Genomic DNA, 72089 nt, shown 5'->3' on the forward strand with positions numbered 1-72089 from the left:
GGAGAAGTGGACAAGGGTCATTGTGGTATTATCCTAGCCAGTTTTTTTTTATAAGGACATTGCAACATTGGAAAATCCTTCCTTAAATGCTACCCTGAGGTGAAAGGGCATTCAGAGTGAGGTGCTTTACTGCAGTTTTGCTCCCTGTACATAAAGATGAGGACTGATGAAGTTGTCAGAGTGGGTATTATGCTCGGCTTTTGTGTGCAGGTGTAATGGAGAGAAAAGCTAACTTGTAAGAACTTTATCCTCTGCTAAGAAACCTTTGTATCAGTCCTTCAATAAAAAGCTTTAAGTCAGCCTGGATATCCAGCTCGTAAGACCACCACCACACAACATTGCACACCTCTTCATTTCCTGTAGAGGAATCACTAATTTCCTGCAACAGCTGGCAAAATGGAGGATTAAGCGGATATCTTCCTTTAGTGTCGAAAGCTGGGAAGATATTAATAAAGACGTTACAGGATCTCGGACCTTTCTGTTTGTCATAGTAATCGTATTTTTAAACACACGTTTAAAATGATACAGGGACATTACTTTTGGTTTCTGCAACTACACAATGAATCATCTTCACTCTAAAAAATAAAGGCGCTTCAGTGGTTCTTCAAATCTCTGGATGGTTCCATGGAGAGTCAAAACTCTGTGATGAACCATTACATTATGCGAAAGGTTCTTCACATTGGAAATGGTTCTTCAGAGCCTGGCATTTTCTTACCATTTGCTGGTCAGTGCACATAGGCTATGTTTACACAAATCTGTCTTCACTGCTCAAACAAATGGTTTAAATGGTTCTTTAAAGAATTGTTGCATGAACAGTTCTTTGAAGCCCTGAAAAAGGTTCTTCTATGGCATCACCCTGAAGAACCGGTACTGGCCCCATTATTTTTTAGAGTGTTTGTTATAAGAGAGCAGGTCAGTGATTGGTGTGATATGGGTCCGTCTCAGAAACTGCTCTCTCATTTGGGACATTATGGTCAAAAAATACATTTTCTAATTTTACTTTTTTTTTTTTTTCATTTACCGAACACTCAATGTTTCTTTTGTCATGTTTAATAAGAATAAAGATAGCATCTTGCTTTATCTGGCCTCCACTGTGGAACATTTTTTTGATTACAATTCAAATGCTTTTGTAAAATTGATTTGCATATAAAATAACTACATCATGAAGAATTAAAGCCCCTCCTTCACAGAGGAGTGAAAATATTGAATAAATTTCCTCTTTTTGATTGATTGGGTTAAAAATGCCAAGTTATGATGACTGAATTGATTATTAACTTAAATATGAATAATATGATACATTTTGGGTATTTGATATGGTGAAATAGGACACAATGGAAAAATCAAGAACACACCGGAAAGATGAGAATAACGGCGGTGGTAAAAGAACAGCAACTGTACCGGCTGAAGGTCGCGCGGGTCTCTGCTGCGGCGCACGAGCAATGGGACATCACTACCGCACTGGACACGGTGGGGCAAAATTACTGGCCATAGATTCTATCAAAAGTTCGATCTAAATTGACCATGGTTGCAAAATATTGGCCCAAAATACGCAAACACTACGAAATATGAAAGTAAGATGAAAAAGAAACATTCTATTGCCTTATACTGCAAGACTAAAACAAAATAAAACTGTTAAAACTCACCTTTTCAGTGATAACGCCCGAACAGATCACCCGCGTAACAGAGAGACCGCAAATGGAAGCACGATCAACTTCTAACTGTTGGAGTGGAAAATTCCATTCTACACATGCAAATTGTTAACGTGTGTCCTTCCCCGCACACAAATAACACGCTACGGTAAAAAATAGACCACAACTCATTTTATAGCTCAGAAATTCATACAAGACCAGCTACCATCGTAACATATTCTCTAAGAAACATATTCTATACCTAACTTTCAGCTTTCATTTAAAAAACAAAATGGCAGATTTATAACTAAATTTTTATATGGCGTAGTGATTTTAAGTTAATACTTTTGGTGAGGTAGTGACCTCGACCCTGAGGCTTTCCGTTTAGATCAAAACACACGATCGTATTGGTTTTGGGTTTGCGGAAAATGGAGTTACAACGGTGATCAAATATTCTGCATTATGTTTTATTACAGTTATGATTATTCTGTGAGCGCACCAATCCTTAGGTGTATAAAGTTACAACTTAAAATACAATTAGTGATAACTGTAGACTTTTCAGTGGACTGCAACCTTTTTAAGGGAATGCGATGTAGTCAACCATTTATCATGTCCCACATCAAGCTGCCATTTTTCCACAAATTTGCAGAATTTTTGCTAAATTCTGAATATTCACATCAAAGATTTAGTTTTATCTGTGTTATTTCTTTCATCATTTTATTTCAAATTAAAACCAACATCGGGCGGCACGGTGGCGTAGTGGTTAGCGCTGTTGCCTCACAGCAAGAAGGTCCAGGTTCGAGCCCAGTGGCCGGCGAGGGCCTTTCTGTGCGGAGTTTGCATGTTCTCCCCGTGTCCGTGTGGGTTTCCTCCGGGTGCTCCGGTTTCCCCCACAGTCCAAAGACATGCAGGTTAGGTTAACTGGTGACTCTAAATTGACCGTAGGTGTGAATGTGAGTGTGAATGGTTGTCTGTGTCTATGTGTCAGCCCTGTGATGACCTGGCGACTTGTCCAGGGTGTACCCCGCCTTTCGCCCGTAGTCAGCTGGGATAGGCTCCAGCTTGCCTGCGACCCTGTAGAACAGGATAAAGCGGCTACAGATAATGAGATGAGATGAGAAACCAACATCACCATTCAAAACCATATAGTTTATTGACTGAGTATATTTAGTGGAGTACCCCCACAGTACCCAGTTTCTGAGACAGACCCATATACATGTGAGAGGAAAGAAATATTCCAATACTTTTGTTGTTGAAGCTATTTCCAGTGCATATACATCCACTTCTGATTGACATAAATATATGAACAAAAAAGTATGTAATTGGAAACATTAAAAAAAAGATATGTTGTAAAAACAAAAGTATTCAAGTATTCCAGGAAAAAAGTATTCAATGCTATATTAAAAATATATCTGTAAAAGGTTACCTAAAAATAAATCAAGCTTTAGATATGTGTACATAATGCAAAAATGGGCAAATTGCACCGGGTGTCATTATGCAAGACATTGTTATTAGTTGGGAAGATTTCACACAAGGTTCAAGGATCATGGTGAAGACAAAGATGAAGACACATCCTAAAAGATCTATGGAACAACATTACTCTCACTGGCCACTTTATAAGGTACACCCATACACCGGCTGTTCTGTAATCAGCCGATCCCTTGACAGCAGCACAATGCATAAAATCATGTAGATACAAATCAAGAGCTTCAGTTAATGTTTGCTTCAAACATCTCATCTCATTATCTCTAGCCGCTTTATCCTGTTCTACAGGGTCGCAGGCAAGCTGGAGCCTATCCCAGCTGACTATGGGCGAAAGGCGGGGTACACCCTGGACAAGTCGCCAGGTCATCACAGGGCTGACACATAGACACACACAACCATTCACACCTACGGTCAATTTAGAGTCACCAGTTAACCTAACCTGCATGTCTTTGGACTGTGGGGGAAACTGGAGCACCTGGAGGAAACCCACGCAGACATGGGGAGAACATGCAAACTCCGCACAGAAAGGCCCTCGCCGGCCACGGGGCTCGAACTAGAGGTCTGCGCGGGTCGGATTTTTCAGTCCCGCTCCCGCCTGCGCCCGCATTGTGCAGTCCCACTCCCGCCCGCGCCCGCAAAGAATTATGATTTTCAGTCCCGCTCCCGCCCGCGCCCACAAAGAATTATGATTTTCAGTCCCGCTCCTGCCCGCGCCTGCCATATTTTGTCCCGCTCCCGCCCACAAATCCCGCATGATGCAGACGTTCGTGTTATTTCTCAGGAAAGTTCTTGTCTTGACACAGCGTGATGGTGCCCCGCCCCCTACTTTGAGTGGATTTGAGCATAAATATCTACAGCTCACATTCACGTTTGTTATCATTTACCTTGTTTCTGAATTCAGCATGTAGTGTCTCTAATAATAATAATAATAATTAGTGCTGTCAAGCGATTAAAATATTTAATAGCGAATCGCACATTTTTGTCACATGAGAAACCATTGTAATTCTCTGATCAGCATAAAAAAGTGAATGGGCTTGCTTTGTACCAATGCTTTTTTTTAATTGCAAAGCAGAGCTAGCAAGAGAACCATGAGTGAACAACTCTAATCAGAGAGACAGGTTACACAGTGCCGGTAGGCTTGACTCAATGCTATCCCAGAAATCCTTCCTGTAATATGCAAATTTGGCCGCCTCTGATTGGTCAGCCAAATTTGCATATTACAGGAAGGATTTCTGGGATAGCATAGAGTCAAGCCTACCAGCACTGTGTAACCTGTCTCTCTGATTAGAGTTGTAGACTCTCAAGCAGTAAATCACTTCACTCATGGTTCTCTTGCTAGCTGGGTGTGAACGGCGAGTCATTAGAGTGATCAAAGGATTTCCCGTTAGGTTGACCAATGGCAAATTTAAGATGCCATTTCTCACTCAATCTGGCAATCTGACTCTCTCTGCAAATTTAGGCATCTTAAAATGTTTTTATTAATGTCAAATAAAATATCCAGCACAAATTATATATGATAGACATAAATTAATAATTTATAAATTTTATTTCAAGCACGTTTTTAGTTAGCGGGACTGCAGCTTATCACCGCTCCCGCCCGCACTGCATATGTGCACTCCCGCCCGCGCCCGCATATGTGCACTCCCACCCGCGCCCGCATATGTGCACTTCCGGTCCCGCCCTCGCCCGCAATGAGCTTTCAAAATTTGTCTCGCGCCGCACTGCTTTGCAGCGGATCCCGCGAGTCCCGCGGGACTCCCACGGGAGTGCAGGGCTCTAGCTCGAACCCAGACCTTTTTGCTGTGAGGCGACAGCGCTAACCACTACACCACCGTGCCGCCTGCTTCAAACATCAGAATGGGAAAAATTGTAATCTCAAAGTGTGACTTTCACTGTGCCATGGGTGTTGGTTTGAGCCAGATGGACTAGTTTGAGTATTTCAGAAACTGCTGATCTCCTGGTGTTTTCACACACAACAGTCTCTTAGAGTTTACACAGAATGGTGCAGAAAAAAAAGAAAAGAAAAAAACCATTGAGTGAGCGACAGTTCTGTGGGTGGACACGTCTTGTTGATGAAAGGTCAGAGGAAAAGATTGGTTTGAGCTGCCAAGAAAAATATAGCAACTCATAATCACACTTTACAACCATGGTGAGCAGAAAAGCATCTCAGCATGCAACAGCAGAAGACCACATTGGGTTCCACTCCTCCCAGCCAAATAATAAGTTCCTATTAAAGTGGCCGGTGAGTGTATTAAACAACACTTGAATGGAAAAAGCTACAGACAAGACTGGAGATGTCCCTGTCAGTACAACTGGTCTGATAATATACAAGTGGAAAGTTCACAATTGTTCCTGGATAGGTGCACCATGCAAGATTTCACAACGCGCTCTTAGAGTAATGATAAAGAAGGTAAGGGAAAAGCCAGCAGTCACTCGAAAAGAGTTGCAGGATGACCTTAAAGCAGCAGGAATAATAGTTATACAGAGAACAATATGCAACAAACTGCACCACAATTATATCGGTTCATACCGTACACCTCATGCAAAACTCCTCTGCTAAAAAAGCACAGATGTGTGTCTAAAAGCATTTAGGCAAATCAGAGCTCTTTTGGAACAATAGATGAAACAAAAAGAGAAATCTTTGGCAGCTCGTCACGTTTGGAGAAAGAACGGTTGATCCTAAGATCACCATACTTACAGTGAAGTATGGAGGTGAGAGCATCATGATAAGGGGCTGCTTCTTTGAAAATAATACTGGGCATTACATGTCATTGAAGGAAACATGAATGGAGCGAAGTATGAGGACATATTAGAGAGAATTTAATCTCACAGGCCATGAAATTGAATCAGGGGAGAAGATAAATGTTTCAACAAGACGATGACCTCAAACATACAGCTGAAATAAATAAATGAAGACTTGTTCCTAAAAAAGAAGGTGAAGGTTAGCCAATCGCCTAACTCATCTCATCTCATTATCTCTAGCCGCTTTATCCTGTTCTACAGGGTCGCAGGCAAGCTGGAGCCTATCCCAGCTGACTACGGGCGAAAGGCGGGGTACACCCTGGACAAGTCGCCAGGTCATCACAGGGCTGACACATAGACACAGACAACCATTCACACTCACACCTACGGTCAATTTAGAGTCACCAGTTAACCTAACCTGCATGTCTTTGGACTGTGGGAGAAACCGGAGCACCCGGAGGAAACCCACGCAGACACGGGGAGAACATGCAAACTCTGCACAGAAAGGCCCTCGCCAACCATGGGGCTTGAACCCGGACCTTCTTGCTGTGAGGCGACAGCGCTAACCACTACACCACCATGCCGCCCCAATCACCTAACTATGATAAATAATTTTAAAACTTTTCCCACCTTTAATGTGACCTATAACCTGGACAATTCAACTGAAAAACAAACAACTCTGTCAGAGGGAAAAACATTTTAAAAAATAATAAAAAAACATACAATAAGCTGGTTGCATAAGTGTGCACACTGTTAAACTAATGCCGCTTTTCCACTACCAACGCGGCTGAGTTGGGCTGAGCCGTGCGGTGCTGAGTTGGGCTGAGTCGAGCTGAGTGGGGATGTTGGAGTTGCATTTCGACTACAACCGCGCTGAACCGTGCTGGCTGGAAGTGGGTGGACACATTGGGTGGAGTTAGCAAAAGTGGGTGGACGTCACGTGATGTCGTTAGGCGGCGCAAACAGTGACATCAGTGATCTTTTAAGCGGTAGTCTCACGACCCGGATAGTAAACAATAAACATGGAGGACATGGAGTCGCTAGTGTTGCTGGTCTTGGTGCTGTGGCTTGTTGTCACCGACAACGCCAACAGATACTGGCAAGAGCGTATAGATGAGGAGAGGCGCATAAGGCTTCAGAAATTCTCGTAATTCGTAATTCTTCTTCTTCCGGGTTTACGGTGTTTACAGATCCCAGTGTGCTCGCGGGGTGTGTGTGGGCATGTGAGGACACTCCTCCTCACCAATCAGTGCACAGGGGAGTGTCTCCTCACGCCCCTAGCCCCACTCGGCTCGGTTTGGTTCGCTTCAGCCCTACTCCAAAACCGTGCGAGTTTTGGGTGCTAAGCAGGGCTGAAGTGAGCTGAGTTGTGCTATTCTGAGGTAGTCGAAACGCGAGCCGTGTCGGGCTGAAGTGAGCTGAAGCGAGCTGAAGTGAGCTGAAAAAGGGTAGTGGAAAAGGGCCATAATACTTTGTGTGGGGCGTCGTGGCTCAGGTGGATGGGGCACCGTGCTATGGATCTGGGTTCGGTTCTGACCCGGGGTCATTTCCCGGTCCCTCCCCGTCTCTCTCTCCCACTCGTTTCCTGTCTCTGCACTGTCCTATCCATTGGAGGTGAAAAGGCCCAAAAAAATATCTTTAAAAAAAAACCCTAATACTTTGTTGAAGCACCTGGCGACTTGTCCAGGGTGTACCCCGCCTTTCGCCCGTAGTCAGCTGGGATAGGCTCCAGCTTGCCTGCGACCCTGTAGAACAGGATAAAGCGGCTACAGATAATGAGATGAGATGAGATGAGATGAGACTTTGTTGAAGCACCTTTTGATTTAATTACAGCATTCAGTCTTTTTGAGTTCACACCTGCCATCAGTTAAAATGACTCTGATTAACCCCAAATAAAGTTCAGACATTTACTCAGTTGCCTCCTCCAGCGAAAGCCAGGGTTCACAGAGAGCTTACAAAGCATCAAAGGGATCTCATTGTTGAAAGGTATCAGTCAGGAGAAGGGGACAAAAACATTTCCACGGCATTAGATATACCATGGAGCACAGTGAAGACAGTCATCAAGAAGTGGAGAACATATGGGACAACAGTGACATTACCGAGAACTGGACGTCCCTCCAAAATTGATGAAAAGATGAGACAAAAACTGGTCAGGGAGGCTGCCGAGAGGCCTACAGCAACACTGAAGGAGCTGCAGGAATTTCTGGCAAGTACTGGTTGTGTATTACATGTGACGACAATCTCCCATATTCTCCATATGTTTGGACGATGAGGTAGGGTCAAAGAAAAACATCCAGGCCCGGCTAAATTTTGAAAAAAAAAAAAAACCCTCTCCCAAAAGCATGTGGGAAAATGTGTTATGGTCTGATGAAACCAAGGTTGAACTTTTTGGCCACAATTCCAAAAGGTATGTTTGGTGTAAAAACAACACTGCGCATCACCAAAAGAACACCATCCCCACGGTGAAGCATGGTGGTGGCAGCATCGTGTTTTGAGGTTGTTTTTCTTCAGCTGGAACAGGGGCTTTAGTCAAGGTGGAGGGAATTATGAACAGTTCTAAATACCAGTCAATTTTGGCCCAAAACCTTCAGGTGTCTGCTAGAAAGCTGAAGATGAAGAGGAATCTCATCTTTCAGCATGACAATGACCCCCAAAAAGTTTTGGAACGGCCCAGCCAGAGCCCAGACCTAAATCCAATTGAAAATCTGTGGGGTGACCTGAAGAGGGCTGTGCACAAGAGATGCCCTCGCAATCTGACAGATTTGGAGCGCTTTTGCAAGGAAAAGTGGGCAAATATTGCCAAGTCTAGATGTGTCAGGCTGATAGACTCCGACCCAAAAAGACTGAATGGTGTAATTAAATCCAAAGGTGCTTCAACAAAGTATTGGTTTAAGGGTGTGCACACTTGCGCAACCAGCTTATTGTACATTTTTTTATGTTTTTCCCCATAACAGATTTGCTTGTTTTTCAATTGAATTTTACAGGTTATAGGTCACATTAAAGGTGGGAAAAGTTTTGAAATTATTTATCGTGGTCTCATTTTTTTTACATCGGAAAAACCTATCATTTTAACGGGGTGCGTACACTTTTTATATCCACTGTACGTATGTGTTTGGAGCACATCTTTAACTCATCCACTCATGGAAGAGTTTAAATCATGGCAGATGTGAAAGACAAGCAAAATCATATACACACTGAACAGACAATATGATGAAGGGAAACTGGTCCTGATAATCAAAGAAATCAAACATCAGCAGGCAAAAATGATTTTCAAGTTTTTATTTTGTTTGAGGCACATCACAGTATTTCTTTCTCCACTTTCTTAACTCTATTAAATCAGCTCAAAAGACACCCCTGACAGAGAAAGATCATGATCAAAATAAATGACATGGGACCAAGTGAACATACATGATCGTTTCGATGGCATTTCCCAATTCGGCATCTGACAAAAACTAATTTATTCAAAATGATTTTTGAGTTCAGTACTGTGTTCAATGAAGGCAACTTGTATTATCAATACATTTACGGAATAAAAAGACCACACTTGAATTAGAAGTCCCAGTTTGACCTTTTTAAACCTTAACAGATGCTTAGGAGGAAACCTTGCACTTTGAAGGACATTAGTACTTTGCTTACATACCTACCCAGGAAATACCTTTGACACATTATGTTGCTGATCACAGCTTTCACAGTGAGGCAGAGGCTTGTCTGATTACAACGCTCAATGATTTTGGACGACACTTCAGAGTGCAGGGCCTAACAAAAGGACTCCCGTCTCATCTTATCTTATCTCAATGGTTCACGACATACAATGCATTAAGAAATCAACATTCCAGTAATCTTTACTTTTAGACATGAGTTAAAAATCCACAATAAAAGAACAAACAGACATCTCACTTATGAGCAGTACAAATTAATATTTGCACTTCTTGTAAAAGACAGTAAAATACAGTACTTCATTTGCCACATTCAATACCAGTCAAAATCTTGGACAACACCGAATGAATGTATATATAAGATTTCGTTGATATATGATTGAAGTGTATATCTTATTAATAAAATTTTGAAATACTGGGCATGCCACCCATAAACACAAAAACGACTAACGCTTTTGGTCATTGTATAATTTTCGAGTGTTTTAAAATGAGGAAAAAGTCCTAAGATAAGAAAAATGATTGACAATAGATGGGTCCAATGTTTGGATTGGTATCATGTTCCTTCATTAATGTCACGAATTAAACTCACCGATATTTCTGACTTATAAATAACACATAAAAGATTGTACAGATTCAGCTAAAAAAAAAAATTCTAGCAGGGAAGACAAAGTCGCTTCCTCTTAATTGAACAAATCTGTCCAGTCAGCTGACTGCAGCTCTGTACATCTGTTCCCTTACAATGATCAGCAGCATAACTGCTGTGTGTTTGGTTCACACAGAACAGCTGTGGAAATAATTCCTCCTTCATAGAGGCAATCCTCGCCTGCAAGGTCCTTTACCTGCATCTTTATAAACAGATTAATCCCCTGATAGTCAGCATTTTATTAGTTCATGTAAACTTATCTTCGAGCCAATCTTCAGGGCTGTACTTCTGATCTTTGGGCCTGTTCATGCAGAACCAGTATCCTTACAAAAGCAAAATCTGCTCCTGTGTACCAGTACGGATGAACACCAGCTGGTCCTGATGTTCCTGTTATGTCCACTCGTATCACTCCCGTGGCTCATAGGAAGAGATTGACTTTAGCAGGTACAAGCTTGCAGCCTGTGCTTGAGAAGTGTTGCCCTTCCTGTGGGGTGTAGGACATGGCGCCCCCTACTGCCACTGACACGTCTCTGCGCTGGCACTCGCCGCGCTGGCACAGTTCCCGCTGGGCACAGCGCTCCACGTGTCGCCGACACAAGGGCAGAAAGGGCACGAAGTGGGTTATTCTGTTTGCAGAGATGATTTTTGAATGGTAGAATCCACCTAAGGAACAAAGGCCATTCAGAAGTTCAATAAAATGATCCAGGAAAACTTGATCTCATTTTCAAAAATCGGCAATATGATTCTCAGGCTGTATTAAGATACTTTAAGGTTGCGACTCTTTTTTTTTTTTTTTTAATAAAGAGTTTTACAGGACTTGTATACAGCTGCTGGACATTCATCTTTGAATGACTCCCATCTTGCATAAATAGTGCTCTACATCTCTGTATTTTTAATAATACCTCAACTAGAGTGGGAATGAAGGAACTAATGAATATATATTAATAAAGCAGACTGATGTTAGCTAGCAAGAAAACAAAAGTTGCAAAGACTTTTCATAATAATGTAATAACTCTTCTAATCATTCAATAGGGGTGTTCACACGGCACATATTTGCATCGATGCTGCACCGATGTATTTTGTTGCGATATATCTTACACCGGTGTAAATTTTGTGCAGCGTTCACACGTCACAAACCTGCTTACTAGAGAGAAGCGTGTTAGCACCGGTGCAGCCCCACTTGCGTTCACACGGCAGTTTTTGCGACCGTGCTATACGATAGTAATAATGCGGAAATGAAATATGCGCATGCGTGAAAATGTACTTCCTTTTCCCGGTTGTCATGGCATCACCAAGTGCCGGGAAAACAACGTGAATGAAGACACCAGTGTTGCCAGATACTGCTGACGTTTTCCAGCCCAAAATATGTTCAAATCCGCCAAAATGCACTTAAAACCGCCCAATCTGGCAACACTGGAAGACACACAGTTCTGTTGTTGTTGATATTCGCCATTTTGGAAGCGCAAAATACCAGGATGCAAATTATGCAATGCCCGTATGTAATCAACTCTCCTCACACGTAGCGAGTCTACCCCTGTAGCGTTCAGACGTCCCATTTTATATCGGTGCTGCCCCGCAAACTAGCATTTACTCCCGAGTAAATTTCTTAAACCACCTCCCGAGCAGGGTTAGATTTGCACCGGTTTAAGCAGCTTTCAGGGGCTACACCGGTATAACTTTGTACCGTGTGAACGCTCTACCGGGGCAGCCCCGGTGCTACACCAGAGTAAAAGTTGCCGTGTGAACACCCCTAATGACACATTAAAAAAAGTGACAATTCTCCATTTGTAAACGTTATACACAACAAAAATAGCCACGGGTTCCAGACTATACCAGTACATGGTGCAACAGTAGCAGCACAGTTTAATGAATTTTCACATGGCATATTTTTGCCCTGTCATATATGAAATTTGGAAGAAAAAAACAAACAAACAAAAAAACATCTCATTGGCTGAGTATTATAAACTTGATTAATAACTCCAGAATATTTTATCCTTTTAAAAATTTGCTGAATGTTTTCCATGACAGTATATATTCTGGTTCTGCAGGATGTGTCGGGACTATGTGCACTCCCTATATTCATTTGAAAACCTAGGGAAAAAGGTCTAATCTGTATTGTATCACTTACTTTTCTTATTGTTGTATACAGCGTCTGCAATCGCCTCCTCCAGTTGCTCTGCCTGAATTTCCTCCCTGTCTCGTCCTGCCTGTCGGTTCTCTAGGGTCACTCTGTTAATGACTTCCTGACCAGCTGTACTAGATCGGGCAAAGTAATATCGTATTAGCAAAGCAGGTTCTGCAATGAGGCTAAAGAAAAATCTGTTCAAGGCATCAACAATGGCGACAAGAGAATCTTCCAAAATCTCATTTACTATATTTCTCAACTACTTTCTCCGCTTATGCTTTCTTTGCAACAAGATGTGACACTATGTCACTCAGTAAGACGTACGTAATAAAAATATAAATGGCCTTGCGGTAGTTGGTCTGGAAAACAACGTGCGAAGGCCCGAGGAACGGTTCCAGAACATCAATCACTCCAGGAGGCATCTTCTCCATCTCATCGAAGATGAAGACAGAGCGAGCACAGGCTGTGAGGTTCCCCTGTACCCAGTGCTTCAAATCTGACTGCATACAACAGCAAAAAGCAAACGTGTTACATAAGAGGCAATTTACTTTCAACATAAAGGCTTCACCAGCAATAACCTTGAGAGTGAAACTATGCTCACAACAAAAGTTTTAGCAGTAATAAATGCATTAGTATGCCTTGCTGATTTCTGGAAGGGGTGTTTATGCAGCTCGAGACTTTAACTTCAATATATAGCCTCTGTGCTACAATCCAAGTCTTCCATGACCCTATATACAGTGCTGTATAATGCAACTTTATATATAATCAGATATCCGCAATTAGGTTCTTCTTCTTTTTCCACAGTATTGATGTTAATGATGGAAGTCTTGGCAGACTGTTACATATTAACTGACTTGTGGCAACAACAGATCACATTCCATCAACATTTCAACATGAAACCTTATTTCATGTGTTATTGGATGTTGTCCATAAACACATCATTCTTCTTAAAATCAATGGCAACAGGTAGGGTTTTGTCAGACAGCAGAAATTAACTGTAAATACAGATTACACAACATACCTGCCACTTTAAAGGTGAAAACTGTTGTTTTATTGTGACAAAAACAATAATTAAGATGAAAAAACAGAAATCTGGAGTGTGCATAGGTATTCGTCCCCCCAAAGTCTCTTGGGGTATGTCTCTATTAGCTTAGCACATCTAGACAATGGGATTTTTGCCCATTCCTCAAGGTAAAACTGCTCCAACTCCTTCAAGTTAGATGGGTTGTGTTGGTGTACAGCAGTCTTCAAGTTATGCCACAGATTCTCAATTGGATTGAGGTCTGGGCTTTGACTAGGCCATTCCAAAACATGTAAATGTTTTCCTTTAAACCACTCCAGTGTAGCTTTAGCAGTACATTTAGAGTCATTGTCCTGCTGGAACGTGAACCTTCGTCCCAGTCTCAAACTTCTGGCTGACTCAAACAGGTTTTCCTCCAGAATTGCCCTGTATTTAGTGCCATCCATCTTTCCTTCAGTCCTGACCAGCTTTCCCGTTCCGGCAGATGAAAAATATCCCCACAGCATGATGCTGCCACCACCATGCTTCACTGTAGGAATGGTGTTCTCAGGGTGTTGGGTTTGCACCACACATGGCATTTCCCATGATGGCCCAAAAGATCAGCTTTAGTCTCATCTGACCAGAGAATTGTCTTCCATGTGTTTGGGGGAGTCTGCCACATGCTGTTGGGCAAACTCCAAACTTGTTTTCTTAAGCAATGGCTTTTTTTCTGGCCACTCTTCCATAAAGCCCCACTCTGTGGAGTGTACGGCTTAAAGTGGTCCTATGGACAGATACTCCCATCTCCGCTGTAGATCTTTGCAGCTCCTTCAGTGTTATCATTGGTGTCTTTGTTGCATCTCTGATTAATGCCCTCCTTGCCCGGTCTGTGAGTTTTGGTGGGCGGGGCCTTCTCTTGTCAGGTTTGTAGTGGTGCCACATTCTTTCCATTTTGCTATAATGGATTTAATGGTGCTCCCTGGGATATTCAAAGTTTGGGATATTTTTTATAACCCAACCCTGATCTATACTTCTCCACAACTTTGTCTCTGACCTGTTTGGAGGCTCCTTGGTTTTCATGTTGCTTGCTTAGTAGTGTTGCAGAGTCAGGGTCCTTCCAGAACAGGTTGATTTATACAGACATCATGTGACGGATCATCTGACACTGATTGCACACAGGTGGATCTTAATCAACTAATTGTGAGTTATGAAGTGAATTGGTTGGAACAGCTCTTATTTAGGGGTTTCATATGAAAGGGGGTGAATACTTATAGCATGCACACTCCAGATTTCTGTTTTTTCATCTGAATTATTGTTTGTGTCACAATAAAACAACAATTTGCACCTTTAAAGCGGTAAGCATGTTGTGTAAATCAAATGGTGCTAAGCCCCCCAAAATCCATTTTAACTCCAGCTTGTAATGTGACAAAACAGGACAAACACCAAGGGGGGGATGCATACTTTTGGAAGACACTGTAGATGGAATGTAATTACTGCTCTGGTACATTTTACTTAGAACCTAAGAAAAAGATGACCTCAGGTCAGAAAATGTGTAATGTGATCACATAAGTCAGTATTCCCAGTCAAAAAATTGGGCAAGGTCCACCTTGCTCAAGTTTCCTGATGTAAAAATAATTGATGTTACAGACTACGAGCCCACTAATTTCTTTTTAACATTTTCAAGAACTGCAGCAAGGAAAGGGTGTTGCATTAAACGTGCGAATATATTTAAAAAAAGTTGGAAAGAAATGAAAATGTGAAATATTGTAATATAGTCCCAATAAATGATGTTCTGCTTATGAGCCTTATCAAATTCCACAATATTCCACACATAAATTAGCTAATTCTCAGCATTTCCCAACAGAAGCACTGGAAAACATTTAGACTGTAAGTCAGGAGTACCGGATCTGAAATATCTTCTCGTTACAATGAAACGCAACATGTTTTGTGTCCATAAAACACACCTAACACTCAGAGGTCAATATGACTGGAACATTCTTCACTGCCCGGCCAAAAAAAGTCACCATTTGGATTTAAATAAGCAAATACATAAGAGCCTTTGACTGGATAATTACTGCAGTGATGAATATGTTTAAGCTGGTAACAATTCTTTTAACCCTAACTGATGCGGTGAGTAGCTTCTCATTTCTTTAACAAACACGTCGGAAGACGTATCCCATGCTCATGGAAAAGATATCGCTGTGTTTCAGAAGGTCAAATTATTATGGAATCAATTTTGTGCCAAAATGTTCATACAATACTTTTGAAATATCAAACAAAAACGACAAATCAAAATACAAAAAAAGAAAAAAAAAGTCAATTTTTTTAGACTGGCAAACAAATTATTCGTGTAATCGTGCAAAATATCAGTCTATTACTCTTCAGAAACCTTTTATTTTTGTTCCGCGTCTTTCTCAGTTTTGTTTGACGTAATTTATTTTGGTTGCGATTCCAGCTTTCTCGTTTGCGCTCCCTGACTTTTTGCTTGCAGTTTTGGCACAAACTTCACGTGTGGGTGGGCTGTCCAGGAATGCATTCCCATTGGCTAACTTGTGTTTGACTGACAGCTACGCTCAGCCATTCCCTACTCGGATTTTGGCGGACTGTTTGACGAGTGAGCGATCCATTGACGGTAAACAAGGATCGAGTGGACTTCAGTGGCGACTATGATATTGAATTTACACTTTGTTGAATTAATTCAATATCATAGTCGCCACTGAAGTCCACTCGATCCTTGTTTACCGTCAATGGATCGGTCACTCGTCAAACAGTCTGCCAGAATCCGAGTAGGGAATGGCTGAGCGTAGCTGTCAGTCAAACACAAGTTAGCCAATGGGAATGCATTCCTGGACAGCCCACCCACACGGGAAGTTTGTGCCAAAACTGCAAGCAAAAAGTCAGGGAGCGCAAACGAGAAAGCTGGAATCGCAACCAAAATAAATTACGTCAAACAAAACTGAGAAAGACGCGGAACAAAAATAAAAGGTTTCTGAAGAGTAATAGACTGATATTTTGCACGATTACATGAATAATTTGTTTGCCAGTCTAAAAAAATTGACTTTTTTTTTCTTTTTTTGTATTTTGATTTGTCGTTTTTGTTTGATATTTCAAAAGTATTGTATGAACATTTTGGCACAAAATTGATTCCATAAATTATTGGCCTGCATCAAGCAAAGAAAACAACAAAGGAGATTACTGAAATTACTGGAATTGGGTTAAGAACTGTCAGTTGCATTCTTAAACCTGGAAGGTTTAAGAATGGACTCTAATAAAAAATGGATCCATATTAAAAATGGTTATTCCAACACAAAACTTTATGGGCTCGATATCATATTGAAACAATGCCACAGCGAATGCAAGCTGTAATCAAAGCTAAAGGCATTCCAACCAAATATTACAGTGCGCAACTTTTTTTTTTTTTTTGGCAGTGTATCTAAAAATACAAATATGCATAATGGACCTGAATGGACTCTCCCATCATCAGCACGAGATCTTGGTGAAAAATTAACACAACTCTGGACTGAAATAGATGTTGTGACATTGCATAAGTTTATTGAAACAATGCCACAGCGAATGCAAGCTGTAATCAAAGCTAAAGGCAGTCCAACCAAATATTACAGTGCGCAACAGTGTAATATAACAGTGTTTGTTATGGTGAACTGTCAACTTCGTGGAAAAAAAATGTGGTTGGAAAAAGATCCTGGCGGCACGGTGGTGTAGTGGTTAGCGCTGTCGCCTCACAGCAAGAAGGTCCGGGTTCGAGCCCCGGGGCCGACGAGGGCCTTTCTGTGCGGAGTTTGCATGTTCTCCCCGTGTCCGCGTGGGTTTCCTCCGGGTGCTCCGGTTTCCCCCACAGTCCAAAGACATGCAGGTTAGGTTAACTGGTGACTCTAAATTGACCGTAGGTGTGAATGTGAGTGTGAATGGTTGTCTGTGTCTCTGTGTCAGCCCTGTGATGACCTGGCGACTTGTCCAGGGTGTACCCCACCTTTCGCCCGTAGTCAGCTGGGATAGGCTCCAGCTTGCCTGCGACCCTGTAGAACAGGATAAAGCAGCTAGAGATAATGAGATGAGATGAAAAAGATCCTGACTGACCACGATCAGAGATCACTTATATATTTGGTGAAGTCAAATCATTAAAAAGAAAAAAAAAATGGACAGTGGAACTCACAGCTATGTTTAATAGTGAAATTAAGAACATTTCCACATGCACAATGTGACGAGAACTCACAGGATTGGAACTAAACAGCTGTGTGGCCATAAGAAAACCACTTGTTAGTGAGACTAATCAGAAGAAAAGGCTTCAATTTGCTAGGGAGCATAAAGATTGCACTCTGGAGCAATGGAAAAGGTCATGTAGTCTGATGAATCCAGATTTACCCTATTCCTGAGTGATGGGTGTGTCAGGGTAAGAAGGGAAGCACATGAAGCGATGCATCCATCACGCAGTCACCACTGTACAAGCCTCTGGAGGCAGTGTTATGATCTGGGGTTGATTCAGTTGGTCAGGTCGAGGCTCAGCAACGTTATGGGGCAATAAAATGAAGTCTGTTGATGACCTGAATGTACTGAATAACCAGGTTATCAACGTTTTTTTTATTCCTCGATGGCACGGGCATAAAATTAGGACTCAGATTGTGAGAGAGTGGTTCAGGGAGCATGAAGAATCATTTTCACACATGAATTGGCCACCACAGAGTCCCGATTTTAACCCCACTGAGAATCTTTGGGATGTGCTGGAGAAGACTTTACACAGTGAAAAAGACTCTCCCATCATCAGCACGAGATCTTGGTGAAAAATTAACACAACTCTGGACTGAAATAGATGTTGTGACATTGCATAAGTTTATTGAAACAATGCCACAGCGAATGCAAGCTGTAATCAAAGCTAAAGGCAGTCCAACCAAATATTACAGTGCGCAACTTTTTTTTTTTTGGCAGTGTATCTAAAAATACAAATATGCATAAATATGATATCAAGCCCATAAAGTTTTGTGTTGGAATAACCATTTTTAATATGGATCCATTTTTTATTAGAGTAGTTTTGAGTCAGCTTGATTTGACAAAAGATACACATGAAAAATTATCCAAAAGTAATAAAATTACAATACCCTGTATTGCTTCACGCGGTCAGTGAGGGGAAAGTGCAGTGTGGGGATGTACTGATGGATGTAAGGACTGCCCATGGAGGTGCCGTACAGGTGACGGGCCAGCATGGCGCTCACCATACTCTTTCCAGTGCCTGATGCTCCATGGAAGGAAAGAACCAGTGGCCTGTCTGGACTCTGTTTCTGCAGGAAACTCGCCACTGACTCGGACACAATGTCCTGCACCAAATGCTGTCCGTACAGATTTTTATAAAGGTCCCACTCCAAGCCTGTATGAAGGTAGAAATAAACAGCAAAAAGCAGATTATTTAGTTTTCTTGTGCAGAATCATATAGATCCATATGCTAGTACTGTGGTCGACCAATCATCGGCCCAACCGATAATCAGTTACTATATTCAACATTTTTCTGAGAATTGGAATCAGTTCTTGAACTTGATTCCTTGCAGATAAAAGCAGTTTTTGTTATGTATAGGCATATCTGATGCAACCAAGATTAAAAAAAACAAACAAAACAAAAAAATCCCCACACGTCTGTAGTCTGGTACAATGTTGCACCCCATAGCATTACTGGATTGCTTTAAATGTGGAGGACACCTCAAGTTCCAAAAAAGATGGGATGCTGTGTAAAATGTAAATAAAAACAGAATATATTCAACTGAATACAATTCAAACACAAGCTATTTAATGTTCAAATTAATAAACTTTGGTTTTTTTTGTAAATATACACTGTCTGAATTTGATGCCTGTAACACATTCCAAAAAAGTTGGGACAGGGGCATGTTTACCACTGTGTTACATCACCTTTTCTTTTAACAACACTTGGTAAGCTTTTGGCAACTGAGGACACTACTTATTGAAGTCTTGAACATGAAATTCTTTCCTATTCTTCCTTGATATATGACTTACGTTTCTCAACATTCCAGGGTCTCTCGTTGGATTTTCCACTTCATAATGCACCACACAGTTTCAATGGGAGGCAGGCAGGCCAGTTTAGCACCCACACTCTTTTACTACGAAGCTATACTGTTGTAACACATGCAGAATAAACGTGTCTTGCTGGAAAAAGCAGGGGCGTCCCTGAAAGAGGAGATGTCTGGATGGCAGCATATGTTGCTCCAAAACCTGTATGTAACTTTCAACATTAATAGTGCCTTCACAGATGTGCAAGTTACCCATACCATGGGCACTAACACCCCCCCATACCATCACAGATGCTGGCTTTTGAACTTTCTGCTGGTAACAATTTGAATGGCCCTTTTCCTCTTTAGCCCAGAGGATATAATGCCCATGATTTCCAAAAGCAATCTGAACTGTGGACTCGTCAGGCCACAGCATACTTTTCCACTTTGCGTCAGTCCATCTCAGATGAGGTCAGGCCCAGAGAATTTGGCCGTGTTTCTGGATGTTGCGGATATATGGCTTTTGCTTTGCATGGTAGACGCAGCAATAAACGGTGTTTACCGACAACAGCTTTTTGAAGTGTTCCCGAGCCCATGCAATAATCATCAGTTATTCCACGAAATCGAGTCGTGCATGAGCTGATAGCTGATGAGGCACATAGCGCTGAGTTGGCCATAAGCCATGTACAACTTGATTTCGTGGAATAACTTTTATTATATCTACATTCACTGGATTTTGAGAAAAAAAAGCATTTTTATTTTTTGCAAATTCAATAAACAAAAATTTATACAAAACGTCCAACAAAATAATTTCTGCTTAGAATGTAAACAAACTGGCAAAATAACAGTAGCAATTTGTGAAAAATGCTATAATAATAATTATTGAAAAATAATAATAATAAAAGATATGTTCTTACCATCAAATACTTTTATTCCATATTTTGTTGATTTTTTTTTTTGCATTTTTTGGGGCTTTTGTTTTCGAGTAGAGTTTTTATTTCGTCCTTGGTTGGTTCAGCAACACGCACCGCCATTTTGTTTTTCTCTACTCATGGTATATGTGCTGATATCCTAGTAGTAGAGTAGCCAATCAGAGTGTGTGGTTGCTCATGTCCAGTGAATGTGGATAGAATAATATCCTTTATAAAATCATGCTGGTTATTGATACAGTGCCACCTGAGGGGTTGAAGTTCATGGGCATTAAATGTTGGTTTCCAGTCTTACCCCTTACATGCAGAGGTTTCCCTGGCTTATCTGAAACATTTAATGATACTATTGATTGTTAATGGGGAAATCCTTGAAATTTTATGCAACTGTACATTGAGAAACATTGTTCTTGCACTGTTGGACTATTTGCCCACACAGTTTTTCTACAAAGTGGTGACCCTTGCACTATCCTTGCTTGTGAACGACTAAACCTTTCCAATTAACCTGTAGGATATTCCAAATAGGTGTTTTTTTGAGCATTCCACAGCTTTCCTAGTCTTTTGTTGCCCTGGTCCCAACTTTTTTGATGTGTTGCAGGCATTAAATTCAGAATAAGTGTATATTTACAAAAAACAATAACGTTTATCAATTTGAACATTTAATATCTTGTCTTTGTATTGTATTCAACTGAATATAATTTGAAAAGGATTTGCAAACCATTGCATTCTGTGTTTATTTACATTTTACACAGCGTCCCTTTTTTTGGAATCAAGGTTTTAATTTCGCTCACTCGCTCTTGCACACACACCTTGAGATGATGACGACTGTTGTCAGTATAATTTTCATACAGTTTTTGTTCAAAGTACTTTTTTATATAAATGTTTTAATATTAAAAATTATGTTCTTTTTTTTGTAAGTTGTGGGTAGGAATTGAATTCTTGCAAATTTTCATATTACAAATATCAAACTTATTGTAAATTATTATTGGCCCTGAATATCAGTTATTGGTGTCTTTCATTACTAAAAAACATTATTGGCCCAGAAAAAAAAACAAAAAACAAACAAAACCAAACTGGTCAACCAATATGTAGTACAGCTAGTACGGTGTACAGTGGGTCTCAACGTGGGGTTGAGGGACGGGACTTTCAAGTATATCAAGGGAGGGTCTGTGATTTAAAAAAAAAATAAATGTTATACTGGTGGAGGGTACTGTGAGTTGACCTAGTGGTTAGTGTGTCCGCCTCTTAACCGAAAGATCACGAGTTCTACTCACGGTCAGGTCATCCCAAAGACCATCATAAAAATAGTACCTACAGCCATTTAATGAGGCACGCCACAGTACAGATGTGAGTAGGGAGTCAAACTCTCATGGTTACCAGAGGACCAGCCCCCCACTGTAACCCGAGTTTAAATCATAGCAGAGGGCCGAGAGCTACAGAAACTATAGAAATTCGGCACCGCCCAACGCACCTTCAGGGCCTGGTTAGTACTGGGATGGGAGACTGCCTGGGAAGACCAGGTCCTGGTACAGGAGGGACTTTTTGGGGTTTTTTTTGTGGAGGGTGACACTGTGGTGCAGTGGGTAGTGTTGCTGCCTCACAGCATCAGGGTACCTGGTTCAATCCTATTGAACATCATGGACGATGCCAGTCACCCTCTGCACACCGTCATCAGCAACCAGAGGAGCCTGTTCAGTGACAGAATGCTCCTTCCCAAGTGCAGGACAAACAGATTCAAAAACTCCTTTGTCCCTCATGCCATCAGACTGTACAACTCCTCTCTGGGGGGGAGCAGGGGGAACAGGAGGACAGAGGACGGGAAGGAGCAGTAGCCCAGCCTGACAATAAGCAATACCGGACAATGTGCAATATAATGTGTAATATAAAGTGCAATATCTTTGCTGCTTCGCCCCCCCCACACACACACTTACCTTAACCCCACTTCTCCCCCCTTTCCTCTCTTCCCCATATCTTATTCTTTTATATTTGTATATGTAAATACTTAATTTATTTTAATTTATCTAGAAGTTTTCTCTATTTCTTTTCTCTGTTTATCTGTAATGATGCTGCTGGAATCTTAATTTCCCTGAGGGAACCCTCCCAAAGGGGGCGGCACGGTGGTGTAGTGGTTAGCGCTGTCGCCTCACAGCAAGAAGGTCTGGGTTCGAGCCCCGTGGCCGGCGAGGGCCTTTCTGTGTGGAGTTTGCATGTTCTCCCTGTGTCCGCGTGGGTTTCCTCCGGGTGCTCCGGTTTCCCCCACAGTCCAAAGACATGCAGGTTAGGTTAACTGGTGACTCTAAATTGACCATAGGTGTGAATGTGAGTGTGAATGGTTGTCTGTGTCTATCAGTGCGTTTACATGCACATAGAGAAAATCGAATTTCTGCCGTAGCTCGACTGAAATCGAAGTTCTAAATGCCATGGAAACACCTTAGCTCGGCTGAAATCGAACTGAACTGGATTTCTCGTAATCGAGCTACGCGACCTAGATTATGCGATTGTAGCCGAGCTACTTAGTGCATGTAAACCCTGTCGAGCTACTTACTTCAGCACTGCCCCTTCCGGAAGTGACGAGTGATGAGACCACAAGCGGGAAACACAACAGCCTCGGTCGGCATGACAACAGTAGTAGTAGCGAGCAGCAGAAGAGGTCAGGAGGAACAACATCTCTCGATGTTGCTGTCCTCGTCATCGTTTTTCTTGTGAACACGGAACTGATAACTTTGTTTATACTCTTGAATAGCTCTTCTTCATGACGACAACCAGAAGTGTACCAACACGATGGGGCGTGTAGCGCCACCTGTGGCTCGGGTGCACAATGTACCTCACACAATAGCTCGATTTCCTTGTGTGCATGTAGGATTGGATTTCTCTGGCACCCCTGCTGGGACCCTTAGCTCGATTACCGACAGTAGCTCGATTTGGATGTGCATGTAAACGCACTGTATGTGTCAGCGCTGTGATGACCTGGCGACTTGTCCAGGGTGTACCCCGCCTTTCGCCCGTAGTCAGCTGGGATAGGCTCCAGCTTGCCTGCGACCCTGTAGAACAGGATAAAGCAGCTAGAGATAATGAGATGAACCCTCCCAAAGGGATCAATAAAGTTTTATCTAATCTAAATCTAATCTCTAATCTAAACTTGTGTAACTGTCTTTGTGGCATTTTATATGTTTTTTCCCCCCCATGTCCAAATGGATGTTGTCCCACTTCCAAAAGCATACACATAGGTGGACTGGCCATGCTAAATTGATCTAGGTGTGACTATGGTGTATTCTGGCCTCATGCCCAATGTTCCTGAGCTCCAGAATCACCATAACCCTGGCCATGATAAATTGAAGAATTAATACAGTGGTTTCATAAAGTTCTTGGGATTATTTGGCTGTTTGACTGGTCACTTGAAGTGAATGGTTTTAATCCAAACACTCAATAACAAGTAGACCTATAAACAACTTGAACCTAATGTGCTCTATCAGTGGAAAGTTCAAGAACAGAAAGCACTATGGCACAAGTAAAAAGCCAGAATATTACTGTACATGTTTCAAAAGTCTAATTTTTAAAAAGTTTAATCATGTTCATAAAATACAGTGGTGCTTGAAAGTTTGTGAACCCTTGTAAACAAATAAAACAAAAATATTATACTTGGCCATTTATTTATTGAGGAAAATGATCCAATACTACATATCTGTGAGTGGCAAAAGTATGTGAAGCTTTGCTTTCAGTATCTGGTGTGACTCCCTTGTGCAGCAATAACTGCAAATAAACATTTCCGGTAACTATTCTTTAAATTCGTTTCTTAAGACAAGGATTTTTTAAGATGTTACCTTGACAGTTTCGGCGATAAACTTCTGCCTTCTTCAAAACAGTCACCAGATGTCGAGTGGTGACGTGCCTTATCAGCTGATGTTACTCTAAGGAGGCGTGAACGTCCCGCCCAATTTGACAGGTAGTTCACGCCTCCTGCTGTCAGGTCGCTCCTCCAGGACTGCACTCCAGGTGTGTGACAGCGCGTACGCTCCCTCATCCCAGTTCATCGTTCTCTGCGCACGCTTTCGTATCTCCACTGCCTCTAAAATCCAATGCTGGAATCTATTTTCTTCAGCGCGAATGACTCTGGCCTCTTCCCAATTCATTATATGATTTTGCCGTTTACAGTTTAAATTACAGACACAAACAAAGGAAACAAACAAACAAACAAACAAACAAACAAGGAAAAACACAGAAAAAACAAACCGAGGCTTTGTCACACTACCATACATAAAAGGAGTTACAGAACGCATCCAACGATCCATGAAGAAATACCACATCAACACCCCGGTCAAACCATACAAAAACCTTCGACAGCTGCTAGTTCACCCCAAAGATAAAATACAACTGGACAATAAATGCAACGTCATATATGAAATCCCTTGCCGTTCATGTAATAAAGTTTATATTGGCGAAACGGGCAGATGCTTCCATACTCGCAAAAAAGAACACCAAATAGAATGTGAAAAAGAAACAACAAAAAAAGACTCACAAGATCCGAAAAAGAAAAAGCACACCAAGAAAACTTAAAATCAGCCATTTCAGACCACTGTAAACGGCAAAATCATATAATGAATTGGGAAGAGGCCAGAGTCATTCGCGCTGAAGAAAATAGATTCCAGCGTTGGATTTTAGAGGCAGTGGAGATACGAAAGCGTGCGCAGAGAACGATGAACCGGGATGAGGGAGCGTACACGCTGTCACACACCTGGAGCGCAGTCCTGGAGGAGCGACCTGACAGCAGGAGGCGTGAACTACCTGTCAAATTGGGCGGGATGTTCACGCCTCCTTAGAGTAACATCAGCTGATAAGGCACGTCACCACTCGACATCTGGTGACTGTTTTGAAGAAGGCGGAAGTTTATCGCCGAAACTGTCAAGGTAACATTTTAAAAAATCCTTGTCTTAAGAAACGAATTTAAAGAATAGTTTCAATAGGTAGACATAATGAACTTTCACTACATATTTCCGGTAACTGTTGATCAGTCCTGCACACCAGCTTGGAGGAATTTTAGCCCATTCCTCCGTACAGAACAGCTTCAACTCTGGGATGTTGGTGGGTTTCCTCACATGAACTGCTCGCTTCAGGTCCTTCCACAACATTTCAATTGGATTAAGGTCAGGACTTTGACTTGGCCATTCCAAAACATTAACTTTATTCTTCTTTAACCATTCTTTGGTAGAACGACTTGTGTGCTTAGGGTCGTTGTCTTGCTGCATGACCCACCTTCTCTTGAGATTCAGTTCATGGACAGATGTCCTGACATTTTCCTTTAGAATTCGCTGGTATAATTCAGAATTCATTGATGGAACAATGATGGCAAGCTATCCTGGCCCAGATGCAGCAAAACAGGCCCAAACCATGATGTTACCACCACCATGTTTCACAGATGGGATAAGGTTCTTATGCTGGAATGCAGTGTTTTCCTTTCTCCAAACATAACGCTTCTCATTTAATCCAAAAAGTTCTATTTTGGGGGTGGCACAGTGGTGTAGTGGTTAGTGCTGTCGCCTCACAGCAAGAAGGTCTGGGTTCGAGCCCCGTGGCCGGCGAGGGCCTTTCTGTGCGGAGTTTGCATGTTCTCCCCGTGTCCGCGTGGGTTTCCTCCGGGTGCTCCGGTTTCCCCCACAGTCCAAAGACATGCAGGTTAGGTTAACTGGTGACTCTAAATTGACCGTAGGTGTGAATGTGAGTGTGAATGGTTGTCTGTGTCTATGTGTCAGCCCTGTGATGACCTGGCGACTTGTCCAGGGTGTACCCCGCCTTTTGCCCGTAGTCAGCTGGGATAGGCTCCAGCTTGCCTGCGACCCTGTAGAACAGGATAAAGCGGCTAGAGATAATGAGATGAGTTCTATTTTGGTCTCATCCGTCCACAAAACATTTTTCCAATAGCCTTCTGGCTTGTCCACGTGATCTTTAGCAAACTGCAGATGAGCAGCAATGTTCCTTTTGGAGAGCAGTGGCTTTCTCCTTGCAACCCTGCCATGCACACCATTGTTGTTCAGTGTTCTCCTGATGGTGGACTTGTGAACATTAACATTAGCCAATGTGAGAGAGGCCTTCAGTTGCTTAGAAGTTACCCTGGGGTCCTTTGTAACCTCGCCGACTGTTACACGCCTTGTTCTTGGAGTGATCTTTGTTGGTCGACCACTCCTGGGGAGGGTAACAATGGTCTTGAATTTCCTCCATTTGTACACAATCTGTCTGACTGTGGATTGGTGGAGTCCAAACTCTTTAGAGATGGTTTTGTAACCTTTTCCAGCCTGATGAGCATCAACAACGCTCTTTCTGAGGTCCTCAGAAATCTCCTTTGTTTGTGCCACGATACACTTCCACAAACATGTGTTGTGAAGATCAGACTTTGATAGATCCCTCGTCTCGTCTTCTTCCGCTTTATCCGGGACCGGGTCGTGGAGGCAGCAGTCTAAGCAGGGAAGCCCAAACTTCCCTTTCCCCAGACACCTCGGCCAGCTCCTTGGGAAGAACACCGAGGCGTTCCCAGGCCAGCCGAGAGACACAGTCCCTCCAGCGTGCCCTGGGCCTTCCCCGGGGCCTCCTCCCGGGGGGACATGCCTGGAACACCTCCCCAGGGAGGCGTCCAGGTAAAGGCATCCGAAAAAGATGCCTGAGCCACCTCAGCTGATTCCTCTCAATGTGGAGGAGCAGCGGCTCTACTCCGAGCTCCTCCCGAGTGATTGTGCTTCTCACCCTAAGGGAGCGCCCAGCCACCCTGCGAAGGAAACTCATTTCGGCCGCTTGTATCCGCGATCTTGTTCTTTCGGTCATTACCCAAAGCTCATGACCATAGGTGAGAGTCGGAACATAGATCGACCGGTAAATTGAGAGCTTCGCCTTTTGGCTCAGCTCCTTCTTCACCACAACGGACCGGTAAAGCGACCGCATCACTGCGGATCCGCCTGTCGCCTGTGGGTTCACCACCCACAGAGGTAGCAGTAGGGGACTGGTGCAGTGTGGATTGGGTGGCAGTCGAAGGCAGGGGCCTCAACGACCTGATCCCCGGACACAGCGGCTGGCTGTTGGGACATGGAATGTCACTTTGATATAGTCTGGCTAACGCGACAAAGCTCTACGAACTATTGGTCTGGCCAAGATATTAAGCCCAACCGTTTCCCAGAGCCCGTGGTTGACCCACCTCCCTGAAATGCCTCAGTTTGCTACTGGTCGAAGCCAGAAAAGGCTGTGACGAAGCTTAAACCAATCACATCACTCTTTCCTCTGACGTATGCGACGCGACAGGGCTAACTGGTAGATTAAACTCTTACCGAAGCTGGTCGGGAGCAAGGCGAAAACGGCCTTCCTTTCAATAAATACCTCCAGGGCTGCTCTTTGCTCCGTTTTCAATGAGAACTTCCCGTTGAATGCTTTCAATACAGCATCTATGCGTAATAGATGCGGAAGCGTGAATGAAGCGCTTCCGGCATAGATTCTGTAAACAATCTATGGCTTCCGGTCGCAGTTCTACTACGTCACTGCCTTGAACACGCCTCTACCCAGGGCCGTTGGAGATGCTCAAAGTTGATTGGCTCCCAATTTTTCGGGAGCTTGGAAGAGCTGTAGATAGCTTGCCTGGCCAGACTAAAGGCCTCTGCATGCTCTTGCGACAAGGCTTTCGCAGATAGCTTTTCGCAGACAGTTGTAATTTATTGTTGAGCGGCGTGCGCGATGTTATTCACCGGCACAACGCAAGGGGGCGCGAAGTCGCTAGGAGTAGTTGGTGGGTGTGGTTAGTGGAGTGTTTATCCTCCGGTTACTTATAATGACTAGAACTTTTTTTTTTTATAATGATTAGAACTGGAGTCGTATAGATGTACGTACTTCCTCAAATCAACCGCTCTTCGTGCTGCTCCATCTTCGCTCGTGTTTTTAAAAATGCCGGTCGTGAAAACAAACCAAACCGGAAAAGTAGGGAAGCGGAAGTGCGTGTACAGCGGATGTAGAGTGGACCAATCAGAGCCCTCTTGTCTGCGACGCTGTCTGCGAGGCTTCTGCGGTGGTCACAATTTTTGGGAGGTGCGCGCAGAGCGTCTGCGAAGGTGGGGGGGCTACGCAGACGCTATCTGCGACACCGTCTGCGAGGACTGGGTTGTCAGCATAAGGCAAGGCAAGTTTATTTATATAGCACATTTCATACACAATGGCAGTTCAATGTGCTTTACAGAAGTAAAAACAAAAACAGTAAACAATAGAGAAATAAAATTACATAAAATAATTTTATCTTTAAATTGGCCTTAAGCTCGCAACAGGCCCTCGTGTTGCGTCACGCTTAGGATGGGCGGGCCCAGGCTAACTTTGATAGATCCCTGTTCTTTAAATAAAACAGGGTGCCCACTCACACCTGATTGTCATCCCAGTGATTGAAAACACCTGACTCTAATTTCACCTTCAAATTAACTGCTAATCCTAGAGGTTCACATACTTTTGCCACTCACAGATATGTAATATTGGATCATTTTCCTCAATAAATAAATGACCGAGTATAATATTTTTTGTCTCATTTGTTTAACTTGTGTGAAAATCTGATGATGTTTATGGTAATATTTATGCAGAAATATAGAAAATTCTAAAGGGCTCACAAACTTTCAAGCCCCACTGTAACTCTGTACTGAAGGGATTATGGACTTTATTGTACAGTTAAAGGCGTCGCTGGCACAATAAGTTTGTGAACCCCTGTGTTAACAGGAAGAAATTAGCTCATTCAGTTTAGAGAGATTTCAGTTTTGCTTCGTATCCGTATTCCTTGTGAAGTCAACTGGACAAGAACGAATAAAATGTAGACTCCTTTAAAACCGCCAGCTAGCTAAATATTATTTGATACACTGCTTCATTTGTTAACTAGATAGCTACTAACCACAACTGAATTACAGTTATGTAGCTAGCAACGCTGTATTAGGATACATTAATACAGCTAACATGTTTGAAGCATTAGAAAAATGACCTGCATTACTTAACAGCGTAAAGCTAGCATAGCTGTCTTATTAGCTAGCTAGCAGACAGTAAGCTAAACTGTTATTAGATTAAACAGTGTCAGCTAAATTAGCATGCTAGCTAGCTAGCTTTAATAATAAGCCAAAAAAATTACTGTATCAGTTCATTGTACGTACCTTGTATGTTTGGTTTAAAATCGCAGTCACAGCTGTCAGATATGGTGCAATATATCGTTTTCATCTCAAAACAATTACTTATGGATGTAAAATATATTAACAAAACTGTAAATAAGATTATAACTCCGTGACAACAAAGATCCATGGCGAGTTAGTGGATGGAGGATTTATTTACCCGCTAGGGGCGTCCGTCCATGTTTCTCAAACTCCGTGTACGTTACAAAGCTTAAAAAAAAACTATTTTACATTACTAAATTAGTATTCGATAACAAATACAATTTTCTGTCATAACTAACTCAATTTCTGTCTGGTCATGAACACTCGACACGCTGGCACTCAGTTACAAAGTCTAAGATAAGAAGTCAATTAAAGTGTCTGAGCCTGAGGGAATCATGTGCTATTAAACTGATACAGAATTTAATAAATACACCTTGTACAGTTTATACATTAAATTATTATAAACTTATAGCTTATGAATTTAAATTATTCAATAATTTTACACCCTAGACTCACTCCTTTATCCATATTATTATCAGAGAGACATGAAAGCTTGCATTATATCCACAGATCTGTATGATGATATTCATAGAATTATAACATTCTTAAATAATTTTTTTAAAATCTACATTCTATTTATACCATTTTGAAATGTGTTAACAAACAACATGTATCTTTTAAGACCATGTACAGTGGTGCTTGAAAGTTTGTGAACCCTTTAGAATTTTCTATATTTCTGCATAAATATGAGCTAAAACATCATCAGATTTTCACACAAGTCCTAAAAGTAAATAAAGAGAACCCAGTTAAACAAATGAGACAAAAATATTATACTTGGTAATTTATCTCATCTCATCTCATCTCATTATCTCTAGCCGCTTTATCCTGTTCTACAGGGTCACAGGCAAGCTGGAGCCTATCCCAGCTGACTACGGGCGAAAGGCAGGGTACACCCTGGACAAGTCGCCAGGTCATCACAGGGCTGACACATAGACACAAACAACCATTCACACTCACATTCACACCTACGGTCAATTTAGAGTCACCAGTTAACCTAACCTGCATGTCTTTGGACTGTGGGGGAAACCGGAGCACCCGGAGGAAACCCACGCAGACACGGGGAGAACATGCAAACTCCGCACAGAAAGGCCCTCGCCAGCCACAGGGCTCGAACCCAGACCTTCTTGCTGTGAGGCGACAGCGCTAACCACTACACCATCGTGCTGCCCTTGGTAATTTATTTATTGAGGAAAGTGATCCAATATTACATATCTGTGAGTGGCAAAAGTATGTGAACCTTTGCTTTCAGTATCTGGTGTGACCCCTTTGTGCAGCAATAACTGCAACTAAACGTTTGTGGTAACTGTTATCAGTCCTGCACACTGGCTTGGAGGAATTTTAGCCCATTCCTCCGTACAGAACAGCTTCAACTCTGGGATGTTGGTGGGTTTCCTCACATGAACTGCTCGCTTCAGGTCCTTCCACAACATTTTGATTGGATTAAGGTCAGGATTTTGACTTGGCCATTCCAAAACATGAACTTTCTTCTTCTTTAACCATTCTTTGGTAGAACGACTTGTGTGCTTAGGGTCATTGTCTTGCTGCATGACTCACCTTCTCTTGAGATTCAGTTCATGGACAGATGTCCTGACATTTTCCTTTAGAATTCGCTGGTATAATTCAGAATTCATTGTTCTATCAATGATGGCAAGCCGTCCTGGCCCAGATGCAGCAAAACAGGCCCAAACCATGATACTACCACCACCATGTTTCACAGATGGGATAAGGTTCTTATGCTGGAATGCAGTGTTTTCCTTTCTCCAAACATAACGCTTCTCATTTAAACCATAAAGTTCTATTTTGGTCTCATCCGTCCACAAAACATTTTTCCAATAGTCTTCTGGCTTGTCCACGTGATCTTTAGCAAACTGCAGATGAGCAGCAATGTTCTTTTTGGAGAGCAGTGGCTTTCTTCTTGCAACCCTGCCATGCACACTATTGTTGTTCAGTGTTCTCCTGATGGTGGACTCATGAACATTAACATTAGCCAATGTGAGAGAGGCCTTCAGTTGCTTAGAAGTTACCCTGGGGTCCTTTGTGACCTTGTCAACTATTACACCCCTTGCTCTTGGAGTGACCTTTGTTGGTCAACCACTCCTGGGGAGGGTAACAATGGTCTTGAATTTCTTCCATTTGTACACAATCTGTCTGAATGTGGATTGGTGGAGTCCAAACTCTTTAGAGATGGTTTTGTAACCTTTTCCAGCCTGATGAGCATCAACAACACTTTTTCTGAGGTCCTCAGAAATCTCCTTTGTTGGTGCCATGATACACTTCCACAAACATGTGTTGTGAAGATCAGACTTTGATAGATCCCTGTTCTTTAAATAAAACAGGGTGCCCACTCACACCTGATTGTCATCCCATTGATTGAAAACACCTGACTCTAATTTCACCTTCAAATTAACTGCTCATCCTAGAGGTTCAGATACTTTTGCCACTCACAGATATGCAATATTGGATCATTTTCCTCAATAAATAAATGACCAAGTGTAATATTTTTGTCTCATTTGTTTAACTGGGTTCTCTTTATCTACTTTTAGGACTTGTGTGAAAATCTGATGATGTTTGAGGTCATATTTATGCAGAAATATAGAAAATTCTAAAGCGTTCACAAACTTTCAAGCACCACTTTATAAACTTTAATTTATACTAGCTTCTGCTGTTCTGAATAGCATACAGTGGTTTTGTGTCTGTTTCAATAAATATTATTTATGTTGGTTAAAGCTGAAATGAACATAAGGAGTATTCTGTCTTTCAAATTTTATTTTGCAATAGTAAACTCAAAATACGTGACTTGGGTCAATCCGTTACTAAACAGTAAGAAGACATTTTCATTTAATCTTCAATTAAAACAAACAATACAACGATGCACAACTGAACTGGTTTAATTGGAGAGAAAAAGGGTTGTGACATCATAAAACAGGCATATATATGTATGTATACTGTAGGTTATGACAGTATAAATATAATTTATAAACCAATTTATAAAGAAATGATTGATTATCTAATATAAAATTAAACCAAAATAAATGTTAATTATACTCTGAAATACAAATCTGAATAGTATTCTTTATCTACATTATTTACAAACCCATATAAAAGTTTAAAAGAATTTGAAATGTTATTATTTCACCGTACAGAACTAGGTCATGCTACTCTATGGCATTCATCAAACAAAAAAATCCCCAAAACTGAAATATATACATTTCAGAGTGAGACATGTACAATATATATCATTCTGCCTGCTGAGAAGGTTCCAGTCTGTTGGACAGGGCTGTTAGCACTTTGTCAAATTTCTCATAGCGCTCCTCCCTGCTCGCCTCCGCTCCCCGGCTCCCCCACAGCAGACGCATCTGGAACTCAGTTAGGAAAACTTCTAGTACATCTGGTTGCTCATGGAAACCTGTAGGTAAGAAACGGACCTTAGTTCCACATTTAGAACATTCATACATCTGGAACCAATGTGGCAAACAAACAAACAAACAAACAAACAAACAAACAAACAAACAAACAAACAAACAAACAAACAAACAAAAAATACACATACTGAACATTTCATACACTTCTAGTAACAAACATATATGGAATTTCTTAAAAATATTATTGAATGTTTTAATGATATACATGGACTGAAGTTCTCCTTACCCTGTAGTTTTGCCTTGGCATTCGAACAGTAGGTCTCTCCGTGGCATGCGATGGTACGAGCAGAGTTTAAATGACACAGCACAGAGTCCATTCCAGAGTCGAGACTCTCCCAGGACTCAGACCCTTCAAGAATCAGAGTACTCTTCTCAAGCAGGAGCAACAGAGGGAGCACATGAGGGATAGTTGTCTCTGACGGGTCACAGAGCTCTAAAAAGAAAATATGAAGGGAGATTAAGTGAGTTAACCCTTCTGTTCAATCTGATAATCCTTAAATGTATTAACGTTACTGTTCCGTTTGAGCATAAATGACAACTTTTTAAGTCTTCCGAAAAGTGTAACAATATTAAATTACTAAATTACTACTAAATGGCTTTTCTATGATAAAACTTTGTGTATTGATTCATTTTGGTATTATATATATGTATAATAGAGATGATTTGCTGCTTCTTTTGCCAGGAGGGTAAAATGCAAGTCCGAATGAGTGGTAAAAAGTGAAAAATAATGCCATAATCATACATAAAATACACAATGATCTGTGTCCATCAATATTGTTTGCACTGCAAGTATTGCATATAACGGAATAGAAGACATGAAGGAGACATAATTAGTATTTAAATTAATTTTACATTTGCATCACAAATCAGAATAGATGCAATGACACAGTGGGACAACCACTTATAATTACACTCTTTAAAAAGCCAAATCGGGCCGGCACGGTGGTGTAGTGGTTAGCGCTGTCGCCTCACAGCAAGAAGGTCCAGGTTCGAGCCCCGTGGCCGGCGAGGGCCTTTCTGTGCAGAGTTTGCATGTTGTCCGCGTGGGTTTCCTCCGGGTGCTCCGGTTTCCCCCACAGTCCAAAGACATGCAGGTTAGGTTAACTGGTGACTCTAAATTGACCGTAGGTGTGAATGTGAGTGTGAATGGTTGTCTGTGTCTATGTGTCAGCCCTGTGATGACCTGGCGACTTGTCCAGGGTGTACCCTGCCTTTCGCCCGTAGTCAGCTGGGATAGGCTCCAGCTTGCCTGCGACCCTGTAGAACAGGATAAAGCGGCTAGAGATAATGAGATGAGATGAAAAAGCCAAATCTAAAACCCTTAAGGGTCGTTTAGTTGCCCTTCAGTTATTTGAACTAGAACCCTACAACAGAGTGTTTTCATATCAGAAAGGATTGCAAACCAGAAACCCTTTAGAACACCTTTGACAACACAACACTTCACAAAGCCTTCTTTTAAGAAGGTAGTCAACAGAACATTAAGGTTAAACAGAGAAAGACTGCAGAGAATAGGAGACAAAGCTAATTTTATGATTTTCAGTACATTACAGGGTTTGAGAATACCTTTTCCATCATTCATTCTCTTCAAAAAGGGCCTCAAGGTTTTCTCATACAGAACTGCACTTTCTGTGTATTTTTGCCTTAAAGCCATCCATGTCTCATCCAACCGAACAATCTAGAGATAGAACGGATGCGTTATATTTATTGGCTATTCAGTAATGCATTATTCTACTGTTGACAACTTTATCTCTACCTGTGGCAGTTCCAAGACTCTCATAACTGCAGCAAAACCAAACATGTTGCCCAGCCTAGTTTTCAGCTCAGACGCCAGTGAGATAATTCTGTGCAGTAGCGAGCCTCTTTCCTCCACACTGCCCGTGCAACCCAACAGCACCATAGCCAGCATGATGGACATGGTATAGAACCTGAAAAAAGGGAACTGTGTTTATTCAGTCCTGTTTATTTTCTTCTAAATGCATTTTAAAGTGCTTAGTTTGTGTCAGGGGCAAGGCACATTTTAGTACTGAGTGCGTTATTACACCTTTCCAGTAGGTCTTGTCGGAGATGGTGACCGTGTGGAAGTGTGAGCAGCTCCATTCCCGAACTCACAGCCATCCCTCTTGTACTCTCACCGGATAAATCCAATATGTGAGCAACCTGGATAATAAAATTCGTTTAACTAGTCTACTATGTGCAAGCATGGACCCAAATGTTTTACAAATCAAAGTGATATTTTTCAATAATTCTATTTAATTGTTGATATCCATTTCCTAGAATACCTACAGTGGTATTTTGTAATGCACCCATAAGCCGTAAGAACTGCATGACCCTTTATAATGCAATGCTGGATGATTTATAAGAAGCTTATATCAAAAGGTGACATTAGAGGATTTATGTAGACTTTACATAGAAGAGAAGATTGTAAATGTAAATTTTACCTATCTCTTGAAAGTTATTAATTTGTTTTTATCAATCATAGATTCATAAAGCTTTGAATTATCTCTGAAATATCCATCTCATTCCTGTCCATTCAGCTGATGCACAGGCTGCTTAAATAAACATGTCTGTATTACAGTGGCACATTATAGTAAAGTGATCATGTAAATGCTTCTATATGAAGCAGTAAAGACAGTCGCCAAAAGATAAAATGAAATTTCATTCCTTAAAACATGGCTGGGAATTAAAAAAATGCAAATACAGCAGATGTGAACAGTCTGTCCATGACGATAATCTAGGGCTGTTCTCTCTGATATCTTTTTTGTCACACAAAAACAAAGCGTCACACTTCATAAAACATTTTTTTTCATGAACTTTGATATAACATTTCGATAAATCCTACAGTACTGCAATCTAAAAGACTGATGCATTGCTTATCAATGTGTTTTAAAACGCTGAATTCTAAAGTGGATGAAATAAAGGTGTATAATGCTGAAAAGTGAAGCCCAGATCACCAAACTGCCTGGACTGTCAATATAAAATTGAAGTCTAAAGTTTGTGTCTTTGGTTTTTTTTTATCAAAAGGAATATATACTGGGGGCGGCACGGTGGTGTAGTGGTTAGCGCTGTCGCCTCACAGCAAGAAGGTCCTGGGTTCGAGCCCCGGGGCTGGCGAGGGCCTTTCTGTGTGGAGTTTGCATGTTCTCCCCGTGTCCGCGTGGGTTTCCTCCGGGTGCTCCGGTTTCCCCCACAGTCCAAAGACATGCAGGTTAGGTTAACTGGTGACTCTAAATTGACCGTAGGTGTGAATGTGAGTGTGAATGGTTGTCTGTGTCTATGTGTCAGCCCTGTGATGACCTGGCGACTTGTCCAGGGTGTACCCCGCCTTTCGCCCGTAGTCAGCTGGGATAGGCTCCAGCTTGCCTGCGACCCTGAAGAAGGATAAAGCGGCTAGAGATAATGAGATGAGATGAATACTGTATTGTAAGTACGAATGCATGCCTGAGGTGGACAGTAACGAAGTACATTTACTTGAGTACTGTACTTAAGTACACTTTTTAAGTATCTGCACTTTACTTGAGTATTATTTTTTTGGAAACTTATGACTTTAACTTCACTACATTTGAAAGACAAATATCGTACTTTTCACTCCACTACATTTCTATCAAGGTCCTCGTTACTCATTACTATGAAGCAGCTTTGAAAGTGGATTTTTTTTCTTTTCTTTTCTAAAACGTGACTGTTTTTTTCACAGATGACACTGAGACAGCCGATCAGTAATTACTAGGGTCACGTCACGTCCATAGTCTGTATAAAATCAAGTTCAGTGATTTCTCAGCAACATCATTTGAACATGATGAGTTGATGGCAGAATGGAAGGAGGCGGTTCTTCTGGAGAACACATGCACCCATGGCCCATGAACCCATGTTTCAGTTTTATGAACATTCATTTAGTTTTAAATGTTTGCTTTGTTTGCCGAAAACGAACCACATCACGGCCTACAAAAACTCGCTATCCAACCTGCGGAAGCATATTGAGGTATATATACGTTTTATTCCAAGAGAAAGCTTGCAGTGAAGTTGTCTGTGCTTTTAGAGCTAGCGATAACGTTGCAATAGCTATGCAGTCTAGTTAGTCGAATGACTTTCTATGGATTTGCCTGCCAAGCTGTCCACAGCTAACGTTTACACATAGCTAGTTAACTTGGACAGTTAGTTAGCATGTAAAAACGGAGTTACGCTAACATGAATAAAGTTAACTTATCTGAAGTGCTTTCAGAAATATGTTTTAGCATAATCTTGCCAAATAAACAATGTAGTCATCTTTCTTTTCTAGTAGCATTAGCTACCCAAAATGTTTTCGAGTTTGAAAAGAGTTTGCTAGCATGTCAGGTGGAGTTTCACTGACTAGCTAGCTTAACGTTAAACCACCATGATGGCACAGCATGCATTCATTTTGTAAATTCACATTTCTGTCTTTGGTAATAGTGTTAGGTTTTGTAAGCGTTGTGGCAATAATACAATGATGCATTGACAGAAAATGTACTTTTAATACTTAAGCATTTTTAAAAGTACTTCTGTACTTTAACTTAAGTAAAAATTTGACTGGACAACTTTCACTTGTATCGGAGTAACATTTGACCAAAGGGATCTGGACTTTGATTTAAGCAATGAAGAAGTTGGGTACTTTGTCCACCTCTGATGCATGCATGTATGTATGGATATACAAGACCATCCATTTTTCAAGTGATCAAAATTCAGGAACTTGTGACTTACAGGAGTTCCTTGTTGCCCAGGTGCCCCCTGTTAGATTGACTGTTTAAACAATTAATACCTCTGACTGTGAGCCCTGAGTTTCTTTTGTGAAGACTGCATTTGCTGTTAAAAAGGACAAACCAACATGAAGACCAGAGAGCTGTCTAGAAGAAAGAAGCAAGCCTTTTTGAAGCTGAGAAAAGAGGGAAAATCAAATCAGAGCCACTGCACAAGCATTGGGCATGGCCAATAAAACAATTTGGAATTTCCTGAAAAAGGAAGAAATCACTGGTGTACAAACAACCAGACGTTGAACAAGCCGGCCAAGGAAAATACCACCAGTTGATGACAAACATTGTAAGAATTGTGAATAAAAACCCCAAAACAACAGGCAGTGACATCATCAACAATCTCCAAAATGGCTGGGTTAACAGTATGATGATCCACTGTAAAAAAGACTTTAAGAGCAGAAATATAAAGACCATACCACAAGATGCACACCACTCATCAGCAGTAAGAATCTGAAGGCCAGACTGGAATTTGCAAAGACATTGCAAAGAGATGAGCCACAAAAGTTCTGGAACCAACATTAATTTCTGCCAAAGTGTTGAAAGGCCAAAGCATGGAGAAAGAAAAGATCAACTCATGCTTCAAAACATACAAGAAGCAGAATGAATTCAGAAGCCTACACAAACTTTCTGTCTGCCAGTTTACAGAGAAATGCATCCAATCTAATTGTGAAGAACTTAATCGTGGAGCAAGACAATGTCCCAAAACACACTGCCAACACAACAAAGGACTTCATCTGGGGAAAAAGTGGAAGGTTTTAGATGGGCCAAGTCAATCACCAGACCTTAACTCAGTTATGCATGCATTTCACCTCCTGAAGAAGAGACTGGAGGGAGAAACCTCCCAAAACAACTGAAAGAAGCTGTGGTATAAGCCTGGAAAAGCACCACAAAATAATAATGCAGAAGTTGCGTGATGTCAGTGGGTCTCCGGCTTGATACAGTTTTTAGAATATTCAACCAAATGTTAAGTATTAGTTAAAACTACAGTATCTGTTTCTATACTTTTGCTCACCAAAAAAATGGGTGTTCTTCCATTAAAGCTGTCATGTTCTGTGTTGGGGCGGCATGGTGCTGTAGTGGTTAGCACTGTCGCCTCACAGCAACAAGGTTCTGGGTTCAAGCCCAGTGGCCAGCGAGGCCCTTTCTGTGTGGAATTTGCATGTTCTCCCCGTGTCTGTGTGGGTTTCCTCCGGGTGCTCTGGTTTCCCTCACAGTCCAAAGACATGCAGGTTAGGCTAATTGGTGGCTCTAAATTGACCATAGGTGTGAATGTGAATGGTTGTTTGTCTCTATGTATCAGCCCTGTGATGATCTGGCGACTTGTCCAGGGTGTACCCCGCCTCTCGCCCATAGTCAGCTGGGATAGGCTCCAGCTTGCCCGTGACCCTACACAGGATAAGCGGTTACGGATAATGGATGGATGTTCTGTGTTGTTTAACACATCTCGATGTACATAAATATCATGTAATGAGAGCTGATATCGTCTCATATTCATCTTTTGCTCACAAAACTGTCTTCAGTGTATAACAAACAGAATCGAACTGGCCTTGCCATTTCAATATTATCAGAGGAGATTGTATTAATATTTAGTATAAATATGCAGGTGATTATAGAAAATTGCACATGCCGATTGGTCAAGAAACTCGGACTATTTCTCGATAATCACCTCAAGCGACTCGGCAAAATGGCAACCAATCACTTTGTCACTGTAAGTGAGGAAGAATTTCAAATTATGAAAGAAAATGCTCTTCCTAAAAGCACTAAAGACACTACGAAGTTTGGTCTAAAACTATTCAAAGGGAAGGTGGAGTTGTGATTTATTTTATCAATTTCAAAACAAAGTATTTTATGTGACTCGGCATAGATAAGTGACAAGTCTGTGCGCATGTCACAAGCTTACAAGTCTCTCATTACATTTAAGTGCTGCTTTTGAAGTTTGAAATAAATTATTTTTTATGATTATGATTTAAAAAAAAAAATCACCCGTGTATTTATACTAAAACTGTTATCCACCTCAGGCTCAGTGAATATCGGTTAATAATAACCTCAGCTTCGTCTTGGTTATTATTCACTGAGCCTTCAGTGAATAATTGTTAAATACCATTTCTCTGTTTTTTACTTGTGTTGATGAGGTAACATTTTAGAACCTAATACACCAAATGTCTTGTTGCTATAAATAATTTTTTTTGTTTTCTTAATTCTAAAGGTATGTAAGGTTGTGTCCACATATTTTTGACCATATTATATATATATATATATATATATATATATATATATATATATATATATATATATATACACACACACACATACATACAGAGTATGGGCACTATGAACAGTCCTACCATGCAGTCGATTTTGGTGATGTGCATGGCCATCGTCTTTGTATCAGCATCTACAAGCACCTCCTTTGCACTCCTTAACACTCTTGCTTCTAGTGGTTTATTTTCTGCAGGGAGCAGTGGTGACTGGTACATGCTAGGTCTGAAACTGGAGGCTGTTTCAATTATAAATGGCATTAAATAATCCTCATTGTCCTCGTCCATGAAGCCTGGCACTGTCTGTTCCTCTTGTCCACTGAATGGTGACTCTATATGAGCAAGGCTGTGTGGATAAAGGCCTGTGTTGGACTGGAGATCACTGGAGTCTGCAGTAGTGCTTTGACAAGAATTAGCACTGGGAGACCACGTGCCGTCTGTAGGCTCCAAATAGATGACAGCACTCTCAGTTGGAGAAGTACAAAGGTGCATGTCTTTGGGTGGTTGCAAAACTGGCGACGAAGGGACGACAACAAACTTCCTATTGCGTGATGGATGACTTCTGCGTCTGTAAACTAAAAACAGAGGGGACAGATTTTACAGTCTAAAACACGGGTTACATATTTGAGCATGTTTTGTACACTTTAACACCATGGACCACAGATAACACATACGTGTGTTCAGAGGGGTTGGGGATGATGTCACTACAACACGCTGTTCCAAGCTTCCAACGAAGCTCTTGACTGCCTCCCTGTGAGAAAAGAGTGAAATAACACCAAAATATCACTTGAACCATCTGATCAGTGCATATTTTATTACTTTATGAAAAGGTTCAGCTCACCTTTGAGGGTTTATTAACTCAAATGCCAGAGCCTCTGTCAGTCCTAGACTTCCCTTCCTGTGCACGGGTGAGTTTAATGGCGTCCCCTCCTTACTACTCTGACCAAACATTGTCTCCAGATAATGCAGTGGTACAGTTCTGTTGACCGGGGAAATCGCATGTGCACCGCTGTGTTGGGTAAGCGGTGTCTGACCGCCCACATAGAAATGGACCAATGCTGGAATGGAATCAAACTGCTCTCCTTCCAGAACATACTGCATTCGTGTGTATGTATCACTGGATCTGAGCAGAACTTTGCCGATCAAGAAGTGGAGAGGTTTCTGATTCCAGCGGCAAGTTAGGACGTAATCTCCCAAAGTGGTCAAAGAATCACGAATCAGGAAATCCCCATCCTGTAGCACCAGAGACTCTGAAACCTGTGGTGCAAAAAACATGGAAACAATCTCCAACAGGTCCCAAAATATACATAAGTTTGGCTTCCTCATGATTTTTAAATGGAAAGAAAGAAACATTTACAATTTATTGTGTGTGTATCCTGCACCAAGGCCACAATCCAAAACAGGGTAAAAGCATCCATCCATCCATCTATCCATCCATTATCTGTAGCCGCTTATCCTGTTCTACAGGGTCGCGGGCAAGCTGGAGCCTATCCCAGCTGACTATGGGTGAGAGGTGGGGTACACCCTAGACAAGTTGCCAGATCGTCACAGGGCTGACACATAGACACAGACAACCATTCACACTCACGGTCAATTTAGAGCCACCAATTAGCCTAACCTGCATGTCTTTAGACTGTGGGGAAAACCAGAGCACCCGGAGGAAACCCACACAGACACGGGGAGAACATGCAAATTCCACACAGAAAGGCCCCCGTCGGCTGCTGGGCTCGAACCCAGAACCTTCTTGTTGTGAGGTGACAGTGCTAACCACTACACCGCCCAGGGCAAAAGCAACAGAACAAAATTTTGAAAATAGGCTTTGCTATCTCATCATCCAGACTTCATCTGAAGAATGACGTCTGACAAAATTATAACAGATACATGAGCAAATATTTGCAAAGCATTCCGGTAGAATTATACCAGAAATATCAGGAAGTCATGACAAGGGATGATATGGTGGCTGATTATTGCAACTGGAAGGACACAAACGTTGCTCAGAGAATACTTAAAAGGTTGGATACAGTTTCCCTATAAAGCAACCTTGGGTTTGTGAAAGGCGCTATATAAATAATAATAATAATCTCATCTCATTATCTCTAGCCGCTTTATCCTTCTACAGGGTCGCAGGCAAGCTGGAGCCTATCCCAGCTGACTACGGGCGAAAGGCGGGGTACACCCTGGACAAGTCGCCAGGTCATCACAGGGCTGACACATAGACACAGACAACCATTCACACTCACATTCACACCTACGGTCAATTTAGAGTCACCAGTTAACCTAACCTGCATGTCTTTGGACTGTGGGGGAAACCGGAGCACCCGGAGGAAACCCACGCGGACACGGGGAGAACATGCAAACTCCACACAGAAAGGCCCTCGCCGGCCACGGGGCTCGAACCCAGGACCTTCTTACTGTGAGGCGACAGCGCTAACCACTACACCACCGTGCCGCCCAATAATAATAATAATAATAATATAAAAGCAGAGAGTAGGCACACAAGTGTGGAATAAATCATAACAGGATATGATGTTATAGGAAAAATAACAAAAATAGGACAGGGTGATGCAACAAAGTGAAGTTATTGTTACCACCCTGAAGTTCATTATTTTCCTGCAATGTTTTATTCCTCATATATTCCAGCAATTTCCCAAGTATTACAATTTTTTTGTTTTGTTAACAAACAGCACATCATACTTTTAACCATTTATAGTTACATTTGTTGTGAAGTATTAGATTCCTGTTATCACCATATTACATCAGCTATAAACACTCTTTCCTTCAATAGTCTCTCTCTTTTTTTCTCTCTCTTGAAGTTAAGAAAATGCAGCATGCTACCAAGAAAAAAAAGAACGTGCAACCTCTGTCCTGAAGACGGCAGAATATTCATGGCAGAATATATACGGACTGTTACAAAGAGCGGATATGAGACATATGATAAATGTTAAATAAACATCTCCTCAAGGAAAAATTCACCATTTCCATGATTATGAACAATACATTATTTCATCAGTTTATTGTTAGTCTTAGATTATGTATCATATCCACCATACAAGTCTCTGTAAATGCCTCGCTACTATAGAAACGATGACATATCCGAAAGAGCGCGTTAAAATAAATATAGGAGTTGAATTACAGCTGTAACTATTGTCAGAGCGGTACTCATTCTCGTCTCATTATCTCTAGCCGCTTTATCCTGTCCTACAGGGTCGCAGGCAAGCTGGAGCCTATCCCAGCTGACTACGGGCGAAAGGCGGGGTACACCCTGGACAAGTCGCCAGGTCATCACAGGGCTGACACATAGACACAGACAACCATTCACACTCACATTCACACCTACGGTCAATTTAGAGTCACCAGTTAACCTAACCTGCATGTCTTTGGACTGTGGGGGAAACCGGAGCACCCCAGAGCAGTACTGTTATAGAAAATGTTTCCAGACTTTCAGATCAGAAATGAGAATTTTAATCAATTATAATCAGAATTAAGAATTCAACAGTGCTGCGGCACAAAATGTTTATATTAAACGTTTGGATTTTTCCACTCTTATTATCTAACATTTACTATTTGAGATGGTAAAGCCATGTCTGGAAAACTGGTCAAATTCATTTCAAGTCAAATAAAAGCTAAAACCTTGGCTAATATAATTCCAGTGTAAAGATCTGACGCACCTCCCAAGGTATACGTCCATGGTACCAGCCATGACTTTGTATGTTGTGGCTGCTGAGTTTCAGCTCTTCCTCCAGCTCTTTCCTCAGCCTCTCTGATGTGGTGTCCAACAGGCACATCTCTTTTGAAAACTTCCAGAAGAGAAAAAAATAAAGATCATGTCTTGAAACCATTTCTCCAAAAGAAACCAGAAGATCTGTGCTTGTTTAAGTTCACTGGAGCAAGGCTATCCTCCTCACGGACAGGCTCCTTGCATTTACAGTACTAGCCAGTTGTTATGGTGACATCATTGTGTTACACTAGTTAACAGACCAAAAGATCACTGAAGCAGTAAGTTATCTAAAAGATCATTACATGGACTCATTCAAGGTTCACAAAAGAGGATTGCTCTGTACCCTAAAACAAAGGTATGTTGATATATATCAATGCTGAACACTAATTTTGTGAGAATTTAAACTGTGAGAACACGCCTTAAAGGCTGATGAACTGTTATGTCGACAAAAAGATCCCAGACAGTACTGTTGAGAAGAATCATCAGTGCTCCTAAGATGAGGACTCCACGCATAAAAGCCAGTATCGCACTTTTTCAGTTACAATAAAAGAAGCACATCAACAGAGAGTGGTTGTCTGTAGAAACCCAGTCTGACTACAAGCATTCTGAGCATACTGGCAATGATCCAAGCCCTTTTGTGTCACGCATCTTAACTCAATTAGTCTTACTGCTCAGTTCTCAGATTCTTCCTTGTATCTGAGGCTGTGTGAAGGAATTTCAGGACAACAAACACTTAACAGTTTCCCTTAGATGCTAAAAATCTGAATATAAAACTGGAAAAAGAAAGAATAAACACTCACCATTACATATTCACCTCTGTTTTCCATGAAATCCAAATGACTATGGACAAGGAAAAAAAAAAGTTAACATAGATTTTATACACAATGTTACTGAACACAGTAATATCAGAAAAATACTGCAATAAGTCTATTCATAAGCCTATTTGCACATCTTCGTGCAGGCTTGAGAATGTTCTGCATGAGGATGCCAGGTGGCTGCAGGACAGGAAATTGTCTGAGGAACAGGCTGTGCTGCTCTTTCCCATGACCATTTGGATCCTATGTGCATCAGGGACTGCCTTGCGTAATGTAGTACATTTATAGTTTTAGCCAGTGTTGTTAGACACACACACATGTAACAGCCCCAGTAACAGCCATGATCTTTCTCAAACTTACACACACACACACACACACACACACTGGTCTTACTAATTTTGTGAGGACCTTCCACTGTATTAATAATTTTTAATGTAGCTAATTAATGTTATGCTATACCTAAATATGATACTAACGTTAAACTCAATAGCTATAATAATAATAATAATAATAATAATAATTTTTTTTATTAATCCCTTATACATAGGTATATCCATCCATTATCTGTAGCTGCCCAACATTAATAATCTAAAATTTGGCTGGATATATAGTATATATATATATATATATATATATATATATATATATATATATATACACACACATACAATAAAGCTATATAAAAATACGAAATTGTGTTAAGAAAAAAAATAAATCTGAATACATAAATATGTAAATATAAAAAAATTAAATCAAAACCTATCCTAATTTGAGCTTAAAAAGTAAAAAGAGAGAGAGAAAAAAAAATCTAATAAATAAATAAGCAAACAAATAAATAATTTTATTAATCTCTTATACATAAGTACATTGGCGGCACGGTGGTGTAGTGGTTAGCGCTGTTGCCTCACAGCAAGAAGGTCTGGGTTCGAGCCCCGTGGCCGGCGAGGGCCTTTCTGTGTGGAGTTTGCATGTTCTCCCCGTGTCCACGTGGGTTTTCTCTGGGTGCTCCGGTTTCCCCCACAGTCCAAAGACATGCAGGTTAGGTTAACTGGTGACTCTAAATTGACCGTAGGTGTGAATGTGAGTATGAATGGTTGTCTGTGTCTATGTGTCAGCCCTGTGATGACCTGGTGACTTGTCCAGGGTGTACTCCGCTTTTCGCCCGTAGTCAGCTGGGATAGGCTCCAGCTTGCCTGCGACCCTGTAGAACAGGATAAAGCGGCTAGAGATAATGAGATGAGACACACACACAATAAAGCTATATAAAAATACGAAATTGTGTTAAGAAAAAAAAATCTGAATATGTAAATATATATATAAAAAATTTTTTTAATGAAAACCTATCCTAATTTGAGCTTATAAAGTAAAAAGAGAGAGAAAAACAAACAAACAAACAAAAAATACATTTAAAAAAAGGGCTCCTTTAGATTTTTTCTTTTCAAGTTCCTGTAAAATAAAACAGTTTTCCTTATGGAGTTTTTTGTTTGTTGTGTTTTCCCCCCCCAAAAGGTTAGAAATAGCTGACATTTGATTTTGTGATTGCATCTGGTCCCCACCAAGACATAAAAACACACACACACACACACACACACACACACACACACACACACACACACACACACACACAATGTAAGGGACTGGCTGGATACTTCTGAGATTACGACATTTCTTTTACGGAGTTTTATAACCAAACGAAGACGGAGTTCGGTTTAAAAAAAGGAATGCACTTGATTCCCTGCCAGCGTTGGAAAATATTCAACACTTTACAGATGTGTTTGGAGAAAGCTGCGCTCAGTCCTGCCATAAACACAGCATAAACAAGCAAAGCTCTGCATGACCTATGAGGTAAAATGTGAAATAGCAGCAGTGTCATCTCTGACGCTCAATGGCTAAGTTAAGGATGTCTTTTCTGTCACAGGCAGAATATGACACAGAATGTGTGCAGTACAGCTGTCACCTTTACAGTTAGCAGGCTGAGGAATGAATATCACCCTGACACCATGGTCACTGTAAAGGAAAGTTTGTGAGTAAATAAATCAAAGCTCCAAGTCAAATGTGTCATGTGTGTAAACGGTTACAAGCTTGGGCTTTTCACCAAGGACATCCCAGAGTGTTCTCATCTACACAAAACTTATTGAGGGACACTTTCTGCATCCTGCACCAGCACTTTTCTCACTCTCTATTTTTACTTAAGTACATTACAGTTCCCTGGACACACATATCAGATTCTCATTCCTGCTTACAGCTCCCATATGAGACGCTACTGGCGACCCCCCAAACAGCATTACCACCCCAGCCAGTATACGTGATGATCTATATTGTACGGTATATAGTCTTAGATGCCTTATTTTTAGTACAAACTTTTATAGATTTTTATTTTAGGACTTCTACATTATCGAGTGAGTACTAAAACGTTTCAGATTTCCAAACATTAGTTTTCAAGCACAAAATGAAATGTTACAGAAAAATGTTTGTATGTTAGTAAAGAGAGCAGCATGTTAAATAAGAGGCACGTTTCAGCTAAAAAAAAAAAAAAAACATAATGAAGGCGACTGGGTTTTGCTGCAAAAATAAGAAGTAAGTATGATGGTCAAAGTGTCCAGAAGAACTGTAGTTGGTTCTGTAAGATAGTAAAATTTACAGCTCAACTCCTTATAAAACTGCACTCATTGTACCTGAGACTACTAGAGCGGCGGCTACAATGATCGACAGTCCATAATTATCGACACATTTTCAGATTTAGCAATAAAAAACAATTTTGCAAAGGTGAGTTTCAGTTACAACAGTTATTATTGGTTAATTAATCAACCGGAAGACCCCACCCCCTCGCCCTTTGATCTTGTCGTCTGATGACACAGCTCGTTACCAGAGATGGATTTTTTTTAAGCACGATCAGCAATTTGAGGAAAACCCGGACGTCATCATTGCAGGTAAGCATGGTGGAAAGATCATGGACATGTTTTCACTTATTAAATTCACTGATATTTCATGATCACCTTGTCGAAACCTACTTTGTTTCTTACTCCTTCAGTCACCATTTTGTATCTAAACGCGCGTTTGAGAGGTCACGTGAGGTGTCGATAATAGTGATCACTTTCACCGGTGTCCACCATCATCGACACCCTGTGGAATTAAGTGACATTTACAACTGTTATGGATCGATCTTTGTGTAACATTGTTGAAGTAGATGAAGTACTTTAAAAAAATAAAAGTGCTGTGATTTATAATAATTTTTTCTAATTCATAACAGAATGGAATGTTTATAGTGTGTTTGGAATCCGATTGCAATAAATAGAATTAGAGCATAATTAAATTCCTAGCATATAAAAAAATTACATGCTTGAAATATTCAGATTTTTTGATTCCATTCAGAAAATATTTTTTGCAGTTTGTTGTAAATATCTACCACATATTACAATATCAGTAGACATTTTATATTTTGTTCGAGGAATGACATGCGACCTTTGACCTGGATTTTCATGCGGTTACAATGTCAAGTGCCTGTTGATATTTACTGGTAAACTACAAAACTAGAAATTAATACAAACAACAATGAATGATTAACAAAATGTGATCTACGAAAATACTTAGAAAGTGGGAAGAAAGTGGAACAAAAAGATTTTCTGACGCAGGTTAAACATTATCAGTTTATTTGTTTACAAACATTAGAATTACTTCCTCATTTATGTAAACACCGACATCCATATCTCATCTCATCTCATTATCTCTAGCCGCTTTATCCTGTTCTACAGGGTTGCAGGCAAGCTGGAGCCTATCCCAGCTGACTACGGGCGAGAGGCGGGGTACACCCTGGACAAGTCGCCAGGTCATCACAGGGCTGACACATAAACACAGACAACCATTCACACTCACATTCACACCTACGGTCAATTTAGAGTCACCAGTTAACCTAACCTGCATGTCTTTGGACTGTGGGGGAAACCGGAGCACCCGGAGGAAACCCACGCGGACACGGGGAGAACATGCAAACTCCACACAGAAAGGCCCTCGCAGGCCACGGGGCTTGAACCCGGACCTTCTTGCTGTGAGGCGACAGTGCTAACCACTACACCACCGTGCCACCCCGTCACGTTATCTGATACGCTAAATAATCGTGAATCAGTTCATTTTTTCCCAGTGGAAGTTTGAGTAATTATTCATGCACAATTTACATACTGAAAGTCTTTTCTACTTTTGCAACGACCAAAAGATCGTTAAGATGTCGATAATTGTAGCTGCAGCTCTATTATTTATTTTTTTAAAGCAAATTGTCATCACACCAAATGTTGCCTTTTTAAATGTAGAAACATTTAATTACATTTTTTGAAGACACCTATGTTCTTCTTTGCACACACACACACACACACACACACACACACACAATTGTGCAAAAGTCTTAGGCACCCAATTTTTTTTCAATTTTTGATTTCTATTTTATGACTTCTACATTATCGAGTCAGTACAAAAACATTTTAGAGTCCAAACGTTCATTTTCCAATACGAAATTAAATGTTACAAAAAAAAAGTTTGTACCTGAGCAGCAGATTCCATAAGAGAGCACTTTTCAGATTAAAAAAGAAAACATAATGAAGGCTGGGTTTTGGTGCAAAATGAAGAAGCGAGTGTGACAGTCAAAGTGTCCAGAAGAACTGTGGCTGGTTCTGTAAGATGCTCAGTAAAACCTACAGCTCATTTCCTTATTAAACTGCACTCACTGTACCTGAGACTACTCTATCTATCTATCTATCTATCTATCTATCTATCTATCTATCTATCTATCTATCTATCTATCTATCTACACACATACATACATACACACACACACACACACACACACATACATATATATATATATATATATATATATATATATATATATATATATATATATATATATATATAAAATATTTTTTTAAGCAAAGGGTCGTCTGACACCAAATATTGACTTTATTTCATTTATTATGACTTACTGCTTACTGTTTATAGTAAGCAGTAAGTCATAAAGTCATTCAATTTAAATGTTGAAACATTTAATTATTTTTTTAAGCCATTTTTGGTCTACAGCATTTCTTTACTTACACACACACACACACACACACACACACACACACACACACACCTTTGGTCAGTCTGTAATTCCAGAGTATTGCAACATCCTCATGTTACGAAAACAAGTTTTCAAAAACAAGATCAGATGAAGGATTACCACATAAATTCCAGAAGTTTCTGCTCTCCATATTATTCAAAACACCAGTTACTCACAGCTGTATTCGCTGTCAGTTACTCACAGCTGTATTCGCTGTCCGTTACTCACAGCTGTATTCGCCCTCAGTTACTCACAGCTGTATTCGCCCTCAGTTACTCACAGCTGTATTCGCTCTCAGTTACTCACACGCCCGTCTGTTGCGCAGTGATTATATGACTGCTAAAGGTTAAACTAATGCGATTAAATATCAGGATTTACAGTTCAGGATCTTACCTTAGGGAATAATAAAACGAGTCGGTAGAGTTTGATGAAGCGCCGCTGGTAATGTCATGGTCAGGTGGAGAGGCGGTGGTGTTCTCTCACAGCTCTCACACTTGTTGCGCGGCACTTCTTCCAACCCCGCCAGTGACGTCACTCCGAGAGCACAGGGGGCGGGGTTAACGCTGCTCGCGAGCACCGCTATTGGTTGCCTCGAAAGACTAAGACTGTCACTGTACTATAATAATAAATCGAGTAAGGTAATAAATAATAGAGGCAGTGCTCTGTTGGCATATCATTCAATACACGATTATGTGGTTTGGACGTAGGCATTGTGATTTATTTAGTTTTGTCAAAGCTTTCTATCTATCTATCTATCTATCTATCTATCTATCTATCTATCTATCTATCTATCTATCTATCTATCTATCTATCTATCTATCTATCTATCTAAGATAAGATAAGATAAGATAAGATAAGATAAGATAAGATAAGATAGCCTTTTATTATCCCACAAAGAGAATTTTACATTGTTACAGCAGCAAAAGAGCAGCAAAATATAGAAAGAAAAAAAGACAAGGCAGTGAAAGAGTAGTGCAAAAAGTACTAAGTATACAAAAAAGGTATATATAAAAGAAATAAACGACAAATTTAAAGATAAAATGAACAAATTTGCATAAATTATCTATCTATCTATCTATCGATGATGATCCATTCATCTAGCCCAGTGGCGTGCACAGACATTTTGGGGGGCAAGTGCTCTGGGGGGAAAAAAGGGCACTTTTTTTGCACATGTGGAACACCTTATTATAAAAGTCTGAGATTTAACCCTCCTCTTGTGTTCGGGTCGCCACTGACCCGTTTTAGTTTTTAAAGGTGTAAAACAACCACTTAATGCTAATTTATTACATCAAGGCTTTTTGACTTTGCCAGGAATCTCTAGTTGAACAAAATAGAAAAAGAAATTTTTGTTTTCCTAAATCTGAAAATGGTCTAGCAAAAAATATAATATGTGCAGTTGTTTCTGTATGCGACGGGCTACTTCACGACAAAATAATTACAGCTTGGGCTTAGAGGGCAAACAATACATTTTCACTCGATTCATGTGTTACCTGGCTGGTGGGGCAGGGGAAGAGCTGACTGACTGCCCGATGTGTTGTCTGCGCTACGACAAGGCCGTGGCTTCCAGGACGCTATGCTGCTGCAACCTCACATTGAATGCACTGCACGCTTGTTCACGTGACAGAGCAAGAGAGACAGAGGTCCGGTGTGTGTGCAGAGGGGGCACACATCGGGACATTATTTTCACACACGCTTTTAATGACGTGGCTTTTCTAAAAGATCATGTCGACATTGGCCTCAGTAAACTGTAAAAAAAAAAAATTCAAAAGGGCACTTTTTTGGACAGAGGGCAGAGGGGCAGATTCTAGCCACTTTACCCTGTTCTACAGGGTCGCAGGCAAGCTGGAGCCTATCCCAGCTGACTACGGGCGAAAGGCGGGGTACACCCTGGACAAGTCGCCAGGTCATCACAGGGCTGACACATAGACACAGACAACCATTCACACTCACATTCACACCTACGGTCAATTTAGAGTCACCAGGGGGTGTCGTGGCTCGGATGGCTAGGGCGCCGTGCCGTGGGTCCGGGGACCTGGGTTCGATTCCCGATCCCTCCCCGTCTCTCTCTCCCGCTCATTTCCTGTCTCTCTACACTGTCCTATCCAAAAAAGAAAAAAAAAATTTAGAGTCACCAGTTAACCTAACCTGTATGTCTTTGGACTGTGGGGGAAACCAGAGCACCCGGAGGAAACCCACGGGGAGAACATGCAAACTCCACACAGAAAGGCCCCCGTCGACCACTAGGCTCAAACCCAGGACCTTCTGGCTGTGAGGCGACAGTGCTAACCACCAGGGGCGGAGATAGGATTTTTGAACTGGGGGGGACTGAGCTGTCAGCAAATGATTCCATTTTGTGTGTATATATATATATATAGTGTGTATGTATACATGTGTGTGTGTATATATATATATATATATATATATATATACACATACACACACACACACACTACCATTCAAAAGTTTGGGGTCACTTTGAAATGTCCTTATTTCTGAAAGAAAAGCACTGTTCTTTTCAATGAAGATCACTTTAAACTAATCAGAAATCCACTCTATACATTGCTAATGTGGTAAATGACTATTCTAGCTGCAAATGTCTGGTTTTTGGTGCAATATCTCCATAGGTGTATAGAGGCCCATTTCCAGCAACTATCACTCCAGTGTTCTAATGGTACAATGTGTTTGCTCATTGCCTCAGAAGGCTAATGGATGATTAGAAAACCCTTGTACAATCATGTTAGCACAGCTGAAAACAGTTTAGCTCTTTAGAGAAGCTATAAAACTGACTTTCCTTTGAGCAGATTGAGTTTCTGGAGCATCACATTTGTGGGGTCAATTAAATGCTCAAAATGACCAGAAAAATGTCTTGACTATATTTTCTATTCATTTTACAACTTATGGTGGTAAATAAAAGTGTGACTTTTCATGGAAAACACAAAATTGTCTGGGTGACCCCAAACTTTTGAACGGTAGTGTGTATACATGTTATTTCACCTCCCTCACTGCCATCACCAGGAACTACCTGCAGGCCAGGACAATGATAACATTTTAACATAGCCTATGGAAATCCAAAGTTTACACATTATCATCACGCACAGAAATTGCAAAACTGCAAAACTAGTTTTAAAACCGCTAAGTTCCAACTGTTAACCATAGTGAGAGGCTGGGATACGTGTGTGTGTGTGTGTGTGTGTGTGTGTGTGTGTAAAGTGTAAACCAGTGCATCCTGACTTTCTAACTATGCCTGTGTGTTGCATGAGCGGCAGTCAGTGAACAACTCTTCGCAAAGTTTCCTTATGAAACAATATGCTCACTGAAATTATGGCAGGGAACGCCAGATTAAACATTAAAACTGCCTTCTGAGCACTGTATCTACAGGCTACCACCGAAAGAAGGAGGCTACCAGAAAGGCTTCTCTACTCCGTACGATTTTACTTTCACTACGACATTACTTTGAACAGACTATCAAAAAATTGCAAGGCGGTATGATAAAGTAAGGCACAGTTTACTTACAGTCTTTTTTTTTTTTTAAAACGATGCAATCGTTTTCTGCCTTTTGGCACCCTTCATCATGCCGTGTTGGGGTCCTGAACTAGGAGGAGCTGTCCCCGATATGCCTGTCAAACTTGTTGTGGGTAACCATAGCAACCAAGCTCGAGCTCGCAACCTGTGCAGTCTGCGCAGTTGCAGCTATATACACTGCTGTGCACCTCAATAAACCGAATGGTAATTAGTCTTTTGATTTTTCCGTGAGGTTTGCCTTATGCAAAGAAAGACAGCATGGACGTTTTTTCCTCCCTATAAGTGGGGGGGACCGAACGAGGTGAATTTAAATCTGGGTGGGACGAATCCCCCCCGTCCCCCCCTCTATCTGCGCCCGTGCTAACCACTACACCACCGTGCCGCCCATGATGATGATTATTATTATTGCTAGCATATTTTGTCCTATTTCCCCCTTCTTATTAGCAATGTTATTTCTTTTTCTTTTTAACATTTTTACCATAGCTGGTGTTGAGTGCTATATATAGAGTGATAGATACATTCCATTCAACTAGCATGATACTGAATGAGTCAAAGACCAATTCAATATCATGCTAACTGAATGAAGACTTTATTTGTCACATGCACACTCAAGCACAGTGAAATTCATTCTCTGTATTTAACCCATCTGAAGCAGTGAACACACACACACACACACACACACACACACACACACACACACACACACACACACACACACACACACAAAGCAGTGGGCAGCCATACTACCGTACAGTGCCCAGGGAGCAGTTAGGTGTTAGGTACGGTACCTTGCTCAAGGTAGCTTCAGCTCAAGGCCACCCCATGTTGACCTAACTACATGTCTCTGGACTGTGGGGGAAACCGGAGCACCCAGAGGAAACCCACGCAGAAACGGGGAGAACATGCAAACTCCGCACAGAAAGCCCCCCGTCGGCCACTGGGCTCAAACCCAGGACCTTCTTGCTGTGAGGCGACAGTGCTAACCACTACACCACTGCGCTGCCCTGGAATGGAATATATCTGATATACCATGAAAATAGCCAGCCCATATTATTATTATTATTATTATTATTATTATTATTATTATTATTATTACACATACATACACACAATCTTTTCCAGTTTTTCAATGTCCATTGGTATTTTTTTCTCTTGTAAATATGTGTATCTAATATTCTTGTAAATAAGAATATCTAATGAAGTTTTGGTAGCCTTTTGGGTTTCATCTGTGCCGAGTTTTCCAAAAACATCGTAGCACAAAGATCATCGTTAAATGGTTAAGCAAACAGCACAATGAACACTCTCTCTCCTAGTTAAGAGGCTGTTAGCATTAAGAGGCTTTTGGGAAACCCATCCCTGGTCTTTCTCTTTCCTGGCAAACAAAGATATGCTTCTGCACATGGGCAGCAGAAAACTCTCATTGAATATTTGCATCAGCTCCGACATGTGAGGTCATATTGTCTTGACAGCCATGCAATATCGTAAACCATATTCAACACTCATTCTCCATTGGGTAGTGTGACATACTGTAATACATGTAGGATAAGTGATATGCTAGCAATATTGCATGATATCAAAGCAAATGAATGAAACTCGCTAGAAGAGAATAGAACACATTTTTATTCCATCGAAAAAGTGTCCCATATGTATAATAATCAATTTGAGAGAGAGAGAGAGAGAGAGAGAGAGAGAGATTATGTAGATTATGTGTTCCTGCTACAGTGTATTAAAATGTACACAAACAAGAGAAAACAAACATGCAGTAACTTCTAAACAGCCAGTGTATAGAGTAATTTTAATGAATCTACTGTTGAGGTTTTAGGTAGCCTCTCCAGTCATGGTACAGTAACCTTATCATCGAGGAAATGGAACATTTCTTACATATTTGTCACATGAGAAAATGAGTCGTAAAACAGACCCTAGCCTACAGCCATGGTTTTGTCTAGGCGACTGGAGTGAGCCGAGGGTAGTCTATAGACCTCAGTGCACAGCTCAAGCTCCTTCTCCCTTCTGTCCATTAACGATCATAACAGAGTGTCTTTGTCAGAACCAGACCAGATGACTGTAATGGCATCTGTATTTCAGAGAAAGAACAAAATCTCTTTTACTGTTATTATTTAACCACACGACCATTACATTGCAACAATGCATTAGCGCATAAGATACACTATAAGGCCAAAAGTTTGTGGACACCTCATCATTACACCCATATGTGAGCCTTCCAAAAACTGTTACCACAAATTTGGAAGAACACAATTGTACAGAATGTCTTTGTATGTTGTAGTATTACAGTTTCAGTGTACTGGAATTAAGGGGCCCAAACATTTTCCAGCATGACAATGCCCTTATGCACAAAGCAAGCTCCATGAAGACATGATTTGCCAAGATTGGAGTGGAAGAACTCGAGTGAACTGCAACTGAGTCCTGACCTCAACTCCTCACTGGAACACCGACTGAACCCCAGGCCTCCTCACCTGACATCAGTGCCTGACCTCACTAGTGCGCTTGTGGATGAATGGACAAATTCACACAGCCATGTTAAAAAATTTAGTAGAAGGTCTTCCCAGAAGAGTGGAGGTTATTATAACAGTAAAGGGGGACTAAATCTGGAATGGGATGTTCAACAAGCTAGGAAGGGTGAGCTGGCTCCTTTAATCTATTCTCTGCTTCTCTGGATATGTTCCCAAAGCTTTCTCTCCAAGTATCATACATGCTTCAGTGAATAATCTTACCTGGATACTTGTGAGTATCCAGGATGTTGCTGCTCTAATCATACAGACTACACTCTCAGAAAACAAAGTACATAATTGTACCTTTAGGGGTACACCAGCTTGTCACTGGGCCAGTACCCTCTAAGGTACTTATTTGTACCATTTATATACTGATTAGGAACACACACACACACACACACACACACACACACACACACACACACACACATTTTCACCCTAAAAAGGGTACACATAGTTACCTTGAAGTCCAATAATGAGCTCTAGGGGGTACATTAGTGTAGACTGTACCATGGGGATTGTACGATGGGGAAGCCATGGCCGAATGGTTAGAGACACAGCTTTAGAACCAAAAGGTCATTGGTTTGATTCCCCGGACCAGCAAGAATGGCTGAAATGCCTTTGAGCATGGCACTAAACTCCCAACTGCTCCCCAGGCTGCTCTGAACAGGAGTGTCTGCTAAATGCCTATAATGTAATGGGGTACAAAAATGGACTCCTACTGTACCCCTATTTCTGACAGCGTAGGAGGCATATTCAATCCTGTTTGACTCTGTACAGTAGTACACAGACATGGAAAAGTGATGGATAATAATATAATATAACATAATCCCCAGAACAGGATTTTATTTTTTTAGTAGAAGGTTTCTTCCTCATGTCTCAGTGAGCGTTTATTTGCCACTGTCACCTTTTGTTCATTAAGAGATCTAAATCTATATCCAGATTGTTAAAGTAGCTATCAGCTCAGAAATCCATCTATCCATTATCTGTAACCGCTTATCCTGTACAGGGTCGAGGGCAAGCTGGAGCCTATCCCAGCTGACTATGGGCGAGAAGCAGACATGTATACATCCTAGACAAGTCACCAGGTCATCGCAGGATGTCTCTATGTGTTGCAGGGCTGACACATAGAGACAAACAACCATTCACACTCACGGTCAATTTACAGCCACCTAACCTGCATGCCTTTGGACTGTGGGGGAAACCAGAGCACCCAGAGGAAACCCACACAGACACGGGGAGAACATGCAAACTCCACACAGAAAGGCCCTCATTGGCCACTGGGCTCGAACCCAGAACCTCCTTGCTGTGAGGAGAGAGTGCTAACCACTACACCACCGTGTTGTCCTCCATTCATTATCCATAACTGCTTATCCTGTGCAGGGTCGCAGGCAAGCTGATGCCTATCCCAGCAGACTATGGGCGAGAGGCGGGGTACACCCTGGACAAGTCGCCAGGTCATTGCAGGGCTGACACATAGTAGTCAGGGAGCATATGTAACCTCATCTCATCTCATTATCTCTAGCTGCTTTATCCTTCTACAGGGTCGCAGGCAAGCTGGAGCCTATCCCAGCTGACTACGGGCGAAAGGCGGGGTACACCCTGGACAAGTCGCCAGGTCATTGCAGGGCTGACACATAGTAGTCAGGGAGCATATGTAACCTACTTTGCAAAATTTGCCAAGTCTGTTTTCTCAGTATTAACCCTTTATTTACATCCCAAACAAATTATTTTTCCTTGTTGTAATATCAGCAATCACAATTTTCACCAAAAAAGGAAATGCTAAATATTGCATATAAAAATGTTAAAAAAACAACATATATCCATATCACTTAAGTCCATTATAACATCTGCATTAAAAAAAAAAAAAATTACCCATTTACTAACTTTATGTGAATAGAAATCATATATTTACATGATATTATCAAGTTAAGTTTAAAATGAGACATTTAAGTACATTGAGAACATAAAAAGCCAGAAATATTTTACACTATTGCTACAGAACTTGAGAATATTTATAGCTTATCGACATTCCAGAACTCGGCTCACAATCTCTCATTTCAGAAATTTCTGATACATTTATTACTAAGCTGCTAGCAGTTTCTGTTTTTTTATGTCCAAACTACATCAAGAAATAACACTTTGCCTCAGGATTCAAACACAAAACACGCAGATAAAAGCAGTTATTGGTAACACATATTATGACCAGAAATAAAGCAGAATGAGCATTTTCTAAGAGCATGCATATTAAGCTACCTTCAAATGTGTCCACATGTTTATGATGCAATGAACTCTTCATCATTTGATATTCCATATTAATGAATAAGTAAAAAACGAATGATACTTCTAATTCGAAATATTATATTTGACATGGGCGGCACGGTGGTGTAGTGGTTAGCGTTGTCGCCTCACAGCAAGAAGGTCCGGGTTCGAGCCCCGTGGCCGGCGAGGGCCTTTCTGTGCGGAGTTTGCACGTTCTCCCTGTGTCCGCGTGGGTTTCCTCCGGATGCTCCGGTTTCCCCCACAGTCCAAAGACATGCAGGTTAGGTTAACTGGTGGCTCTAAATTGACCGTAGGTGTGAATGTGAGTGTGAATGGTTGTGTGTGTCTATGTGTCAGCCCTGCGATGACCTGGCGACTTGTCCAGGGTGTACCCCGCCTTTCGCCCGTAGTCAGCTGGGATAGGCTCCAGCTTGCCTGCGACCCTGTAGAAGGATAAAGCGGCTAGAGATGATGAGATGAGATATTTGACATGTGTAGGTTTCAAATTTTGTCTTATAAAATCTTTTATTCAAATAAGGAATCACTCATCCCAGATTTTTATTGAAGAGTTGGTATGTGGACACATTGTTATTAAGCATTAGCATATTAGCACAAAGCATATTTACAGGATAGGTGCAAGGATGAGGAATCTGTTGTGGTGGGTGGCTGTGTATGGAGAGTGCATGGACAGATAAGCATCAGACATTTCAGTAACTCTGTAACTAACAGGTTCACTAGTTATCTACAAATTGTAAGAAAGATTTCTATTCTTAATTATGGCAGACATCTGAGACAAGCATGCAAACATACAGATAGGCAAAGATAGACACATAAAGAAGCGACTAACTTGCTGAAATATTTTTGCAACAAATCTCACAGAGTTGACCTGGCGACTTGTCCAGGGTGTACCCCGCCTTTCGCCCGTAGTCAGCTGGGATAGGCTCCAGCTTGCCTGCGACCCTGTAGAAGGATAAAGCGGCTTGAGATAATGAGATGAGATGAGATGAGATCTCACAGAGTTGTGGGACCCAAACAGAAAATCAGTCACCTTGTTAAACACTTTTTTTCATCAATCTTGAAACAAACATACTTTTAGATAAAGAATCTATAGAGTAACAAACTCCTAAAAGCAAAAGGTTATGTCAGTTGAATAGACTGAGCAGCACATCACACCACCTCTGAGGTTTGAACTGATCCCACTCAGTAGTTGAGGTCCTTTTAGGGTTAAATGGGTATCTAATGTACAACCCCGAATTCAAAAAAGTTGGGACAAAGTACAAGTTGTGAATAAAAACGGAATGCAATAATTTACAAATCTCAAAAACTGATATTGTATGCACAATAGAACATAGACAACATATCAAATGTCGAAAGTGAGACATTTTGAAATTTCATGCCAAATATTGGCTCATTTGAAATTTCATGACAGCAACACATCTCAAAAAAGTTGGGACAGGGCCAGTAAGAGGCTGGAAAAGTTAAAGGTAAAAAAAAGGAACAGCTGGAGGACCAAATTGCAACTCATTAGGTCAATTGGCAATAGGTCATTAACATGACTGGGTATAAAAAGATCATCTTGGAGTGGTAGTGGCTCTCAGAAGTAAAGACGAGAAGAGGATCACCAATCCCCCTAATTCTGCGCTGACAAATAGTGGAGCAATATCAGAAAGGAGTTCGACAGTGTAAAATTGCAAAGAGTTTGAACATATCATCATCTACAGTGCATAATATCATCAAAAGATTCAGAGAATCTGGAAGAATCTCTGTGTGTAAGGGTCAAGGCCGGAAAACCATACTGGGTGCCCGTGATCTTCGGGCCCTTAGACGGCACTGCATCACATACAGGCATGGTTCTGTATTGGAAATCACAAAATGGGCTCAGGAATATTTCCAGGGAACATTATTTGTGAACACAATTCACCGTGCCATCCGCCATTGCCAGCTAAAACTCTATAGTTCAAAGAAGAAGCCGCATCTAAACATGATCCAGAAGCGCAGACATCTTCTCTGGGCCAAGGCTCATTTAAAATGGACTGTGGCAAAGTGGAAAACTGTTCTGTGGTCAGACGAATCAAAATTTGAAGTTCTTTATGGAAATCAGGGACGCCATGTCATTCGGACTAAAGAGGAGAAGGACGACCCAAGTTGTTATCAGTGCTCAGTTCAGAAGCCTGCATCTCTGATGGTATGGGGTTGCATTAATGCGTGTGGCATGGGCAGCTTACACATCTGGAAAGACACCATCAATGCTGAAAGGTTTATCCAGGTTCTAGAGCAACATATGCTCCCATCCAGACAACGTCTCTTTCAGGGAAGACCTTGCATTTTCCAACATGACAATGCCAAACCACATACTGCATCAATTACAGCATCATGGCTGCGTAGAAGAAGGGTCCAGGTACTGAACTGGCCAGCCTGCAGTCCAGATCTTTCACCCATAGAAAACATTTGGCACATCATAAAACAGAAGATATGACAAAAAAGACCTAAGACAGTTGAGCAACTAGAATCCTACATTAGACAAGAATGGGTTAACATTCCTATCCCTAAACTTGAGCAACTTGTCTCCTCAGTCCCCAGACGTTTACAGACTGTTGTAAAGAGAAAAGGGGATGTCTCACAGTGGTAAACATGGCCTTGTCCCAACTTTTTTGAGATGTGTTGTTGTCATGAAATTTAAAATCGCCTAATTTTTCTCTTTAAATGATACATTTTCTCAGTTTAAACACTTGATATGTCATCTATGTTCTATTCTGAATAAAATATGAAATTTTGAAACTTCCACATCATTGCATTCAATTTTTATTTACAATTTGCACTTTGTCCCAACTTTTTTGGAATCAGGGTTGTATGAACCGTGCTTTTGACCTGAGTAAAAAGGTTGTGTGCCACAAATAACACCTATTATGGATATAATAATTGCATATTAATGATGTCATACTTTTATACCAATTTCCTATATGTGGTTTCAGGGCTCTTTTTATGTGCAAAGTTCCCCTGCATAATTAACTATGAAACAGCAGCCTACAAACATTACAACAAGTCCAGATTTATGAATTTATATCTGAACTTGTATATTATTATTACCAAAAACAAGACTTGGCAAATTTTGCAGAGTAGCCTCCAAATATAAACAAATACCGCCTGACTAGAGAGACAAACAACCATTCACACTCATGGTCAATTTAGAGCCACCAATTAGCCTAACCTGCATGTCTTTGGGGGAAACCGGAGCACCCAGAGGAAACCCACACATACCCCTTTTCCACCAAAGCAGTTCCAGGGCTGGTTCGGGGCCAGTGCTTAGTTTGGAACCAGGTTTTCTGTTTCCACTGACAAAGAACTGGCTCTGGGCCAGAAAAAACGGTTCCAGGGTAACACCAGCTCTTTGCTGGGCTAGAGGAAAGAACTGCTTACGTCAGCGGGGGGGCGGAGTTGTTAAGACCAACAACAATAGCAAGACCGCAAGAGAGCGCCATTTTTAAATAAGCGACGAGATATCATGTATGCAGTAAAGCAGCAGTCATCCATTATTGTTGTTGTTGCTGCTTCTTCTTCTCCGTGTTGTTGTTGCTTCGATGTTCGCGCCAAGGTTTATGCAAACGCAGCGACGTAACTGACGTATACAGTGACGTAATGACGTGGCTCCCCTTAGCACTCCGAGCTATGGAAAAGCAAACTGGTTCTCAGCTGGTTTGCAAGTTGAATGAGTTGTGAACCAGCACCAGCACTGGCCCCGAACCAGCCCTGGAACTGATTTGGTGGAAAAGGGGTAACAGACACGGAAAGAACATGCAAACTCCACACAGAAAGGCCCTCGTTGGCTGCTGGGCTCGAACTCAGAACCTTCTTGCTGTGAGGCAAGAGTGCTAACCACTACACCACCATGCTGTCCTCCATCCATTATCCATGACCGCTTATCCTGTGCAGGGTTGCAGGCAAGCCTATCCCAGCGGACTATGGCCGAAAGGCGGGATATACCCTGGACAAGTCACCAGGTCATTGCAGGGCTGACACGCAGAGATAAACAACCATTCACAGCCACCAATTAGCCTAACCTGCATGTCTTTGGGGGAAATCAGAACACCCGGAGGAAACCCACAGGGAGAACATGCAAACGCCACACAGAAAGGCCCCTGTCGGCCATTGGGCTTGAACCCAGAACCTTCTTGCTGTGAGGCAACAGTGCTAACCACTACACCACCATGCTGTCCTCCATCCATTATCCATAACCACTTATCCTGTACAGGGTTACGGGCAAGCTGATGCCTATCCTGGACTATCGGTGAGAGGTGGGGTACACCTCACCAGGTCATTGCAGGGCTGACACACAGACACAAACAACCATTCACGGCCAATTTAGAGCCACTAATTAGCCTAACCTGCGTGTCTTTGGGGGAAACACATGCAGACACGGTGAGAACATGCAAACTCCACACAGAAAGGCCTTCATCGGCTGCTGGGCTCGAACCCAGGACCTTCTTGCTGTGAGGCAACAGTGCTAACCACTACACCACTATGCTGCCCTGGAATGGAATATATCTGATATACCATGAAAATAGTCAGCCCATATTCATCTCATCTCATTATCTCTAGCCGCTTTATCCTGTTCTACAGGGTCGCAGGTACAGTAAACTGGAGCCTATCCCAGCTGACTACGGGCGAGAGGCGGGGTACACCCTGGACAAGTTGCCAGGTCATCACAGGGCTGACACATAGACAACCATTCACACTCACATTCAAACCTACGGTCAATTTAGAGTCACCAGTTAACCTAACCTGCATGTCTTTGTACTGTGGGGGAAACCGGAGCACCCGGAGGAAACCCACACAGACACAGGGAGAACATGCAAACTCCGCACAGAAAGGCCCTCGCCGGCCACAGGGCTTGAACCCGGACCTTCTTGCTGTGAGGCGACAGCGCTAACCACTACACCACCATGCCCCCCCAGCCCATATTATTATTATCATTATTATTATACTGTACATACATAGATACACACTCTCTTTTCCAGTTTTTCGATGTCCATTGGTATGTTTTTCTCTTGTAAATATGTGTATGTAATCTCATCTCATCTCATTATCTCTAGCCGCTTTATCCTGTTCTACAGGGTCACAGGCAAGCTGGAGCCTATCCCAGCTGACTACGGGCGAAAGGCGGGGTACACCCTGGACAAGTCGCCAGGTCATCACAGGGCTGACACATAGACACATACAACCATTCACACTCACATTCACACCTACGGTCAATTTAGAGTCACCAGTTAACCTAACCTGCATGTCTTTGGACTGTGGGGGAAACCAGAGCACCCGGAGGAAACCCACGCGGACACGGGGAGAACATGCAAACTCTGCACAGAAAGGCCCTCGCCGGCCACGGGGCTCGAACCCGGACCTTCTTGCTGTGAGGTGACAGCGCTAACCACTACACCACCGTGCCGCCCCCAGCCCATATTATTATTATCATTTATATTATACTGTACATACACACTCTCTTTTCCAGTTTTTCGATGTCCATTGGTATGTTTTTCTCTTGTAAATATGTGTATCTAATATTCTTGTAAATAAGAATATTATGCAATACACAAGGTGTATTGCAGTGACGTCACGCCCCCGAGTTCAAGTTTATGGAATTTATACATGAAAGTATTTAAACTTTCTTTCTTTCTTTATGAATAACCTGACGTCCAGGCTGGCAGGTCTGCATCCCATACCACCTCTTTAATTATTTTACCATGACGTCATATCCTTCTGGTAACCAGGGCAACCTTGGCTTTTGTTTATTGTTGTGGAGTTTCTCCAAACTTTGTTAGACAGGAGGTGCGATAAGCCGACTAACTATGCCTCCTAAAAAAGATGGGAAGCGAAATGCAGATAAGAAAAGCGCTCCGGATGATGCCTTATCCGAGGGTGGGAAAGAATTCTACCGGGTTCAAATCCGAGACTTAGAAGAGCGCCTGGAAAAGTGAGGAAACCTGGAGTTAGCTCGCTGACGTTAGGAAAAACTCTAGAAACAGGCTGTGTGTAGTCTATAGACGGAGCTATTTCCTGAATGAAGACATTGTATATCCTCAGTAAGATGTTTTAGCCTGAAGTCAGGAATAGTAAAGGTTTGCAGACTTACCTGACAAGTTCCAGGACTCAGAAGACTATTCCTCAACATCCAAAACCAGACAAGATATTTAGGATTAATACTTATTCTCTAGTATTAATAAACTGATCAAAACTATACATTTTAGAATCCCTCTTTGTTCATTCTTTGTCAGTAGGCACAAGGAAGTTAAAAGGAAACCAAGACCTTAGATCTCAGTCTATTCCAAAGCATAATAATTAACCTGCTGGCTGCCACACCTTATCCCATAGAAAACTGACTCATTGTAGTAATACAGGAAATGCATCCCTGTGCAAACAAGCTGAATCCTTTGTCCATCTCTTCAAAAGGTATCAGAACAAATGTGATGAGCTGGAGGTTCGTCAGAAGGATTTTTCTACAAATTATAATAATATAGTGAGAGAGAAGAAAGATATAGCGCTCTATCTGAAGCGCACCTTGTCCGAAAAAGAGGATGAGATCGCTGATCTCTTAGAGAAGCTTCAGGAGATACAAGCAGCCAAAGATGCAGAGAAGGAGGCATTTGACAGGCAATTGAGTGTGCTTCGGAGTGACTTTCAGGAGACCAAGGACAAACTCACTTCTGAGAACATGGTCCTAGGTAAAAACCAAGCCACCACTCATTTTGATGCAAAGTATCTTTGATCACATTGTAAAATATGTCTGGTCCTAGTCAAACTTGGTATCCAGCCTAATTGTGCAGTTGACTGATTAGCAACGACCTTCTTGCAGATAATATGGTGTATCAGAGTATTGAAGTTCACAAGGATTCTCAGAACAGGCCTTGTTTTTTGTTGGCAGCGGGAAAACTTGCAGCGCTCAAGGATTTCCAGACGCAAAAGGATGAACTTATGGGTCAGATGGAGTCTCTGAAAGGACAATTAGAGCAGGAGAAGCAAGAGCACCGAAGTATCATCTACAACCTGGAGAAAAAAGCTGTACTAGACAACTACAGGTCAGTGTGATGATGAATATGCAACCTGACTGCTCGTACATGTGAATATTCCACATGGAAAAATATTCAGATCAAGCCGTTATAATGAGTTTCCACCTGTACTGCACAGCAAGCAGCTGACATTTTATTGCAGCTGGGTTTTGAGTCTCAAATGTATCCTGTCTCATCTTGCAGACTGAAGAAAGAGATGCAGCAGCATGTAGCTGCTGTCGCTACTGAATTTCGCAAAGCCTCTGATCAAAAGATGCCAGAGACGACGAAGAGGGCCATCCGTGAGAATGTGTTAGTGACGACCCGACTCAGGCAGATTTCAGACAAGAGCAAAGAGCTGATGGCAGAGAATGATGCTCTGAACGCCAGAGAGAAACAACTCAAAAGAGAACTGGAGATCATGGAGCCGTTATTGAACGAGATGACCAGGAAAAGTCTGGCGAATCAAAAGGTTGCTTCCCAGTATTTTAAAGTATAGTCAAAGATGTTTAAGAACACTTTTCGTAATATCTGACATCTTTCCTCACATTCTGGCAGCTGTCAATAAAATTCGTACACAGAGGAAAACTTACTGTAGCACGCAAGAGAAAATAAATGGACCAGAAACATCCAACCAGTCAGGACCATGAGGCATCTTATAGCTTTGGAAAGCTTCCCCTTTTGGCCGAACATTAGTGTTCTAATCTAGGTGTGTGTTTTGGGGCATGTCTTTGAAGGGACAGTCAAAATCACTGAGTATACTGTTATACTTTAACTATTGATTATTAACTGCAATTAATTATTTTATCTACATGGGCAACATTAAAATGAACAAAAAGGTTGATTTAAATACACTGCCTGGCCAGAAAAAAAAAAAAAAGTCACACACTAATATTTCATTGCATCACCTTTAGCTTTAATTATGGCACATATTTGCCATGGCATTTTTTTTGCACCATCACAACATTTATGTCCATCCAGAGCTGCATTAATTTTTCACCAAGATCTTGTATTGAGGGTGGCACGGTGGTGTAGTGGTTAGCGCTGTCGCCTCACAGCAAGAAGGTCCGGGTTCGAGCCCCGTGGCCGGTGAGGGCCTTTTTGTACGGAGTTTGCATGTTCTCCCCGTGTCCGCGTGGGTTTCCTCCGGGTGCTCCAGTTTCCCCTACAGTCCAAAGACATGCAGGTTAGGTTAACTGGTGACTCTAAATTGACTGTAGGTGTGAATGTGAGTGTGAATGGTTGTCTGTGTCTATGTGTCAGCCCTGTGATGATCTGGCGACTTGTCCGGGGTGTACCGCGCCTTTCGCCCGTAGTCAGCTGGGATAGGCTCCAGCTTGCCTGCGACCCTGTAGAACAGGATAAAGTGGCTAGAGATAATGAGATGAGATGAGATGAGATCTTGTATTGACGATAGGAGAGTCGAACCACTCTGTAGAGTCTTCTCCAGCACATCACAAAGACTTTCAATGGGGTTAAGGTTGGGACTCTGTGGTGGTCAATTCATGTGTGAAAATGCTTTCTGAGCCACTCTCTCACAATTTGAGCCCTAATTTTATGCCCATGCCATTAGAGAAGAAAAAAATCTGTTGATCTGATAACCTGGTTATTAAGTACATTCAGGTCGTCAGCTGACCTTCACTTTATTGCCATATAATGTTGCTGAGTCTCGACCTGACCAACTGAATCAACCCCAGATCATAACACTGCCTCCAGAGGCCACTGTGCCTCCAATGGCCACTGTGCATGATGGATGCATTGCTTCATGTGCTTCCCTTCTGACCCTGACACACCCACTGTTCAGGAATAGGATAAATCTAGACTTATCAAACCACCTGACCTTTTTCCATTGCTTCAGAGTGCAATCTTTATGCTCCCTAGCAAATTGAAGCCTTTTCTTCTGATTAGTCTCACTAACAAGTGGTTTTCTTATGGCCACACAGCTGTTTCGTCCCAATCTTGTGAGTTCTCGTCACATTGTGCATGTGAAAATGCTCTTAATGTCACTATTAAAAATAACCGTGAGCTCTACTGTCCATTTTTTTATACCCCTGCTCCGAAGGAGGAGGGGTATACTGGTTTACCTCTGTCCGTCCGTCCATCCGTATTTCCGTCTGTTCGAAACACCCTTTTTCTCAGCAACTACAAATCATAGCCATTTGGTACTTGGTACCAAACTTCAGCTTGGGGTTCTAGACCATGTACCCATATTTCCCTCACTCCGGGGGTGGAGGTCTACTAGTTTAGGGGTAGGTATACTAGTTTACCTCTGTCCATCCATTGCTATCTCCATCTGTCCGAAACGCCCTTTTTCTCAGCAACTACAAATCACAACTGCTTGATATTTGGTGCTAAGCTTCAGCTTGGGGTTCTATACTGTGTCTACTGTTTTCAGGTCTTTCGCACATCGACTTCCTGTTTACCCACTGAATGAATTTATGAAACATATAGCATGGATTTACAAAATTTTCGTAACACTTTTCTCAGCAACTACAAATCACAACTGCTTGATATTTGGTACCGAGCTTCAGCTTGGGGTTCTATAATGTGTATACCATTTTCAGGTCTCTCGCACATCGACTTCCTTTTTGCCGACTGAGTGTATTTATGAAACATATAGGGTGGATTTTGACACTATTTCAAGAAGCAAAATGCTATTTCAAAATGACAGTTTACCAGGATGCTATTTGAAATCCCTGGGGAGAACACTGCTCTTTACTTACTTGTTTCAGAGTTAATTATTTGTTGAAGTCAACATTCCTAACAAGTGTCCTATTCCTTCGATTGCTTGCATTCTGATATAAGCGAGAGCAGGGGGATACGTAAGTGAGCAGTAGCTCACAGTTGATCTTGTTTATGATTCGATTTCACCAAGTGTTTAAGTGACCTCTGATCACAGTCAGTCAGGATTTTATTCTGACGACATTTCTTCCCTGAAGTTGACAGTTGAGCACTATCCTTCAGGATTTTAATAATGCGTTTGACAGTTCTTAACCCAATTCCAGTCATTTTAGCAATCTCCATAGTTATTTTCTTTGCTTGATGCAGGCCAATAATTTGACCTTTCTGAAACACAGTAGCATCTTTCCCATGACTACAGGATACATCTTCTGACATGGTTGTTTGAGAAATGAGAAGCTACTCACTGCATCAGCCAGGGTTAAAATAATTGTTGCTGGCTGAAACATATTAATCACTGCAGTAATTATCCAATCAAATGGTGACTTTTCTTTCCACCAGGCAGTGTATTTATGCTATTTTATTTTGTCCTGGAAGGTGGTGCAGCAACTGACAAGGAAGTGCAAGCAAATGCACGCTGAACTTGAGGACTATGCCAGGCATAAAGAAGAACACCAAAAGTTGGTGAACAGTCATGCTACACTACAGAAAGAGCATGATACCCTCAGGTTTGATAACATCTACAGATTTTATTTTTTATAATTCTGCATAATTTAATTATTTATTCTAAATGAGTTTTGAATGGGTTTAGAATTATGCCGAGCATATGCCTGTTTTTGCTGCAGGAAGTTGTTCATTTCCTAATTTAAAGCTAATTAACTTGATTTAAAAAAAACGCGCATAAATAGTGTAAATTTGAATGTTTGATAAAACTAGGAAATGGTTCTCTAACTGGAAAGTTCAGAATAAAAAGCTTTAAATAAATGATAGCACAAATTTCCCTTAAATGCTTTATATATAAATAGCTTGTATATTATATACTCATCAGTGGCGGTGGCAGGGGGGAGGCGACCACCCCCCAAAAATTATGTTGGGGGGGCTGTGCCCCCCCCCAAGTTACAATGGAAGTCCTTTGACTATTTACAAGGAAGAAAAGGAGAGAGTAATGTGAATAAACAGCCTTTGCGCGCCTTTGTTTCCCCTTATTGAATCCCGCTGCGTTCCTTCAGTCTTTGCGTGCCTTTGTTTTCCCTTATTAAATCCCGCTGCATCCCTTTGTACTGTAGGTTGGTATCACCCATTTGCACCAAAACCAATGCAAATTAGCCTGGCCCTGACGTCACCGATTGCCTCCGCTTTCCGGGATTTTCCTTATATGGCTTACGCAGAACTGCAAAACCTATCACTTTTAGTAGACAAGCTGATTTATGAATATTCTGTGGACTAATTAACCCATTGCTGTGGCAACTGTCTAGACATGTCTAGTCTCTTTGGGTATTCGCGCCAAAGCAGGGACCCTGTGACAGCAAGGCTATGACAGTGTCACTACATTTGTATCCGACTAATACGGTAACTCATGTCCTGTCTGGATGGCTATATAGCGTTCACAAGCTATATATTGTACAAGCAGTTTTGGGTGCCCAAAACTTTATGCTGCTCTAGACCTACATGAATTCGCTTGCTGCCCTGACCACTCACTGAAAATCAGTATGAAGAGGAGTTTCAGACAAATATCCGTTGCAAACTTTTTGGGCAAAGGCACCCAAGTTGCTTGATGATAACAAGGTAAGTTTTCAGTATAAATTTTTTTTAACATCCTAAGTCAAATTTCGCAAACCAAGAAATGAATGACCGTTTACTCGTACTGAAGACTAAAGGAAAGACAGTTATTCATGCTCTTGCTTTATACCACGTAGCTGAGCAAGTATATAAATCTATTAGCTCTTTAATTCAACAAAGACATTGAGGACAAATTTTCTCGCATTTTGTTTTTGCGCGTGGGAGCGGATCCATGAGAAAACTAAGGGAATGTAGTTTTTCCAATTTACCGATACAGCCCCAATAGAGACGTTAAACTTAGCTTTACTCCACCAAAATTTGCCTTCCAAAATGCGGGAAATAGCATTTTAGAGGGTGAAAAATTCCAAAATTTCCCGGGGGCACGTGCCCCCGGATCCCCCTAGATTTGGCATGCCTTTGGCACGCGACACGCCCCCATCCAAAACTTCCTGCCACCGCCTTTGCTCATAACTGTGGGCTGTGATCATGGCGTGGTTTTGTAGTGGGTAGCATTGCTGCCTCATAGCATCAGGGTTCCCTGGTTGTTATTCTAAGCTCTGGCTATTATCTATTTCTTCCCACCTCCCAAAATCATGCCGGCAGGTGATGTGGATTTACCTGGAATAAATGTTTTAGAACCCCTGCTCTATTATATCATTATCACGTCCATGTTAAATGCTCACTGGTTGTAGTTGTCATATCTGAGGATTGGCTTGACCAATGTATCAGACAGGATCATCAGTCAGCTGTGGACAATCTCAACCAAAAACAAGTAGAGGCTGCAAGACTGAAAACAGAGCTTCAGGAGGAGCGAACACGGCGAGGATGGGTTGAGACAGTCCTGCAAGAGGCGGCTATGGCTTTAAAGGAAGCATTGAGGGTAATGTAAAGCAAATGATCAGGCAGTCATGGAATAATGAAACTTAATTATGAAAATTCACCGAACAGAGTTTTACTTTGGTTTGGTTACAGGAGGTGCTTAAAGAAGAGGACTCAGAAGTGCAGACCCTCACCTGGAGACATCAGATGATGCAGAGACTTCTGTCCGTATTGGACAGTGCTGCAGCCATCAGCAAAGGCCCTGCTCCGTCTCACTTCATCCCGATGACAGAAGGATCTCATGAATTTATAACAGCAGCAGGCATGGAGAGGTATATACAGTATGTTGCAAAAGTATTCAACCACCTTAAGAATCATCAGATTCATCTGGATTACAAATGGCACTTATACAGATCATTCTAGCCAGTATTTTTTATTGCAAAACAATATTCTCTTAAAGTAAACTTTCGAAGTCAAAATTCATTATTTGTCAGTAGATTAAAAAAAACTAAAAAACAACTGCAGAATGCTGCTTGAGTAATTATTCAACCCCCCAGTACTAGGCAGAACCACTTTTTACTGCAAGACAAAAACCTTTTGCTACTGTAAAACGGTCTGTTGGGGGTAAGTTCCTACCAGCTTTCATTCCTGGGAGATTTGTTCCAGATTCTTCAGGTTGGGTGGATGTTGTTTTTTGGCTGAATTTTCCGAATAGTGCTACAGATTCTCTTGAATAGGTGGGTTGCATCTGACCTCATTAGATATGCAAGACATGAAGTAGTGGTCAGCTAAGCTCACTGTTCACAAAGCGTTACTATCGCTGGGGCTTCTTGCTAGTCATTAAAATGACCGACGCTTGCGTTGTTTTGGGTTGTTTGAATCGATCAAACCGTGAAACTGAAAAGTTTCTTCCAGGTTCCCTGTGAAGAGATTAAAAAAGGGTGAAAGAGTAAAGGATTTTACCAAAAGACAACAAGAAAGGTGGCTCTTGAACCTTTCGCTACGATGGAGGGGAGCGGAGTCGAAGAACGCTCGAGTTTGCAGTGATCACTTTGTCATATGTTTGGAAATTCCTCTGATTTATTTCATTTGGATTCGCAAATCACTTTTCTCACAATTTTCTGTTATTTCGTGATGTTTTGAAGTTCAGGAGATGCTTCAGTCCTCAGATGTGTTTTTTGTTTACTGTTTGATCGTGGTCGCCATATTGTAAACTAATGCGCATGTTTTCATTTTATTTAACAAGATGTCCTAGCAATCTGTACAAGGACGATGATGTAGATTGGGCTCCTGCACTGAACTAGAGAGATGAGATAATCGAGACGATCCACATAAACACAAAAGCAGAGCTAACGAGTTAACAGCATGAAACTGCTTCCCTGGCCATAGAGTTATAGTGAACCGTGATCGCTTCTCGGTCCTGTTTCACCAATACCCAGGTCTTTAAAGGTGCTTCTGTGGCTCTTTTGTGAATGTTTTACCTGAAAGAGAAGAGCAGGGAGGATTGAGAATCGAGCGGCTGTGGTTTGTTTCCACCCGATATTAAAACTTGTAGTGTAGCAACCATCACAAAGACGTGTACATAAAGCCCGAAAATACTACTTACATGGTCATAAACGATACAGGATTTATCTTTTAGTGTCTTGATCCCCAGCTCTTTAACCCAATCACATATAAAAAGTTGTACGCCTCCATGCTCTTCCAGTTTTTCATCTGTATGTCTGTTTAGAACGGTGTCTGCAGCACCAGATAGTTTGAGATGTCAGGGAACTCAACAGATGGATAATTTTCCAACTTGTAGGAAAAAAAAACCTTTCTTTACTAGCGTGTAAGGATCTATCCCATCACAAAGAGCAACTTTCTGAAGGTATCTTGACCGTGCATTGGCCTCAAAACTGCGAAAAGAGTTGGAGACGGTTTGATTCACTCTTCACATAATGGCAGTCAAATTGGTTTGCCCAGAAGTAAACTCGCAAGCAAAAGTCACGTGACTGAACACAACC

At 41.5% G+C, this 72089-nt stretch overlaps 3 protein-coding genes across 3 annotated transcripts in view; 1 reads left to right on the plus strand and 2 right to left on the minus strand.

Annotated features, from left to right (window-relative positions):
• Positions 1 to 9119: 9119 nt before the first annotated feature.
• Positions 9120 to 29522, minus strand: tor2a (torsin family 2, member A). The gene is made up of 5 exons (XM_060907049.1): positions 29360 to 29522; positions 18391 to 18656; positions 12604 to 12779; positions 12283 to 12410; positions 9120 to 10817 (listed from the first exon to the last, which is right to left on the minus strand). The coding sequence occupies exons 1-5, from the start codon at positions 29502 to 29504 to the stop codon at positions 10573 to 10575; spliced, it is 960 nt and encodes a 319-aa protein (XP_060763032.1). The 5' UTR covers positions 29505 to 29522; the 3' UTR covers positions 9120 to 10572.
• A 2925-nt stretch (positions 29523 to 32447) lies between these two features.
• Positions 32448 to 49990, minus strand: sh2d3cb (SH2 domain containing 3Cb). The gene is made up of 11 exons (XM_060907050.1): positions 49872 to 49990; positions 44378 to 44417; positions 43528 to 43656; positions 40701 to 41116; positions 40534 to 40610; positions 39947 to 40434; positions 34880 to 34995; positions 34592 to 34763; positions 34402 to 34513; positions 33065 to 33271; positions 32448 to 32822 (listed from the first exon to the last, which is right to left on the minus strand). Exons 2-11 carry the CDS (start codon positions 44402 to 44404, stop codon positions 32653 to 32655), a joined length of 1914 nt encoding a protein of 637 aa, XP_060763033.1. The 5' UTR covers positions 44405 to 44417; positions 49872 to 49990; the 3' UTR covers positions 32448 to 32652.
• A 13622-nt stretch (positions 49991 to 63612) lies between these two features.
• Positions 63613 to 72089, plus strand: part of cfap157 (cilia and flagella associated protein 157) — a 15819-nt gene continuing 7342 nt past the window's right edge. Inside the window, exons 1-7 of the mRNA XM_060907915.1 lie at positions 63613 to 63737; positions 64214 to 64485; positions 64686 to 64839; positions 65014 to 65281; positions 68086 to 68216; positions 69997 to 70147; positions 70240 to 70418. Coding sequence (XP_060763898.1) covers positions 63613 to 63737; positions 64214 to 64485; positions 64686 to 64839; positions 65014 to 65281; positions 68086 to 68216; positions 69997 to 70147; positions 70240 to 70418 — 1280 coding nt within the window. The remainder of the gene's footprint in view (positions 63738 to 64213; positions 64486 to 64685; positions 64840 to 65013; positions 65282 to 68085; positions 68217 to 69996; positions 70148 to 70239; positions 70419 to 72089) is intronic.

The sequence above is a fragment of the Neoarius graeffei genome, chromosome 24 (genome assembly GCF_027579695.1).
Source record: "Neoarius graeffei isolate fNeoGra1 chromosome 24, fNeoGra1.pri, whole genome shotgun sequence".
Classification (NCBI taxonomy): Eukaryota; Metazoa; Chordata; class Actinopteri; order Siluriformes; family Ariidae; genus Neoarius; species Neoarius graeffei.

Bases quoted from the DNA above. Each gene is read 5' to 3' on its own strand.
- tor2a (XM_060907049.1), bottom strand. From the start codon at position 29,504: ATGGATCTTTGTTGTCACGGAGTTATAATCTTATTTACAGTTTTGTTA. The intron at 12,780-18,390 runs GTATTGTAATTT...TGTTGTATGCAG, and splicing joins ACCGCGTGAAGCAATACAGG to TCAGATTTGAAGCACTGGGT. The intron at 10,818-12,282 runs GTAAGTGATACA...TTTGTTCCTTAG, and splicing joins TGTATACAACAATAAGAAAA to GTGGATTCTACCATTCAAAA.
- sh2d3cb (XM_060907050.1), bottom strand. From the start codon at position 44,404: ATGGAAAACAGAGGTGAATATGTAATG. The intron at 40,611-40,700 runs GTGAGCTGAACC...CTTTTCTCACAG, and splicing joins GAGTTAATAAACCCTCAAAG to GGAGGCAGTCAAGAGCTTCG. The intron at 32,823-33,064 runs GTAAGGAGAACT...TCTTACCTACAG, and splicing joins TGCCAAGGCAAAACTACAGG to GTTTCCATGAGCAACCAGAT.